This window comes from Globicephala melas, unplaced genomic scaffold (genome assembly GCF_963455315.2).
Source record: "Globicephala melas unplaced genomic scaffold, mGloMel1.2 SCAFFOLD_441, whole genome shotgun sequence".
Lineage (NCBI taxonomy): Eukaryota > Metazoa > Chordata > Mammalia > Artiodactyla > Delphinidae > Globicephala > Globicephala melas.
The window spans coordinates 65,323-136,260 of NW_027207609.1; the positions used below are offsets into that span (position 1 = coordinate 65,323).

Consider the following 70,938-nt stretch of genomic DNA (forward strand, 5'->3'; position numbering starts at 1 on the left):
TGGGTTGATTTGTAGGTGTGGAACCATCCTTGCATCCCTGGGATAAATTCCACTTGATCATGGTGTATGATCCTTTTAATATATATTTTGGATTCAGTTTGCTATTATTTTGTTGAGGACTTTTCATCTATGTGCATCAGTGGTACTGACCTGTAATTTTATTTTTCTGTGATATCTCTGTCTGGTTTTTGTATCAGGGTGATGCTGGCCCTGTAGAATGAGTTCAGAGCATTCCTTCCTTTGCAATTTTTAGGAAAGTTGGAGAAGGAAAGGCATTAGTTCACCAGGTGAAGCCATCTGGTCCTGGACTTTTGTTTGTTGGGAGTTATTTAGTTATTTTTTTAGATTGAGTTTCATTACTGGTAATTGGTTTCTTCATATTTTCTACTTTCTGGTTCGCTCTTGGGAGATTGTACTTTCCTAGAAATTTGTCCGTTTCTTCTAGGTTGTGTTTCTGTGGTATCAGTTATAACTGTTTTCATTTCTGGTTTTATTGATTTGGGGCCCTCTTTTTTTCTTGACGCGCCTGGCTAAAGATTTATCGATTTTGTTTAGCTTTTCAAAGAATCGGCTTTTAGTTTTATTGATCTTTGTTAATGGCTTTTTAGTCTGTATTTCATTTATTTCTGCCCCAATCTTCATGATTTCTTTTCTTCTGCTGACTTTGGGCTTTGTTTGTTCTTTTTCTAGTTCCTGTAGGTATAAGGTTAGGTTGTTCGAGCTGTTTGTTTGTTTCCTGAGGTAAGCTTGTGTTGCTCTAAACGTCCCTCTTAGGACTGCTTTTGCTGTGTCCCATAGATTTTGGCTTGTTGTGTTTTAAACAGCATCTTTCTTGACCTGAGAATGATGTTCTTTTTCTGATGAGAAAAGGCCATGGACACACCGTTACTCTACATTTTTTCACTGAGCAGGCAGGTGTATAATGCCTGAAAACAAAAAATAAAACACCAAGAGAAACGACAGGCAAGTGTGCTTCCTCATTTATGTTGTCCAGCTGATAAATCAGGAGCCTGGAGGCTTCGCTTTCTGGCTGAATCCCTTTGGGCCAGCCGAGTGGGATGGCTGTCCGCGTCCCCCACGTGTCCACAGCCACCATGTTACTTATTGCTGGGCAGGTGTTTTGGCCAAAGCTCCCCCAGGAAATTCTGTTAAACACCAGCACTCTCTCCCCAAACCCCAGGTTGCTGTGTGGAGGTACAGGGGAGACCAGGGGGCTTCACAGCCCGTGTGCCAGGCCTGGTGGTTTCTTGGTAACTGTGAGACAGAGGATGTTAGAATGGTGAGCTGGTGGAAGAGGGGAGGCGCTGCTCAACCTGGCTTCTCTGAAGCCCACATTTTGGGGTCAGAAGGGCTAATGCAAGGCACACATGGGAGAGCACCATGGGTGTGTTGGCTTGGAGACGTTCCTCCTGGCCACGTGGAGCGTCCAGTCACCTGAGGCTAGCGGCCAGTGTCTTCACTGGTCTGTTAGAAGGATGATGGTAACAGCAGTAGTGTGGCTGTGGGGTATGTACACCAGTGCACGTGTGAGTGTGTGTGTGTACCTCTGTGTGTGTATGTGTCTGGGTATGTGTGTGTATCTGCGTGTGTGCATATTTGTGGTATGCATGACTGTGTGTGTCTGTATGTGTGTGTGTGTGTGGAGCTAACATAACTATTTCAAAATGAGTTTTCGGCTGTTAGTAAATACTGGTCTGCTGCGAAGGAAATAGGTCTTAAATACAGTATTACCTATTTCAAGCCATAAGAGATTATAGTAGTTGGAGTCCCGGGTGTTTTTGAAAAACCAAATTCTCCTCCGTGTGGTAAAACTTAAGTAAAAAGCGGGCCTTATATTTCATTAAGCCCGTTTGGTGGTTTCTTGATTAAAGAAACGTATACGCCCTGTGGAAGAAGTGCTTAGCTTTGTTTATATTTGCTTGGACTTAGAATCTCCTGGAAAAATTCCCTCAGGAATACTGGTGGGAGGATGGAGAAGAACATGCTCCGTTTCTGCGAAGGGTACCTGGTCTGTCCTCTGCAGACATGGCGTGGAACGGTCATTGCCTCCCTCGTATGACTTAATGAAAGCACTTAACACGCCTGGAGAAATAGTTTCATTATTGAGAGCTTTAAGTGTGCAGTAGTAGCACTATGTCTAAAAAACAAGTACATACGTTAGTCTTAAAATACTTTATTGCTAAAAAATGCTAATCATCATCGGAGCTTTCATTAAATCACAGGCACACGTCATTTCAAAAGGAGGTAGGCCTGTGATTTTAATATCTGGGCTTGGAAAAGTCATGTTATCTCTGAACTTGCCTTTTTAAGTTGAAGATCGTTCTCTTTTGATGGCTTTCTTTGCGTTAGCAGTCTGTAGTATGAATCATTTCCTGCACTCAACCAGGGGTCCACAGACTCGTCTCGCAGGGGGCCAGACAGGATTGACACCTCAGGTTGGTGGGCCAGTGTCCGCGGCAGCTGCGCAGCTCTGCCGTTGGGAGCAAAGCACACAGCCATGACCGAGTTCCCGTCAAACTCGAGTTATGAGCACTGAAATCGGAATTTCCTATCATTTTCACGCATCAGGAGGTAGTCTTTTGATTCCGTGCCCTGCCCCGCCCCGCCCCCATTAAAAAACTCTAAAAGCCGTCCTTAGCTCACGGGCTGCGGTTTGCTATCTGCGACACTTAACCGGTGATTGAGGATGAAGGTGTTCACAGGGGCATTGCCTGCTGCTGCCTGCTCTGGACCTGGTCCAGCCTGTGGGTGTCGAGCTGAGAGATGTACCGCGGCGTGGAAGGTTTTCTGTTTGGGGACAGGCGTCGTGTGGGTAGGACTCGGTCCTTTCAGCCTGCCCTTGGAAAGCTGCTCTTTGAAATGGGAAAACTTAGACGCGCCGCACCCAGGGGTCTCGCTCCTTCTGCCCAGGGCCAGCCGCTCCTACGTGCATTGTCTCATCTTGCCCTTTGTTGCAACATGACTCTAAAGCACGCTGTTGCCTGTGGTTCTTGTTTCCTAGCTCTTCGTCCCAGGACCTGTCGAGCGGCCTGTGGGAGCAGACGCATCTGCAGCGCGCCTCTGACCACTTCAGCTCCCTGGGGAGCGTGGACAGCCTGGACCAGCCTGCCCAGTCCTACCCGTCCGGGCGCCTCTCGGCTGCCAAGTCCAACAGCAGCATCGACCACCTGGGCGGCCCGAGCAAGCGGGACTCCGCTTACGGCTCCTTTTCCACCAGCTCCAGCACGCCTGACCACACCCTGCCCAAGGCGGATGCCTCCTCTGCTGAGAACATCCTCTACAAAGTAGGCCTGTGGGAGGCCTCCACCGGAGGCAGCGACCGGCAGGGCCTGGCTGCCGGCGACCCTCAGTGTGTGGACGAGAGGCTCGGGTGCTTCCCCCCCAGGGTCCCCTGTGACAGCAGCAGGAGCCCCAGGCCCGAGGACGGCCCTGAGCCCAAGCTAGCTGCTTCCGGGAGGTCCAGTTTTGGGCCAGTCTGGTATGTTCCCGATAAGAAGAAGGCCTCTTCGTCCCCTCCTCCGCCCCCTCCCCCTCTCCGCAGTGACAGCTTTGCGGCCACCAAGAGCCACGAGAAGACCCAGGGCCCTCCATTCTCAGAGGCGGCCACCACGCAGCACCCTCCGGGCCTGACCCGCGCTCAGTCCCACAGCGACTGGCGACCGGAAGCGGCCGATCAGCCGCAGAGACCAGCGCGCCTGGGCGACGGGAGGAGAGCCGGAAGCTCGGGCTGCGCGCCGGGTGTCCCCCTGGACTGCGGGTGGCCGCCGTGCGACAGCGGGGCCAGGGCCCTCCCGGGGCCCCCCAGCCGGCTCCAGGCCTCCCTGTCCAGCACGGACGTGCGCTGCCCGCCACCTTCGCCCGCGTGCCAGCACCCGCGCCACTCCAGCGACGAGAGCCCCTTCTTTCACGAGGGGCCCGGTGCCGCCACGTGGCTCAGGGAGCAGCCGCCTGCCGAGCGCTTCCCGGATGACAGCCCCGCTCCGGTGGGGCGGCCCAGCGCTGGCGACCAGAAGGGGGACGGTGGCGCGCAGAGCCGCTACTACTGCGTGACCTCCACACGCGGCCCGCAGGGCGGCGCCCAGGCCGCACAGCCCCGCTGCTACCCGCCCCGGCTCGAGGGGCCCCCGGGCGCCCGGCAAAGGGGGAGGGTGGCGCCGGCGGACAGGGAGGCCGGGGGCCACTGCGAGGGAGCCGAGGAACCGCCCGCGGCCGGCCTCGTGGAAACGGCGAGTGTGAAGAGGGTCGCAGGCGGCTTCGCGTGGGGCCACGCGGGCGGCGAGATCTGCCCCCTGCAGACGCCCATGCTGCACTCGCTGAGCCAGGAAGGGGCGCGCCGGACCGAGGCCGGCTACGAGGGCGCCCCGGAGAGGCCCCCGCCCGAGGCCCCGGCGGGCAAACCCATGCGGAGGAGCGACCGTTTCGCCACCACCCTGAGGAACGAGATCCAGCTGCGGCGAGCCAGGCTGCAGAAGAGCCGGAGCACGGCAACCCTGGCCGGCGCCGCGGAGGGGGACGAGACCACCGCCGAGGCAGAGGCGCGCGACTGGGGGGTGCAGCCGGCAGGGGGCGCCCCGGAAGCCGCCTTCTCCAGTACATATAAGGACCACCTGAAGGAGGCGCAGGCCCGCGTCCTGAGGGCCACGTCGTTTAGGCGCCGCGACCTGGAGCCCAGCCCGTCGGACCCCGACACCCTCCCTCGCGTCTGGGAGGCAGCCCCGGCCAGGCTGCCCTCGAGCGCCGGCGGCGCGCTGCATGCTCCGCGCATCGCAGGCCGGAGGCGCTTCACGGCCGAGCAGAAACTGAAGTCCTACTCCGAGCCCGAGAAGATGAACGAGGTGGGGCTCGCGGGGGATGAGCGCCCGCGCCAGCGCCCCGCACCTCCTGACGAGACCGTGCGCACCTTTGCCGACAGGTGGAAGTTTTTTGAGGAAACCAGCAAGCCTGTAGGCCAGCGGTCGGGGCTGAGGCCGGCACCCTGTGGGTTCCCCAAGGAGAAGCCAGAGAGGCCTTGGACAGCGGGCCCCGGAAAGGAGGGAAAGGTGGGGAGATCAGACCCACCTCAGAGGCTGGGAACCTTTGCAGAGTATCAAGCCTCGTGGAGGGAACAGAGGAAAGCCCCGGAAGCCAGGAGTTCTGGGAGGTACCACTCGGCAGACAACATCCTGGACGTGGGTCTGGACCAACACGAGAGGCCACAGTACATCCACGGAAGGTCCCGGTCGTCGCCCTCGACCGACCTCTACAAGCAGGTAAGCGTCCTGCAGGGAGCCGGGACAGAGCCACCGCAGTCCCATCTTAAGGTGCGTACAGGACAGCCCCAGGACATCATGGCCCATTGCCGTTGTGACTTGTGTCCAGCTGTCTGAGCGTTTACGTGCACCAGCTTTTCTAGTATCAGCACCTGGAGACAGAGGCGATACGCTCATGACAATTGCGAGTGCCCTGTTTTCACCCACGTCTCGAGTTCCCAGCCTCATTGTCAGCTCTCGCTGAAGCGGTCTTTCCCTTTGATTAGCTTGCCCTTAACATACAAAGGGAAGAAATTGGGGGAGATGATAGAAAATGGCAAGCACTCCTCTGAAATTACAAGGGGCGCGTTATAGCACGGCTTAAGGCAACCTTGATGTCACTTGTGCTGTTAGTTTTCTTCTTAGTCCCTTTTTGTGGTGAAATATTTTTAAAGGTTGTTCTGGGGCAAATGTAATTGGAAATGCAGTGTGTTAAACTATTTCACTTTTTTTAAAGTAGGAGTTTTGATGGTGAAAGTTGATGGGGAGCTTTCTGAAAAGCTGCACATTTGTATCCATACCTCAAAGTCCATAGTCAGTCTCCCTCTCCCACTCTCTCTGCTTTTTCTCCCCCTTCCATCTGCATTTGTACATTTCAAAGAAAAGATTTCCTGCAGCATCAGATGGAGGTTCTTTTAAGAAAAACCAGCCATCGGTTTGTTACACAATAATGAACGTCCGCATGTGAAGACAGGTGCAGGTTTCTGTGTGGCCCCCTGGTGCAGAAAGGCCTGCAAACACCGCGACCGTGTGCCCATGCCCCGTGCAGTGTGACCGCTGAGAATTCCATGCTTGATCGGTCAAGAAACAAGGCTCCCAGACTCCAGGTCCCGGGGCTTGAGGTTTCGCTGCAGGGAGCCGTGACCAGCTGGGTTTGATTTGATGAGGGTTTGGGGGCCAGTGTGTCAACACAGGTTTATGACCCTCACGTAGGAGTTCTGCTTCCTGCCCAGAGCCGAAGGGGACGCACGGTCTTGTTGAGTCTTTTTGGTGAGACGCTTTGGAGAGCCGGGCTCGCGGGTCCCGTGGCCGGCTGACGGCAGGCGGCGTCACTGCCTTCGTGGTGCGGGCTCACAGGGCGAACCCACAATGAAGGGTTCGTGATCACAGAGGTCTCGGAGGCGGTGGCTTGATGACCGGGTGTCTCATTGTGCCACCCTTGGCAGGAAGCTTCTGTGGAAGTGCGACGGCAAACGGAGGACCCCGGTGCGCGCAGAGAGCTTTCTTCCTCAGTCCAGGCCGAGGAGGGACGCCCCACCCCAAGGTAGGAGACTCTTGGACTCGGGGTTACTGAGAAGGCATCTTGGGGTGGGCTGCGTTATGGTGGGTGAGTGCTTGGGCGTCCGGTTTCCGCCAGACCCGAAGTGGCCACGAACCAGGTTCAGCTTCCAGCGTCCCCAGGACCAAGCCCTCAGCCCTACAGCACTGCCGGCGGGAGAAGCATCCCCAGGGCGGGGACGCTCTGAATGCCATCGTGGCAGTTTTGGTTCTTAAAACAGCTGCTGTGTTTTCCGTACAGTGGAGTTCTTTATGTTCACAGAACGAGAAACCCAGTGTAGTGGCTTGAATGACGTGCTTTATCCAGAGCGGCCATCTGACGGGATGCCTTAACGTCGAGGGCACGGCTGGGTTGCTGGGTCTGGAAATCCACATTGTCTGGAAGGATTGTTGGTCAAAGGACGAGGGCAAGCCTTTCTCAATTGGCCTTATGTACTGACTTAATTTTGAGCTTTAAAATAGAAATCGAGTCGGTTGGCTCCCCAGGAGGGGATGAGAGCATCTGAAAGAACGGAATGGCAGCAGTGTTACACTGTCACGTGCCCTGATTCTCCAGTGTGTCCAGTGTAGCTGTGTCACTGTAGTGAGGGTGGAATTTAGGTGAAATACATACTGTCGTCTGGACCCTTATCCACAAGGAGGGCGGGGGAGGGAAGTGTAGGTCACTGCAGGAACTGGGGTACGACCTTATTTTAAAAGGGCTGATGGAAGAATGGAAGCAAATTTGTACACAGTAGGGTCGCTGAGTGCATATCTTTCTGTTCCTTGAGCATCTCTGGGAGTTGGCGTGCCGCTCAAATTAAACACCAACCTCAAAATTGAAGATTCTGTCCCAGAGATGACCAGTTTAAATGCTTGCTTTTGAGAGCCTTACGTAACGGGGTTTTATTTCATTTGGCTGTCAGCTGAGCGCTGCTGGCCTTGAACAGGAGTGCCGGTGGCTCTGAGGGAGCAGGCATGGTGGTCTGTGTGTGCATGTGTAGGATATGGTCGCAGTTACTTACCAGTCTGCACGGCCAAGACCAGAGACCCCGGGTGAGAGAGGAAGGTCCGTGAATAACACGTACAGAGCTGAGCTGTGTCTGAGCGGCACAGTCAGAGCTCCATGGCTCTGGATTGCGAGCAGCTCACGTGCCAAGTGCCGGCTGTCCTCTTTATCAAAAGCCACTTCCGGGCCCTGCTGCCGTCGTGGGAGTGCGAGCAGTGCTGTAGTGCGGTGCGGTGCAGTGCGGCGGGGACGTTCCCCGCACACTCGGGCGCGGGCTTCGCTGCTGCACGGAGGCCTCGGGCGTTTATCCTGCAGAGAGACACGCATGTGCTGCTTGGAGTTCAGCTCTCCTGCTGTGAAGAGTCCTAACACATGGCTTCTAATGTACATACCGTGTGTGTGTGTGCGTGTGTGCGGTAACGGCACTGTCGGCAGCGAAGGGGTCAACGGGAACGGGGGAGGGACCCCACGCTGCCTGTCTCACAGCTGTGTCCTCTGGCAGGCTGCGTAACCACTCTGACAGAACGAGTTCCAGAAACTTTCTGCTTTTGAGCTGCAAACCCAGCAATTTTCAGAATCATTGTGTGTGCTTTTAAAGAGTGGTGAGACTCAGTGAAATCCTAGATTAGGGATGTCAAAGAGGCTTTTTTTTTTTTTTGAGAAAATGTTTATCTTCTGAAGGAGCAGCGAGGAAGAGTGCCCTTGAAACATTAAATGGGAGAAAAAAGAAATGAAAATGTAGGCAGGGACTGTCCTTTGCTCACCAAAACCCAATCTATAATGCAAAGATTTAAAGATGCCCAGTGTTTTGCATACATTGATGTAACATATCTGTGTAAAGAAATCGAATCGCTGATCTGTTAACGGGAGCACGATGATGAAGACTGGCTTCTGTTGTGATGCCAGAAGAGCGTCGAGAGAACATTTATGCAGCAAATCGAATTGAGAACATTTTTGTGAGGTTCAGGATTCTGTGTTCCAGATAAAGTAGGACAGAGGTTCTGCCCCAGGGGACCTCCCAGCGTAGGGGGGACGGAGAGACACCAGCACTCAGCACTGAAGCGATGATGCGTAATTGTCATCTTTGTGAAAAGTCACGGGATGGTTCAGAATCTTGGAGGGACGAGGGTGAGGCAACTTCTGCCTGGGGGTTGTGGACACGACGGTGGTGTTTGAGCAGGACCCAGGCCCTCGGGAGAAGATCTGACAGCGTTTGCTTGCCTCCAGCTGTGTTCGCGTGGGAGTGGCCTCCTCAACCATCATGTTTCCAGAGCCAGCGTCCACTGTTTTTGGAGGTTTTGCGCCAGATCTCCAAGCTCAGGTGTCCTGCCTAACGGCAGTCTGCTCCCTGCCCCAGTGTCACGGGGACCTTGAGAGCTCGGTGCAGCAGTTTACGTGGCTGCCGTGACAGACTGCTGGGGTCTGGGCGGCATCAGCAACAGACAGGCATTTATTTATTTATTTATTTTTGCCGTACGCGGGCCTCTCACTGCTGTGGCTTCTCCCGTCGCGGAGCACAGGCTCCAGACGCGCAGGCTCAGCAGCCATGGCTCACGGGCCCAGCCGTTCTGCGGCATGTGGGATCCTCCCGGACCGGGGCACGAACCCGTGTCCCCTGCATCGGCAGGCGGACTCTCAACCACTGCGCCACCAGGGAAGCCCCAGACGGTTATTTTCTCACAGCTCTGGAGGCCTGGGTCTAAGCTCCAGGTGCTGGCAGGGTGGGTGTCTCCCAGGGCCTCTCTCGGGGTCTTGCAGGCGGCTGCCTTCTCCCTGTGTCCTCACCTGGTCTTCCCTCTGTGTGTGTCTCTGTCCTGATCTCTTCTTAGAAGGACACCAGCCAGATTGGATTAGGGTCCCCCCCATGCCCTCATTTTGCCTTAATCACCTCTTGAAAGAGCTTCATTCCATCACCTTCTGAAGTCCTGGGGGGTTAGGACTTCAAGGTATGAAGGGGGGAGCAGAGTTAGCTCATAACACTAGGAGGAGTATCTCTGCTTCTCTCTAACGCCTTTAACCGGTTCTGTCTGCTGTGTCCACTCTCTCAGGAAGTGTCCTTTCATTGTCCAGACAAGGTCACGCCTGATGTCCTAGCGTTTAAAATAAAGGAGCTGCCATCCTAGCGAGCAGCTGGTGAAGAGGGGAGAACAGTGAAGCCCCTTTGGAGGGCTGTTGCCGGCGTGGAGTTGCACACACCCTCGGGTGGGTGATTCCCTTTCTAAGGGTGACCTTCTGAGCAGACGCCCATCGCCCTGTAAACAGTGTATGGGGACCAGGGCCTTCTGGTGCCGCCTCTGCCGCTTCTCATGGAGCTGCCCCCTCGTCGGCTGCTCTCTCCCTGCCTGGATGGCTGGTAGCGCCCCTGGCAGACCCTGGGCAGAGTGGGGGTGGGGCTCTGTGCTCCTTCTGGATCGTGGGGAATAGTGCTTCCATGTTGGCATGACCTCCTTGCTGGAATTGTATTGACGATTTTAGTATACATGACAGTACAGTGCATGAAGCGGGCTTTCCGTGCCCGTTAGAGGGGAGTCATCAGCACCTCAAATTTGGTACGCGGACTTGTTGGCCAGTGTCGTGTTTTAAGCCTTGTAAGAAAGCTAAGTTTTATCACATGGGGTTCGTGCCCCTCACACGTGACGGTCTTCTAGAGGACTGCGTCTGGGGGGTTCTGCAGACAGGTCTTGTAGGGGAAGAGCCCCGGAGGCTGTGGCCACTGGCAGGCTCTCACTCCCCGGCCTTCTCCCGGCCATTTCTGCCCCCGTAGGAGCTGCCGCCAGCAGGCTGGCTCTGATCTGCAGGCTTGTATTTTGTTGCGACAGATGGGAGGGGAGGGGCGGGGGGAGAATAAGAATAAATCCTAAATCCCGCTAACAGCCAGAAGGTGGAGTCTGTATGAAATCAAGCTCTTTCATTTCACGTGAAATTCATCAACAAGCTAAGTCCACCTGAGGGTCACCTTCCTGTACTTTTGCCCTGAGAGGTGATTTGCGGTACAGAGCTCGATGCCAAGACTGATTTCCATTTACTCCACAGGCTGCTTGCAAGTAGGTTTCAGAGTGAGAGCGTTGCCATCCGACCTGCATTTGTTGCTTTGGGGGAGACGTTTACTTCTCCTGGCCTTCAGTTAGCTAAGGGGCGGTTGAAGCTTTCCGTTCTGAACTGCTGTGCTGGGTAATTAGGAAGCCCACGCTGGCGTGATCACAAGGGGAACCTCAAGCTTGGAAGTTTTCTGGGGTGGAGCCCGGCATCGGCACAGCTCCCTCTCGGGCAGTGCACTGTCTCCCGTGCCCAGAGCCCTTGCTGAGACACAGACCTCCGTCCTCCCAGAGGTGAAAAGCAGCGGCTGTCGGAAGACCCTGGGCCCGGGGCTCCGGTGGTGTTTTTACGTCTTGCTCTGTGACGCCACTTTCCCCTCGTGTTTATAGCCGCGTGGCTTCAGGAAGAGCAGAGTCAGGACGAGGCACAGCAGGTTGTTGACCTGCCGGCTTGGTCTCGTGACTGCACGCTATTCTGAAGGACGCATTGTCAGGCGGTGGTTTGGGGGTTCCAGGGCTTGGGGCCCTGGAGCAGAAAGTGAGGCCAGGGAGCCAGGTCCACGGAGCAATGAGATGTGGGCAGAGACCGTGCCGAAATGTTAACCACTGCGGCGCCGAGGGACAGCAATGGAGACTGGGCCCGGGCACCCTAGTTCCGGACGCGGCGGGGAAGCGGTCCTCCGCAGACCCCACTTGTGAAGGCAGCCTCTGCCCTCTGAGAGGGTTCTGACACACGTCGGCTGATTGCCCCGGTGGCTGCATGCGAGTCCTTTGTTGGGGGCGGGGGTGGGGGAGGGAAAAGCCAAGAGTCCACGGCCCCTCTTCTTGGATGGAGAGACTTCCACAGCTGTTTGACAGGATCCTCTGCTCTTTTATCCTCTGGTCTCCTTTCTTCTCAGTTGACTCCTGTCTTCAAAGCTCAAACCCTTGGGACTTCCCTCGTGGTGCAGTGGTTAAGAATCCACCTGCCAAGGCAGGGGACACAGGTTTGATCCCTGGTCCGGGAAGATCCCACGTGCCGCGGAGCAGCTGAGCCCGCGAGCCACAACTACTGAGCCTGCGCGCCACAGCTACTGAAGCCCATGCGCCCTAGAGCCCACGCGCCGCAACTACCGAGCCCGTGCTCTAGAGCCCTCGAGTCACAACTGCTGAGCCCGCGTGCTGCAGCTGCTGAAGCCCGCACACCTAGAGTTATGCTCTGCAACAAGAGAAGCCACCACATTGAGAAGCCCGCGCACTGCAAGGAAGGGTAGCCCCCGCTCGCCACAACTAGAGAAAGTCCGTGCGTAGCAACAAAGACCCAATGCAGCCAAAAAAAAAAAAAAAAACTCAAACCCTTGTCAGTTGCCCTTGGTCGAACTTGCACGTACAGGTACTCTTTGCTGTTTTTGCCTTTCTCCAGAAACCCACAAGAACACACCACCACTCATCATCTCCTTTTGATCCTTCCACCCATGCTTCTTTGCTCGATGCCGTGTTTTAAGTCAGCGTACCATGGTTTAGGGCTGGGATGACCTGGAAGGCGGCCATATGGGTTTAAGTACACCTTATGTTAATGCTCTTCACGGTGGCAGGGGTGTCGGCAAAGTCTCCTCTGACTGCTTTTGAGACGATCTTTGCTGCCTTTCAGTTCTTCTAGACCCTTCTGGCTCGTTGTCTCATTAAAGTGCTTTCCTCTTGGCTCAAGAACCGAATTGTCGGGACTTCCCTGGTGGTCCAGTGGTTAAGAATCCGCCTCCCAACGCAGGGGACGCAGGTTTGATCCCTGGTCGGGGACCTAAGATCCCACGTGCCACGGGGCAGCCAAGCCTGAGCAAAAGAACCGAATTGTCAAGGACCGGGTCTCTGATTCCTGTTTCTTCTAATGGGACCGAGTGTGGCGACCTACTTAATCCTAATGTGGTAGACTTTTATACCGTTAATGGGTGAAGTCACGCGTCTTAATCCAGGCTGCGTGGTGAATCCGTGTTGGGAACACGAGCACGTCTCATCCGTGAGCTGTGAACACCGACTTGTGGTTCCTCCCCTGCGGAAGGTACGGCCTGTGAGAGGCGCCGCGGCATCCTTGCAGGGTGGAAACGAGGTCGAGCTTCGTTGCAGAAGTGGACGTGGCAGAGCCACGTTAGGGTGAAAACTTGCTTCCCAGAGACGATCGAGGGCATCCCTGATGACTGGGAGGGTCGTGGTTGAGTCCACGTATCCTTCTCACACCTGCCTCTCCCCAGGCCTTCTTGAGCAATGTTCGGGAACTTTGGAGACCAGGTACCAGACGGAGGCTTTTCTCTCTTGGGCAAGGACGAGGCAGCTTAACTGCAGTAGGTTTCTCCTGTGCTCCTTTCTGTCTGTGTCGGCATTTGATATTAGAACTCTGAAATCATCGTCTGGAGAAGACCAGCGGGCAGTGAGTCTCGGGCCCACTGAGGTCAGGCGCCCTGACGAGATGGCTTCGGGGACCGGACACCTGTCCAGTTTGACCTCCGTCCCTTGGGACTCACAGGCTTTGTAGGTGTCTGTGTGTTGGGTCACGTTGGCTGCTGTCTGTGAGGTTCCTGTAAATGACTTGCTTTAATTTTTAAGTTACGTGAAGTAACTTATGCTGCTGTATTTAAAATGGATAACCAACAAGGGCCTACTGTGTAAAACAGGGAACTCTGCTCACTATTATGTAACAACCTAAATGGGAAAACAATTTGGAAAAGCAGTAGATAAAACTTAATCACTTTGCTCTACATGTGAAACTAATGCAACATTGTTATTCAACTAGACTCCAGCATAAAATAAAAGTTTAAAAACATAAAATAAAAAATAAGTAACTTACGCTTTTTTTGCAATGGGGCTGAAAAGATTTTATTTATTTTAAGATTGTGGTGGGATCCGCGTAATGTGAAGTTAACCATTTGAGTGTATGTGATTCAGTAACACTTAATACATTCACAGCATTAGGCATCCATCACCACCGTCTGGTTCCAGAAGATTTTCATCACCCCAAAAGGAGACCTTGTACCCCTTGAGTGGTCGCTCCTGAAGTGGGTTTATTATTTTTCTCCCCCCTCCCCCCCTTTCCACTTCGCATTTTCCTTTTTTTAAAAATTATTTTTGGCTGCGTGGGTCTTCGTTGCTGCGCGCGGGCTTTCTCTAGTTGCAGAGAGCGGGGGCTACTCTTTGTTGCGGTGCGCGGGCTTCTTATCATGGGAGCTTCTCTTGTTGCGGAGCACGGGCTCTAGGCGCACGGGCTTCAGTAGTTGTGGCACGCAGGCTCAGTAGTTGTGGCTCGCGGGCTCTAGAGCGCAGGCTCCGTAGTTGTGGCGCACGGGCTTAGTTGCTCCGCGGCATGTGGGATCTTCCCGGACCAGGGCTCGAACCCGTGTCCCCTGCATCAAGGGCGGATTCTTAACCACTGTGCCACCAGGGAAGTCCCCGTGAAGTGGGTTTATTTTTAAGGTTCAATTTGAAGTGACGCCCTCTCTAGAGTTAGACCGCATCTTATACATGGCTGCCATCAGTCAGAGGTGAGGTGGACCCTTGGCTGTCAGAGTTGATTTCCTCGTACTCGGTGTGTTAAGTGGTGGTGAGACGCCTGCAGCTAGTCCCAGAAATCAATTTTCTCATAAACTTTCTGAAGGTCCACATGTTGAAAATAAAAAACAATGGTTCTGCGATTTGCCTCTTAAGCAGCGTAAGGTGCATTAAAATATTTCCGAGTGGACGTGAAACATGCATGAAACCGAGGAGTCGGTGGATCCCCTCGGTGCCCCAGGCAGCCACCTGCTCTCCCCTGGCACTGTGGAGGTCGCATCACCTCCACCAGCAGCTGCAGTCAGAGGACAGGAAGGTGAAGGAGGAAGACAGTGGTGCGGGCAGTGGGAGGGCGCTAGCCGGGAAAGTGCATGGACTTGAGGTTTTCTCAGATGCAGCGCTTGGAGCACGTGGGTTCCTGGAAAACGTGCCTGTTCTCTTTCGAGTTGAACCTTTTGTGTCTTTATTTCCATGTGAACTTAACATTCTTACCAGGATATCCTGGATGGTGTGCACGGTCGTGCCTGTGTGTGTGGGGAGCCCCACTGTCAGAGGTAATGAGGTTGCTGTCCCGTGCAGGGAGGAGAGAATGAGTCCAGGCTCACACGTGAACCCAGCTCTCCCGCCGAGGCGAGGGACAAGTCATCAGGGTGCCATGCCAGCAGAGCTCCAGGTCCTGTCTGTCCGGAGACGCGTGATGAGTCCTTTCGTGGCATCTGGGAACCCAGGGTAGCTGAACCCACGAGAAGCGGGGTGTCCGGAGCCACGAGAGGAAGAGTTCATTCCCAGCAAAGCCTTTCAAGTCACGTTGGCTTTATAGTTCTTTTCCCACGTCACTTGCAAATGTGTCGTGTGTTATGTAGTCTATGAGCCATAAAACTAAGGAAAATATATTTAGACACATTTAACAATACAATAAAAGGCCCCACGTTGCGTGATTCTGGTGCGTGTGTGCTGCCCAGAACAGGTCGATCCGTAGAGACAGAAGGGAGATGGGTGGCTGACAGGAGTGAAGGCCCGAGGGAATGGCAGTCACTGCCAGGGGGTGTGGAGTTCTTGGCGGGTGAGGGAAGCGCTTTGGAATTAGATAGTGGTGATGGCTGCACAACTCTGTGAGTTTACTGAAAGCTACTAAATCATACGCTTCCAAAGGCTGAATTTTAGGGTGTGCGAACTTCATCTCAATTTTTAAAATCTGGTCGGTGCTGAGAGTCCCCAAGAAGAAAAGGTTTTAAAATTTAAAACGAGGCCGCGCGTCACCCAGGTCTGAGAGTCGCGGCTCTAGCTCAGACTTGGCCAAGGATCAGATGGTGAGTACTTTGGGCTTTAAGGACCTCAGTGTTCCTGCTTGCGGACATCTCTGCCCTTGTAGCCCGGGAGCAGCCGTGGACAGTCCATGAAGAGGTGGGTGTGGCTGTGCTCCCATAAAACTGGACAGAGAAGGTTTGCCAGCCCTGGGATTTGACCAAGGGCCGTAAGAGATTGGCCTTCAGCGAGTGTGCTTCCCGGACGGGGAGGTGAGGCCTGCATGGCCGACTGTCTGGATGTTTGCAGAGAGGCTTCTCACGTGCTTCTCTGCAGCATGACGTCCGTTCCTCTTGCCATTTTCATTTTACTGGTCTCTCCGGCTTGGTTGACTTAACTGTGGCCCGTTCGCGGCATGAGCGTGTGGGAGAGCGAAGGATGCTGTTAAGCACGGGCTCCTTGGTGATGCTCTGACTTGGAGCGCTGGCATCCTTGGACTGTAAGAGCTCAGTTCAGGCGAAGTGACTTGGGGAAGGGTTGAGGCTTTGCCAGGCTTGGCCCAGCGGCTACGAGGAGTTCTTGCGGCATTTCAGCGTGCCGGGGTGCTTATCGTGTTCCGTTCCCTTCTTATCTGTGGACTTCCTCGAGGACGTGAATGTACTGTATCAAGTAAAGGCGCATTTGTATTCAACTTGTTACAAGTATTTACGATGCACAGCCTTAACGACATGAACACAGCGTAGGCTTTGAGCACCTTGTACACCCTGATAATTACGCCTTGTTCTAGGAAACACGGATATATGAAAACCCAACGATAAAACTTAATATTATAAAAGTGCTCCCCCTTTACAAATTGTTCATAGAGGGTGTCCTTTAAAAATGGATTCCTAGAGCAAAAGCAGCACCCAGATCCTGGTTTCTAATACGCTTCTCCATGAGGAGGACGCAGGGATCCTTGGAGGAACGGCTGACGCTAGGGCTGGGGCGGAGGGTGTGTGCGGAACGAGTATGGAGTGTCTTGCGCCATAAAAGTAAGGAAGTGTTCAAACAAACACAAAACCCTGTAACAGTGAGGCTATGCCAGAGGGACCACAGGGGTCCACTTAGAGGTAGGTATGACCAAAGCTGCAATGAAATAAAGTCGTGCAGGATTATAACCCAGCGTATAAAGTATCCCTGAGTCCACACTGATAGACGTAAATGATTGGGTATATTAATAAGTGGGGGAGAAGAGACAAATCTGTGCCGAAAAATTCCAGATCTCTGTAGATCCTCTGCCCTCAAGGGGGTGGGGCAGAGCCCTTCATTCCTGTAATATGGGCTCCATATGGTAACGTCGTTCCGCAGAGGGCAGGGTGAACAGGTGGGGTGAAAGTCACGTGACCGAGGAGAAGCGGATGCATGCCGTACCTGACCCTGCCAGCCGATGAGCAGACTGCTGTGTTGACGGCGTGATCCTTGGTATCGTATGGTAAGCAGGGCATTCACCTCTTGTGGCCTGCCCTCCACGTCCATAACTCCAGGGTAATCACGACAAAAACATCAGACGCATCCCAGTTGAGAGGCATTCTGCAAAATGCCGGCACGGTACTCCTCCAAACCGTGGAGGGCGTGGAAAACAAGGGCAGTCTGAGCTGTCGCTTAGGTGGGAGGAGCTGAAGCAGATGTGACAACTAAATGCAATGTGGTGTCCTGGCTGGGATCCTGGGACAGAAGGAGGCTATTAGGTGAGAGTGAAGGAAGTCTGAATAAAGTGTAGACTCCAGTTAATAAGAATGTACCAAGATTGGGGTCACTAGTTATGGCGAAGGTACTCATGTCATGTGTAGACAGTAGGGGAAACTGGGGTGTAGGGTACATGGGAACATCCTCCTCTCGTTGCAATTTTTCTGTCAGTCTAAAACCATGTTAAAATAGAGTGTTGAGATGTTCGAGTTACTCAGTTTGTAAACATCAGGAACGTACCTTTTGAGCAGTAAGTGGGTGAAATCACTGGCCAGCCGCCAGGCTCTTGCTGGATGCCTGTTACGTGGACGGCCTCACATTGTGCTCTGAGGCATAGACAGGTGTGGAGCTGGCCTGGGGTGGATGGTTGCCCTCTCTTAGTGATGGGATCCTGTACTTGGTAGAATAACACGTGGAGATGAAAACGAGTGCAAAGAATGTGGGACGTGGGGGGGGGCAGACACAGGTTCAGATTCTTACTCTCGTTCTCCGTGTGCTTGCATCAGGCCACCTAAGCCTGCTAATAACTTCCCTTCCCTGGATGATGGGATAGCCACACCAACCTTCCTTGCAGACTCACTTAAATGCCAAATGGGTGTCACACGAACGCAGCAGCGTAGTGCTTAAAATCAAGCAGGTGTGAAAAAATGGAGAAAGTCACTCTTGGTGAAATAGTGGTAACGTGGGAGATACTGCAAAGTAGCACGTGTTACTTGTTTAAATGAGGAAGAGTCGGAAGTAACCGCAGTGAATTTTGAAGACGTTGACTGAAGCAGGTGGTGAAAAGAGACAGTCCGTCCTGGAGGGTAAGTGCAGGACGGGGAGGGTCGGCGCTGTCCGTGTGGCTGTTAGAGACCCTGGTGGGAGGGGCACTGCCTGCGTCAGGGGGCGGGAGCTGCCTGAGGAGGGGAGGTGGGGCGCGGGGACTTTCAATGCAGTTCATTGTGAAGTGTCAGGGTCAGCCTGTGACCCCTTTGTGGTCTGCAGCGAATGCCTTGTGCGCAGTGAAACCTCCGGAAACACTTTGTTAGTTGTTTGGGTTACGTTCCTCCTGAGTGTGTAATAAACCCCCAGATACGAAGGACGTAAAATAGGCTGTTGTTTGTTTTTGTTTTGTTTTGTTTTGTCTTAAACGTCATTGTTTCATCTGACTTAACGGCTGTGGGATTGAACCTTGGATTGCACACGTTATACGATGGTCTAGCACAGTTAAACAGGCAAAGCTGCGTAAAATTCGTGCAGAAGGCTTTTCTGCGGTTCCTTCTTTTAAATTACAAAGAGGAAGACACCCGTGCCTTTAGGGGTTTAAAAGGGCAAGGCTTTGGGGGTTTAGGCAGAGAAGCCTTGGGAACATTTCCCCCTGAGGTCAGGAGTCGTCAGGGAGGTCACAAGGGAGCCTTGAGTCCCGGGGTTGGGGGGGGCGGGGCTGCGTGAACTTGACCGTCACGAGGCAGCGGGCACAGACAGGCAGGCAGACGCCGGGGCTGCCGCAGAGCGGGTCCGTGGGGCGCTGTGCTCACGGCGGGCGGAGAGCCGGTAAGAGAGCCTGGGTCCCCTCTCGGAGCATCTCCTGCAGGACAGGGATGCTTTCCTGCCGCCGTGGCTGTGTGCCAGGCTTTGCAGCGACTCGTGCCCCTTTTGTTGTGCTGTTTTGAAGAGCAGGTGGTCAGCTCACAGGGCGGTGTGAGGCCAGCGGGAGAGGTCTGCAGACACGCTCCTCACGTGTTGTTCTGCCTGAAAGTGAACGATAATGCAGATCGGCGTGCAGAGTCCACCTGAGCTCTGCCCGTGCGCACGTGTGTGTGTGGGCACGCAAGCCCGTGCTGTGTGTGTCTGTGTGTGCTTGTACACACGTGCGGTTTTGGTCGCCTGGGTTTCTGCCGTTCGCTGAAAGCGCGCTGGAGCTAGAAGGCAGTGCCCCTCTGGACTTGCTCTGGGCGGTGAGCTGGTGTGACTGGGAGCCCTTGGTATGTGGGGCGCGCTCCACGTGAGGTCTGCAGACCTGCCTTCCCTGCCGAAGGGTCCCCGAGGAGACCGGCGGGATGGCGCTAGCGTTTCACGAAGACCCTTCCTTGCTTTGCCTTTTCTTTTTCCGTAGCAGTGAGACATGAGCGTTCTCACAACGGAGGCTTTGACTGTGGATGTAGAAAGGAAATGGTGAGTCAGCCACATCAGAATGAAAAAGGCAGGGAAATCAGGTGTGCGTGTTGAGTCCTGAAAACGATGCTTGGTGGGTAAATTCACTCATCGCCTGCTGATGGCAATGAAAAAATGCAAATGGAGAAAATGGCACGGGGTGGTTCTGAGCATTTTGCAGCTTTTGCTCTGCAGTCGTGACAATTTAAAGGCAGCATTTCTTACGGGGTTTACTGTACATGTGCTGTGGGGTTTGGGGGTTTTTTTTTTGCCTTTTATATTGTGATAAATAAAACAAGTTATTAATTTTGGCCATATTTCTAAACGACTGAAATTGTTTGGCTTCACTAAAGCAGGCTTCTGTGTGTGTGGCGGGAGTGTGCCATTTCCACAGGGAAACGGCTGCATGTGTGTGGTACACAGACGCTCACGCACAGTTCGGGTCTGCACTGACTGACTCACGTGGGTAGGAATCAATCTTGAAATGACTTAGTGGTCGTGCTTAGGTGGAATGTAAAGAGGCAGAGGGGTTTGAAGAAAGGTTTTCAGAAATCTACCTGACAGCATTTATAATGAAAGAACCTGCTGTCGTATACATTGTCTGAAGACTTACACAATGGAGGCATGGAAAATGATATTTTAACACGTCATAAGATAACTGAAGATTAGGGACAGGCTTGATGAATGGTTGACATATTTCTTTTCCTTGCAGAGCAGAATCTTTGAGGGCGTATATTATAAATATTTTTTATGATTATGTTGCAGAAAAGTATTTGATGGCTGGTAGGAAACTGGACATCTCTGTGCAGCTTTTTGTCAAGCAGAATGGAAAAAACATTTCACACTTTCTCTCTCTGTCTCTCTCACACACATGCCCACAAACATATACCCCTTAGGGAAAAATATTTGCAGGGCTATTTTCATCCATGAATGCATGAACGAACAAAACACAGAAAAGCCATTAATAAAAGGAGTATTAGAAATCACCATGCGTATTGGTGTTGACCATGCAGGGCAGGTAAGGCTTCTCCTGCCCAGCTGGGGTGACAGACAGCCCTAAATGTATGCTGATGGCTGCGTGTTTGGCGTGAACCGGCAGCTCCCCCAGCCACCTTTGGGTTTTGGAGGTTGCGGAAGCTGATACTTCATGTGGCCTGTAGAATGCATTTGCTTTACTCTCACTGCCTTGAATTCTTTGCCTCTTGTGTGCATTAAAATTTAGGAAGGTCTAGGTGGGGAAGCAGTAGAAACAAGAGGTGGTGTTTTGTGTCCACCGGATCGGCCCATCTCTCCCCGGTCAGCAGACACTCGTGTGTTCTGGCGGGCTTTCCCTCCAGCAGGTTAGATAAGTCATTTCTGTGAGGCTTGTAGACATCCCTGGATGTCTGAAGAGATCCTAAAGTTACTTAGTTTTTCACCTTTGAAAAAAGACTTGCAGAATCCTTTGTATTCATTACTTAAGGTTCAGAAGGGCTTCTCGCCTGTATACCTTGGACCTCACAACATGGGTACCATGTTCATTTGACGATAAGCAAACTGGGGCTTCAGTAGCTGGATTCACACAGCTTCTGGGGCTTCAGTAACTGGACTCACACAGCTTCCTAATGGAGAGCCCTGCATGCAGTACGGCTGCTCTTTAATCTGGTGGGTTCCTGCTAAGTCCTGCCACCTCGGATGTTGGAAGGTTCTCCAGATGCGCACAGCCTGCATATAGACCTGTATAAGATGCCACACCTCTTCTGTTATTAGCTGTCACGTCCCAGGGCCAGTGCACCAACAGTGCAGTGAGAAGGGGTTCCAGTGTGGGTTTCCGGGGCAGTGGTGTAATACAAAGACTTCTTAACCAGGCTGAGAAACTGCGGACTCAGGTCCCAAGCCTGCGTGGACGTGACCTTCTGTTTCTTCATCCACGAAATAGGAAGTTTGGATGAAATGATTTCTGAGGACCCTTTCAGCTATCATCATTTTTGATTCTCGGGGAGAGAAGCCAGGGACTCAGATTCCCCTTAAATGACACATCCAGGCCAGTGGGTTGTATTGTTGTATTCATTTGCTACCAACATTCATGTGAGTGAAGACATATATGAGATACACACGTGTGTAGCATCTTTGAGATCCGTCTGTCAATAAATGAGCTCTGCAGCAGACTTGATTTTTCTGCCTGCAGGGGTTTCTTTTTTTTTTTTTTTTCTGCAGGGGTTTCTTGATGCCATGGCAGTGTCACTGACAGCACACCCACTTAGGTGTTCTGTGGTGAAGTCAGCTGCTACCAGACGAAGTTCTCCCAGGTACAGCTTACATACCACGTGTTATTTATTGACTTTGTTAAAAAGTCCAGCCAGTGGGCGCTTACACATATTTGGAGGCCATTAAAAATAGAATAACTAGGGGCTTCCCTGGTGGGGCAGTGGTTGAGAGTCCGCCTGCCGATGCAGGGGACACGGGTTCGTGCCCCGACCCGGGAAGATCCCACATGCCGCGGAGCGGCTGGGCCCGTGAGCCATGGCCGCTGAGCCTGCGCGTCCGGAGCCTGTGCTCCGCAACGGGAGAGGCCAAAACAGTGAGGGGCCCGCGTACGGCAAAAAAAAAAACACAACAGGATAACTAGAAATTCTAGGAAGGTATTAAACATTTATACAGACACACACACCTGCAGATATATGTGTATACACCTGCATGTATATGTATAGACATGAGCATGCAAGTATGTGTATATATACACATGCGCACATAAATATGTATTATAGACATTTTATATAGGAATAAAGTAAATTTTCATGTACAGTATATATCTGAAGCCTATTGAGTAATCATTTCTAAATATGGTTCAGCTGAGTAACAATCATGCAATATTCTGAGATGGTATTTTCAAAATTTTGGGTCACGTGCATTGTGCTAAAAGGGCACGCTTAAAGCAGATGGTTTTCTCTTAATTTACGGAGATCCTATGCTATTCTAAGTATGTTTTAATCTCTTTTACCACAGAGTTTCCCAGAATTAAAAAATGGCTCCTTATTTCATAAGCTTGTTGTATGTTTTTGAGAGCTAGGATTTATGCTTATCTGTGGTTACAGCCTTCTAGGGTGTGTGGTATATAGTCTGTAATAACATTTCCTTCTTTAAATTCCGGAAAGCAGAATGAAGACATTAAAAATTGCCCTCAGCCTCACCGTCCAGAGAGACCGCTGTACCCACTTCGTGTCCTTTTTCAGCACAAATATTCATTGATACACATGGGATCACACCATACGTACTGTATATGAACAGCTTTTTCTCCCCTTGTACGTATGTGCTGCCTGGCATTCTAAGATGCGGTGGCCCAGTAGGAACACCATGGGCTTGTAGGGATGTTCCCAGTCTTTCACAGTGGGAAGTGATACCACAGCGGACATATGTGGTGAAATACTTGTGCTCTTACACGGTCATTTCCTTAGGAGAACATTCTAGACATGGAATTGCCAGGCAGTCTTTTGGAAAATACCCCCAAGTTGCCCTCCATAAGGTGGGTCCCTTTCATAGCCCACCACCAACAGCCTAGGCCCGTCCTGCTTCTCCCGAAACCTTGTCCATGTTAGACATTTTTAAAATTCTGTGACCTGGTAGGCAAAACTATTTCATTTTTAACCAGCATTTCCTTGGTGACTAGTAAAGTTGAACTTCTTTGTGTGTTCATCGAGCCATTTGTGTTTTTTCTTGTGTGCATTACTGTTCACATTTTCTGTGTCTTCCTGCTGACAGTGGGGCCTTCCTTGATCACTGTTCTTTACTTTGCAAATAGATGCCCGAGGTGTGTTGTGTGCTTTTCAAACACTAATGGTTGGTTAGGGTTAGATTTTTTTTTTTTTTTTATTGAAGTATAGTTGATTTACAGTGTTTTAGGTGTACAGCAAAGTGATTCAGTTATACGTGTATATGTATTCTTTTTCAGATTCTTTTCCATTATAGGTTATTACAAGATATTGAATATAGTTCCCTGTGCTGTACAGTAGGTCCTTGTTGTTTGTCTGTTTTATTTATAGCAGTGTGTATATGTTAATCCCAAACTCCTAATTTATTCCTCCCCTCCCTTTCCCCTTTGGTAACCATAAGTGTTTTTTCTATGTCTGTGAGTCCGCTTCTGTTTTGTAAGTAAGTTCATTTGTATCATTTTTTAGATTGCACATGTTAAGAGATGTCACATGGTATTTGTCTTTCTCTGTCTGACTTACTTAGTATGATAATCTCTAGGTCCATCCATGTTGCTGCAAATGGCAATATTTCATTCTTATTTATGGCTGAATAATATTCCAGTGAATATGTATACCCCACATCTTCTTTATCCATTCGTCTGTCGATGGGCATTTAGGTTGCTTCCATGCCTTGGCTGTTGTAAATAATGCTGCTGTGAACGCTGGGGTGCATGTGTCTTTTCGAATTAGAGTTTTCCTCTTTTCTGGACATATGCCCAGGAGTGGGATTGCTGAATCATATGGTAGCTCTTTCTTTCTTTCTTTCTTTTTTTTTTTTTTTCCGGCCACGCTGCATGGCTTGCAGGATCTTAGTTCCCTGACCAGGGATTGAACCTGGGCCGCCTGCAGTGGAAGCGCAGAGTCCAAACCACTGGACCGCCAGGGAATTCCCAGCAGCTGTATTTTTAATTTTTTAAGGAACCTCCACACTGTTCTCTGTAGTGGCTGCACCAACTTACATTCCCACCAACAGTGCAGGAGGGCTCCCTTTTCTCCACACCCTCTCCAGCATTTATTTTTGGAGACTTTTTGATGGTGGCCATGCTGACTGGTGTGGTTAGTTTTTTTTTTTTTTTTCCAAACTGTACAAGTGTTTGGGGTTTTTTTTCCCCCTTAATTGGGGTATAGTTGCTTTACAATGTTGTGTTAGTTTCTGCTGTACAGCAAAGTAAATCAGCTATATGTGTACATATATCCCCTCTGTTTTGGATTTCCTTCCCATTTAGGTCACCACAGAGCATTGAGTTTCCTGTGCTATACAGCAGGTTCTCATTAATTATCTATTTCATACATAGTACTGTATATATGTCAATCCCAATCTCCCAATTCATCCCACCTCCCTTTCCCCCGCTTGGTGTCCGTACATTTGTTCTCTACTTCTGTGTCCCTGTTTCTGCTTTGCAAATAGGTTCATCTGTACCATTTTTATAGATTCCACATATATGCGTTAATATACGATATTTGTCTTTCTCTTTCTGACTTACTTCACTCTGTATGACAGTCTCTAGGTCCATCCACGTCTCTACAAATGACCCAATTTCATTCCTTTTTATGGCTAATATTCCATCGTATATATGTACCACATCTTCTTTATCCATTCATCTGTCAGTGGGCATTTAGGTTGCTTCCATGACCTGGCTATTGTAAAGAGTGCTTCAGTGAACATTGGGGTGCCGTGTATCTTTTCGAATTACGGTTTTCTCTAGATATACGCCCAGGAGTGGGATTGCTGGATCGTACAGTAGCTCTATTTTTAGTTTTTTAAGGAAACTCCATACTGTTCTCCATAGTGGCTGTATCAATTTGCATTCCCACCAACAGTGCAAGAGGGTTCCCTTTTCTCCACACCCTGTCCAGCATTTGTTATTTGTAGATATTTTGATGATGGCCATTCTGACCGGTGTGAGGTGATACCTCATTGTAGTTTTTATTTGCATTTCTCTAATAATTAGTGATGTTGCGCATCTTTTCATGTGCCTTTTGACCATCTGTATGTCTTCTTTGGAGAAATGTCTACTTAGGTCTTCCGCCTACTTTTTGATTGGGTTGTTCGTTTTTTTGATATTAAACTGCATGAGCTGTTTGTATATTTTGGAGATTAATCCCTTGTCGGTCACTTCGTTTGCAAAGATTTTATGTGGGTTGCAGATATTTTCTGTGGGTTGTTGGTCACTTTGTTTGCAAACCCATTCCGTGGGTTGTCTTTTCGTTTTGTTTCTGGTTTCCTTTGCTGTGCAAAAGCTTTCAAGTTTCATTAGCTCTCATTTGTTTACTTTTTTTATTTTCATTACTCTAGGAGATGGGTCAAAAAAGATCTTGCTGTGATTTCTGTCAAAGAGTATTCTTCCTGTGTTTTCCTCTAAGAGTTTCATGGTGTCTGGCCTTACATTTAGGTCTTTAATCCATTTTGAGTTTATTTTTGTGTATGGTGTCAGGGAGTGTTCTAATTTCATTCTTTTACATGTAGCTGTCCAGTTTTCCCAGCACCACTTATTGAAGAGGCTGTCTTTTCTCCATTGTGTATCCTTGCCTCCTTTGTCATAGATTAGGTGACCATAGGTGCGTGTGTTTATCTCTGGGCTTTCTATCCTGTTCCATTGACCTATATTTCTGTTTTTGTGCCAGTACCATACTGTCTTGATTACTGTAGGTTTGTAGTATAGGCTGAAGTCAGAGAGCCGTGATGGCCATTCTGACTGGTGTGGTTAGATTTTCTTTTAAACCATACGAGTGTTTTTAACTGTCACATCATCACCCTTGCCAGGTGGCTTTGTGCAGTCTGTTTGTATTCTGGTGGCTGCTGGCTCCTGGTGGCTGTGCACTCGGCTCAGTGTTTGCAGAAAGGGTGTCCACCCGGGGGTCTATGGGCTGAATCCCTTGTGAGGTGTAGACTGCCATCTGAAATACTTTGCAGTGCTTTGCAGAGAAGATAAAACTGCTTGGGAGAAGAACCCGCGGGTTTGATGAACGTCTAATGTGGTGATGCCGTGTGGAAGCAGGAGTCAAAAGATGGGCGCTGCAATCCTCGCTCAGGGGGTCGGGCGGGTCACTTAGGCTCGTGACATCAGTGAGGCGGGCATGCTGTGCTTTCTCGGGTGTGTGGAGCTCTGTAGGTGGAGGTTGGTACTAGATTTGTCTCCCCGAGAATAGAGACGTGCCCTCTTTCCCAATAACCCCCACTCACCGTCCTCCCTTTTTGCTCTGGGTGGCAGGAACCTCAGGGTCACATTTGAGGCACATATACCCTAATGACATTGGAGGCACATATACCCTAATGACATTGGAGGCACATATACCCTAATGACACTGGAGGCACATATAACCTAATGACATTGGAGGCACATATACCCTAATGACAAGCCTCTTTGTGATGCTTTCCCACCCTTATGCCTTTTCACTTTTTAAAAAGATATTATCTCTTGTTGGGATGTTTCTATGTTCATTTTAATGCTCCTGCTGTGTTTTCGTCTGATAAGTCACCTCAAAACATTTGCTCATTGAGGGTGTAAGTATGTTGAAATAAGGTAAATAGGTGTCGTAGAACTATAAACTAAACAGATTCAAAAGAACCAAGGGCTTCTCAATAATCAGTTAATATTTTTGTGATGGTCATTGTTTTATGGAAAGATCAAGTTAGTTCGAATTGCCCTTAATGACCAAGTCACCCTAATGGAATCTGCCCGTTGGACTCGTGTCTGTAGCAGTCGGGGCAGCGTGGTGGTCATAAGCGGAGATGGAGCCGGGGCTGCCCACCTCTCAGGTAAGGTGAGGGGGCAACGTGAGTCCTCTCCCAGGCCCATCAGCTCCGACACGCTGGACTCCTGAGGGTGTGGGTTGGTTTCCAGATCAGAAGAAGAAGTGCATTCTCAATGGACAGGTCTTTGGGTGACATCGTACAATATCTTACAGGTTACCGATTGTGTTCGTGTGGTTAGGTGCCCTGGAGCCTGCAAAGTCGTATCAGGTAGACAGAGCACCTCCCTTGAAGGCGCTTACCCTCTGCTGTAATGGAGAATAATACATAACAGATTACCACAGACCAGGTGACTTCAGCAATGGTCATTTATCTCTCACAGTCCAAGATCAAGGTGCTGGCCAGTTCGGTTCCTGGTGAGACCCCTTTCCTGGTGGGCAGACAGCCATCGTCCTGCTGTGTCCTCACATGGTGGAGAGCAGGGGCGTGGTGGGAAGCAAGCTCTCTTGTGTGTCTTCTTATACGGGCACTAATGCCCCTCATGAGGGCTCCACCCTTACAACCTAATCATTTCCCAGCCATGTGATACCATCATGTTGGGGGTTAAGATTGAACATGAATTTTCAGGGGACACAAACATTCAGTCCATAACATAAGTGTAAATGGCTGTGATGTAGGGTAGTCAGAAGGCCCAAGAGAATCAGTCTGCCTGCTTTGACTTCCAGTCCTGTACCTTCCCTCCCTCCTCCTCCCCCTCCCCCCTCCCTCCCTCCCTCCCCCTTCTCCCCCCTCTCCCCCCCACCTTCCTTCCTGTTACCTCACTGGGCCGTTGCTGAAACCTGCTTTGTGCCAGGCACTGTTAGGACCCGGGACACACAGGGTAGACAAGACAGAAGTGGGTGCTGTCAGTCTAGCCAAGAGGAGTGATATTAAATTAAAATAATACAGATGCGTCAAGTACAGTTTAGGGACAAACCCGTAGAGATTAAATCCTTATGGGGGTTCACGAGCAGAAAGGCTTATCTTTGGCAATAGGCCGGGGAAGCGCTTGATCGCAAAAAAGTTTCCCTTCATTTGGATCTTAAAGAATAGTAACGGTGTCCACGCGGCAGAGAAGGGAGCCCCAACCGTGTGGGGCGGGGAAGGGCCTTTGTCCGAAGTGTATGTGCAGGAACGGGGGTGACTGGCGAGTGGCAGGTGGTTTGGGGCGGACGTGAGGGAACCTGGCAGATCAAAGCGGGCAGGCTGGCCTTGAGTTGGGAGGGAGGGCGGGAAATTTTAGGGGGAGAGAATTAAGCATATCTGCCTTCCATGCTAACTGTAATTAAGATGTGTGCGTGTCTGTAAAATTGAAGAAGTAGAGGAGACAGGAGGATTGGACATGCCCGTCACCGGTCATCTATCACACAGGACGCTTGAACATTCCGGAAAAGTCACCGCGCGATGGCTTTGCTTTCAGAAAATGTAACTTGTGAATGTTGTAAATGGATTCACGCTCTAATGTGTTGAAATGGGGTGTTTCCCCCTTATAACTGCAATATGGTTTGACTTGTAGTTTGAATCCTTCACATCTGCTGCAGACAGTCGGCCATCTTTGCAGACAAGAGTGCTGAGTAACTTACAAGGATTTCAGGCAATGACCGCCGTAGAGCGAAAGGAAACTTTCTTAGGCAGTGGAATTGTACTTAGGCTTGGTTGTGGTGGTGAACGCACAGCCCTGCACATTTACCCAAACTCGTCCACCGGGTACACCTCGAATCAGTGAATTTTATGGTATGTAATTGATACCTTGATAAAAGTGGGATGGGCTGTGGAGAAAAATGCAAGTGGAAATGTTATGGAATGTGAAAACCTCCTACATCCATAGCTACCTGTCTAGGAAATCAAACGTGCCTTTTTAAAACAGCGAAGTGGCTCAGAAGAGCGTGTACCTGTAAGGGACAAGAATTAAGGTGAACCCAAATTCATACGTTGCTTGTTACCTAGGCCCTAACATTTTTAGCTTTTTCGTTTTCATCAACCGTAGATCACACTTAATAAAAAATGACACAGGCTAAATAAAAATGACACAACTTAGATGTTCCTAAAACTGTTACTAAGGTAAATGTCTGCCGTAATAAAATAGTATCTATCACGGCGACTGTCCAGACCTGATTTTTCTTCTAACTCTTATGACTTTGTTTTTGTCATTTTTGGTTATTATTGTGGTTTTTTTTTGGCTGCTCTGTACAGCTTGCAGGATCTTAGTTCCCCAACTAGGGATTGAACCTGGAGCCGTGGCAGTGAAAATGCAGAGTCCTAACCCCTGGGCCACCGCAGAATTCCCCCCCACCACCCTTTTTTGTGGACCGTCACGACTTTGAATGACAGTTTGTGGAGGTGCCCTTGGTTCACAGGTGGACGGTCACGAGGGACCATTGCTCCTACTAGCAGCTCAAAAGGAGGGGGGCACAGAAAAGTAATTCAAATCGTTGTTTTAAAAAAAACTCCCCAGATGCTCCCCCATGTAAATGAAATCCCTTCCCTAGCATTCTTGTCATAGCCTGCAGAGTGCGTATCAAAGTGAGCACTGACATATGTTTGCATTTTGCAAAAATTACTGTCTTCCTTGATTTCTAGACCAGGGCTCAGCAAACTACAGCCCAAGCGCCCAATCCCCTGGGCCAGGGTTCGGGAAGCCTGTCCTGGTGCACGACTGTGGGTTGGTCCCTGCAGGCTTGGTACCAAGGGGTATCTCATCGTTTTGTTTTGGTTTTTTTCAGATGATGATGATCTAGTTGGGGAGAGACATGCCACGCCAAGGATGAAAACTTCAGGAGTAGCTTTTAATACCCAAAGTGGATAGAAAAGTGAGAGAGAAGGAAGTTGGGAAGGGAGGTCCCATAAAGCACAGCTTCCTAACACTGGCGTGACATCCAGATTGCCTGGGAGGTGTTCTGTCAGACACAGATTTGCAGGCAAGCATTTCCTCCCCGGTCCCTACCTCCATCTGCCCAGGCCTGGCTTTCTGATGGAGTAAGTCTGAGGAGAGCTTAGATTCGTGTGTCTAAAATCATCATCTGCATTCTTCAGAATAGTCTCGACAAGAATTGGAGGCGGGGTTGGTTTGAAGAAATAAGGTTGGCTGTGAATACAAGATGATTGTCGGATAATGGGGATTGCCTGTATATCCTCTCTCACATACTCAGTGGATATTTTCTTACCTAAAAAACTTTAGGACTTCCCTCGTGGCACAGTGGTTTCAGAATCCACCTGCCGGGCAGGGGACATGGGTTTGATCCCTGGTCCGGGAAGATCCCACATGCCGCGGAGACACTAAGCCCGTGCGCCACAACTACTGAGCCTGCGCTCTAGAGCCCGAGAGCCACAACTGTTGAGTCCGCGTGCCACAACTACTGAAGCCCGTGTGCCTAGACCCCATGCTCCGCAACAAGAGAAGCCACCGCGGTGAGAAGCCCGCGCACCGCAACAAAGAGTAGCCGCCGCCTACCGCAACTCAAGAAAGCCCGCATGCAGCAATGAAGACCCAGTGCAGCCATGCGTAGACAGACGGATAGATAGATAGCTTGCTTTAAAACCAAAAAATAAAACTAAAAATGTTGCCCGGCTCTCCGCAGTAAGGGCAGGGGTGGTTCTGGGTGGGAGGGAAGGGCAAGGGGTTGTGTATCTGCAGCATTCTAGTTTTTCTTTTTGGAAACTTTGGAAACGAGTACGGAAAGGGTAACTTTATTCCTGGGAGGGTAGTAAAGCCTCTGATGTTTGTTACAGTTTGCTCTGTTCTTTTCTGTGGGTTTGGGATACTTTGTTTTTGCGGTACGCGGGCCTCTCACTGCTGTGGCCTCTCCCGCTGCGGAGCACAGGCTCCGGACGCGCAGGCTCAGTGGCCATGGCTCACGGGCCCAGCCGCTCCGCGGCATGTGGGATCTTCCTGGACCAGGGCACGAACCCGTGTCCCCTGCATCGGCAGGCGGACTCTCAACCACTGCGCCACCAGGGAAGCCCTGGGATACTTTCTAATGTATCCACTTAGCTCTCTAGACAGCCTGGTCTACTGTCAAACAGGATACAGTGGTCTCCTATGGGCGTAGCAGGGGCTGTAGGGTCAAAGGCAGGTGGAGCTGCTTTTGAGTGCCTCCCCTGCCTGTGGCTTGCGTTTTGTTCCGCGCTTCAGGTGTCTTCTGGTCAGCTGTTGGTTGACCGGGGCTGAGCGTGTGGGACCGGCTTGGCTGCCTTTGTGTGCAGCTGAGCTGAGGGGTCTGAGTGCCCATCTGAAGAGGTAGCAGCTCCGCACTGGGACTGGGAGGTCACTATGGATCCCTGAGGACCCTCTTCTGTCCTCCAGCTTCACAAGACAGATCGTGTCCCGCCTGATTGCCGAGTCAGCTTACGGCACACACTCACATTGTCACCTATGACAGGTGGCCCAGCGTTGCTGATGGCCAGCCCCGCCTCTCCAGACATCTTAATCCAATCAGTTTGGCCAGTTGTAAGAAAATTTCAGATCGGTGTCAGGCTTGCCCAAAAGACTGTGTGTAATGTATGTTTTTAGCAAAGCAAGTAAGAGAAAGGCAGAAGAAAACTTGGCTTAAAAAATCACATGAAAATAGCATTTTTATTCCGTTAGTCTATGGTGATATGATTCTCTTCTTCTGAAAAATAATTTTGCAACAGAAACCGGTCTGGAGCTTTGATTGGCAGAGGGGATTTGCCTGATTTCTGTCAAAGCAAAAACAAAACCTCCAAGGATCACATCTTGGGACGAAGAATGAAGGTCTCTAGCGACAGAAGTAAGAAAGGCCTGGAATGGATTCTCGAAGCAAACGTAGCGCTGGATACTTGAGGGGCTGTCCCAGGTGATCATCTCTGGACCCAGGTGTTCTCTGTTACTGGAAACCAGCCCCTCAAGAAATCAGTGCCTTTACACATTTGGTTTTGGATCATCTGTGAGTGGCATCTTTTCATCTGTTCTTCCCACTTAACCACAAATGACATCAGTCTCTCTAATTCGAGTTCTTTCCTCTTACCATCCAAGTTCCTGCAAGCAAAAATAAAACCCAAAGGAAGCAGCAGACCTTTTTATCCATCTGTTAAGACACGGAAGGAGTAACATTTCATTTGGTTTTGTAAAGTAAGTGCTTTCCCCACATGGCATTAGAATCGCGGAAGGGAGAGCCTGCTTGGGGGCTGGTGCAGAGGAAGCTTCCCTGGAGAGGTTGCAGGGAAGAAATGACCGGGGACTTCCCCGGTGGTCCAGTGGTTAGGACTCTGCGCTCTCACTGCCGAGGGCCGGCGTTCAGTCCCTGGTCGGGGAACTAAGGTCCTACAAGCTGCGCCGTGCAGCCAAAAAAGAAAAGAAAAATGAGTAAGTGAAGCATGATTCAGGCTACCGTCTTCCCTGAAGGTGGTCCTCCAGGATACACACTGGGAGCTGAACTTGTGGACACGGCCCTCCTGCATGCCCTCCAGTGAGGGCATATCTGTGCATTCATCTGGTCAGTGTTGGTTTTGTGCCTGGAAACAGAGAGAAGGACAGTCGGACAGCCTGTGCCCTTGGGGGGCTCCCCATGTGGGAAATGCCAGGGAAAACTGGTGTCTCCTGGGAGAAGAGTGGTAACGCCGTCATTCCAGGGCATCCGTGCTGTTTGAATGGACTCTCATGTGTTTCTGTCCATTGGTGAATGGATTGGTTGGTCAGCTGGTTGACGGCCTCTCTTGGGTTCCCACGTCTTGCCCCCCATCTCATTGGGCTTGTATGGGGTGCCGTGTAGACAGACGAGCCTGCAGTTCCCCAAGGCGATGGGTGGCTGCTGGGGATTCCTTGGGGGACAGGAAGATCCCTGGCGACACCAGCGGCTCCTTCAGGAGACCTGCACATGGAACGGTGTGGGTGTCCCGTGTGCCCCCAGCCCCCTGGCCCTGTGCTAAGGCCTGGTGGTCCTCCGGCTTCAGACAACCTGAGTGGCGATGCCCGATACATCCCAACACGCCAGTGTCCCTGATCGTTAACAGACAGTTTGACACTTCACAAAATCACCGTGGTTCACACCCGCAGCCAACAGACGTGCGGTTTCTAGGAACCTCGGACTGTGACTCAGGTCCTTGGTGGAAGCATGTCTCTGTTGGAAGGCAGCCCCTCGGGTCTCACCAGCTGTCAGGCAATTTCACTCTGCAGACAGCGCAGGCCCCGGACCCTGGGTCTGCAGCACGTTCTCAAGCACACTTCTCGGAGCACCCAGCCGCCCGGTCCATGGCTGACCTTGGCGGTGTGCTGGCCATGTGTACAGTCTAAGTGGTGGTATCCGCTGGAAGTTCTCTCTGTCTCCCCCTCTCTGTTGTTGCAACGAGGCAGTTCCACTGCACGGAGTTCCGGTGGTGCCCTTCGTACCCACAGATGCCCCGGGGTGGGTGGGGGGCTGCCGCTGGGATGCCCTTCCCCGCTCGGGGGCCTGTGCTGTGCCGTGATGTGGGGAGAAGGTACACAGGGTGTCGGTATCGCGGGGACCTGCTCTGGGGTCTGCTCGGCCGCACGCCGGCCCCTTCCTGGTGGGTGCCAGGTGTAGCATCCGGCTGGTAGGAAGCCCCACTCCGGTCCTTCCACACCAGGGGCTTTGTCTGCCTCTGCCCCCGCCCGCAGCGACCCCATGTGGCCTGTGGTTCACCCGGGGAGGTTAGGGAATGAACCTCCGTGGGGGCACAGTCACTTGCCCGACGGCACATAGCTAGTAAGTGCTTCTGCGCCTGCAAGTGGGTGCCCGAGGGAGCCCCAGTCGGGCGTGGCCTAGTTCTCTCTAGCCGCCTCAGGCCCCAGAGCACGTTAGGAGGAACAGCCTCCAGCCGTAGCTGTGGGCACAAGTCACACTTGGCCGTGCGTCCTCTTCTGATCATTGATTCCAGAAGTACTTAGGAAGGGAGGGAAGGAGCCTGTGTGAGTTAAGTTGTCCAAAGAGTTGGAATTTTTCTCTCTTCTTTGGTGAGGATAATTGCTCACCCTGTTTACAGAGGTGTGCTAACTTAGTGATCCCAGGGAGATCCAGAAACACTTGCTTATGTTGGGAATGTTCACATGCAAGCTCATGTGAACCCTGCTGCCTGCATCTCCGAAAAAATGCGTCTTCCCTCCTTACCTTTCTGCCCGGGGACCGAAAGCCATGAATGCATTTGTGCATGTAACAGACGTCCAGGCCGTGGTGTGACCCAGTGCACGTAGCTAACGATGGCCCGCGAGGCCCTGGAGAAGAAAACCTGGCTCCCTGTCTCCGTCGAGGTGCTCACAGCCCCAGGGTGAGAGTGGAGACCAATGAACAGTACAGTCATCAGAGAGAGTGACCAGCCCTGTGCTAGGGGCTACCCAGAGGCCGGGAGACCGCAGGGCTTGCGGAGCCGTGGGCCTGTGTGAGGGCAGGGCAGCTGTGCAGAAGATGGGGCGGCAGGGAGCAGAACACTGGCACCCGAGGACACAAGGAGCCCAGTGACGTCACGGGCTCGTCAGGAACAGATGGCATCTGGAAATAGAGCCGCTGCCTCTCAGGGATGCAGCCTGTGCTTAGACACAGGGCTGGCTGTCTCCACACCATGATCAGAAGTGGAGACTTGAGGGCTTCCCTGGTGGCGCAGTGGTTGAGAGTCCGCCTGCCGATGCAGGGGACACGGGTTCGTGCCCCGATCCAGGAGGATCCCACATGCCGCGGAGCGGCTGGGCCCGTGAGCCATGGCCGCTGAGCCTGCGCGTCCGGAGCCTGTGCTCCGCAACGGGAGAGGCCACAACAGTGAGAGACCCACGTACCAAAAAAAAAAAAAAAAAAAAGTGGAGATTTGAATCAGAGCAGTGTTGACGGGATTTCAAGAGCATTTGATACATAACTTATAATTGTTTTTTTTTTATTACATTTTTTGGGGCTGTTAACAGTGGTTTGTGTCCTCTCGCAGGGTGTTTGCACTACTGGGCAGTGTTGAAGGTGGCCTTTCCTGCGCTCTTCCCCCTTCAGATTAGCTGTGTTTCCCTCTGCAGTCCTGTCGCGGACCTTTCTCCTCCCCGTGTCCTTCACAGCGTCCAGTCGGCCTGCTGGGCTCCAGCCCCCAGAGGGGGCTGCGGGTCTGTGGAATCCTCAGCCGCTGAGAACCTGCCGGCCTGTCCTCCCTGCCCTGGGAGCTGCTGTCTCCTTGGTAACAGGTCCTGAGTGTGTTCCACAGGGGAATGAGCACCCGAAGCCGTATATCGCGGCTGCCTTTGCAGTTCTCCTTTGCGCTGCTGACTCCCCGCTCCTGGGTCCACCCTGGAGTGCGTGCAGGGAGATACTCAGTTGCTTACTCGCCCGTGCAGAGTCCTTAACTCATTGTATATTCTTGGTCTTTACGTCTGGATCTTGCTATCACCATTGACTGTGAAGATACAATAGAAGGGGATATACGTGCATATACACGGATACCACACAGACACGTGCGACACATGTGATATGTAAGCACACACACATTATCCATGTTATGTACAAACTAGTCACTTGGAACCTATTAGAAACACAGGTTGGAATATGACCCCAGTAGAACCCCAAATTCCCGCCTTTAGTCCTTTTTTCCTTTGTGAGCTGGATTTCCTGAATTCTTACCAGCTGGGACAGTAAGAACCAATTCATGCTTTTATGGCTTTCACTTTGCAAGTTCGGGAGGAAGCCAAGAAAAAATCAGGGGTGGAGGACAAACTTGGCCCAGAAATTGCCACGTGAAGTTAGATGTGGGGTGGGCCACAGGGGACTAACTGTGCTCCTCCAATGAGAAGTGGCCAGGCAGCCCTCACTTAGAGAGTGCCCTCAGGTCCTGCGAAGGCTGCGGCGCTAGTAAGGCAGGAAGGAGCCCGGGGCACCTGCTGACGACAGAAGGTCTTTTGCTCTGAGTCACTGTCCCACTCTCAGTGGGGCTTTGCTCCTACAGGTGTGACCTCTACCTTCTCTGGGTAGATCTTAGCGTGTCCTGTCTAAGGCACTTTGCAAATAGAGCTCCTTTTATTTTTATTTTTTAAATTTACTTTTGGCTGCATCGTGTCTTCGTTGCTGTGCGCGGCCTGTCTCTAGTTGTGGCGAGGCGGCGGGGGGGGGCCTACTCTTGGTTGCAGTGTGCGGGCTTCTCATTGCCGTGGCTTCTCTTGTTGTGGAGCACGGGCTCTAGGCATGCGGACTTCAGTAGTTGTGGCACAGGGGCTTAGCTGCTCCGCGGCATATGGGATCTAACCGGACCAGGGCTTGAGCCCGTGTCCCCTGCATTGGCAGCCGGATTCTTAACCACTGCGCCACCAGGGAAGTCCCTAGAGTTCCTTTTAAATTAACATATTAAATATGAACCCAGATGGCCCAAGACGCTTAGATTTTAGCAGTAAATTGTAGCTGATCTAATTCTCCGTTTTAATGAGGTGGTGGCTATTCATTTAATAGGTACCAGGTGCTTTCGTGTGGGTCTGTGGATGCTAGAGTTCAAGAGTTTTATAATAAGCAAAAAAGTTCAAGTGTTCCTCAACTCTTTGAAGTGAAAGATTGGGGAGGCGTTCATGAATTGTCATAAATTAGGTTTTACTGTCTTAAGAGGCACTATGGTTTCAATGGAAGGGAGGCACGAGGTTTGCTTTTCCGCGGCAGGCCAGATGAAGTAGTGTGTGACAGGGCATCTGAGCTGTGAGTCACACTTCTCCCACTGTTGTCCATTTGATGACGTCTTTACTTGTGGTCAGTGCGCCCTTTTCTTTAATAATTAATGCAGATGTACAGTGTATGTTTGCTAGGCCACAAACAGGCTGTTTAAGTTAGCATAAAATTCAAGTTAACTTATGTGTAAGCCGGAATGACTTTCCCAGACCTCAGTAAGTTAGCATTTCTTTCATCAATGTGTGCCCAGTACAGATTAAAAAAATAAAAATAAACAACACCTAACTTCCCCGAGCTGGGTTAATATTGTCTTAATTTGGAAGCAGAGAACAAACCTCTGCCCCTTTTAGGGTCCCAGCAGGTCTGGCTCTCTTCTGTCCTCCTGCAGATGCTGAGCCCTTGCAGCTGCTGTCTCTGGGCTGGAGGTAGTGCCAGTGGGGAGTGTGGCCCCAGCTGGCTGATGGGGGAAGGGAGGGGAGTTGGGGGTGGTCCATGGTCTACTCTCGACCAGCCATTGAACCTGGAAGGGACCTTTCTCCTGAGGACATAGCAAGACAGACATGCAACGAGCAGTTGACTCTGAGTACAGCTGCCTGGATGGGGTTGGGACATCTGTAATGCCCAGGCCTGGTATCGTGTCCTGGGAGGAGGACACACGTCCAGGGCCCCAAGGGGTTGCCAGGGTGTGTGGGGAGGAGGTCTTCTATCCCACTTGTTTCGCAGTAGGTTACATCTCTTACTGGCACTTGTGCTCTACCTACTGGGTCTCTGATTGCTGCCCTTTTTAGGGTCTCCTTTAACAGCTCTGAGGGTGTCTTAACGGAGAACAGCTCTTCCTGTGAACGGAAAAGTCAGTCAGAGGCTCATTTTATCATTCAGTCAGGTCGGAAGAAAGTGTGTCAGCGAAAGCAGCAAAGGCGTGGCCGGCTGACTTGTTGCGAGTTTGACGGTTATTATAACGCCCACGAGCTGTAGCTTCGGCACAGCTATACGTGCATGTGGAGCATGCCTGCATGTGTTTTGCAGGTGTGTGTGTGTGTGTGTGCGCGCGCATGTAAGTACGTTTCAGGGAAAGAGAGAAGTGGATACGGATGTGGAAATGGATGAGTATGGAAAGATCAGTGTCGCACTGCAGCTTCCAAAACGAAGCCTCTGTTTTTCTTCTGTTTAACGACAGGCTACTGATTTTGAAGTTTATCAGTTTACTTGCTGTCCGTCTTAGAAAGTTCCGTCCCTTTGTATATGGCGATTTCCCGAAATAAACCACGTGAAAATATTGTTGCAACATGAAGTAAACATTTCTGAATATCACAGTTTGAGGATTTCTACACACATTGTTTTTTTAAATGTTTGTGTGAATTATATTTTGCCCCCAAATTGCAGTCTGTGTGTACACGTGTGTGTGTCTGTAACGTGCGTACCTCCTGTCCTGTGGTATGACACGCCAGCGTACTGGCGAATGTCCAGTGTGGGTTTGGCGTTGATGCCTTGTGTTAGGAATCGCAGCGGGGACAGGCGCAGGCAAACGTATGTGGATTGAATTTCTTAACATGACTGAAGGAGGTTATGGAGACGTGGGTGTAGTCCTGTTTGGGGAGAAGATGTTAACTGGAACCGTTGGCTCATTTTTCTTCCCTTCTCCCCTAGACAAGCAGATGCCCCGTGTGCAGAAGACAGTCGAGGAGCGCAGCGGGACCCCCAGCAGCCGTCCCAGGTCTCTGAACCAGCTGGCTCCCGGGAAGCTCCCGAGGTGCCCCCGGAGGGCCGTGGCCGGGCGGGGACCCTTCCTTGCGATTACAGATACCCGGAGGAACGCGCGCCCGCGGACCGGCCTGCCGCCCCGCACGCCCGGGGGCAGGACCCCCGGCCCCTGAGCGCCGCCCCGCTCTCCCGGAGGCCCGCCCCACAGAGGCCGCCGCCGCCCAGGCGTGAGCCCAGGCCCTTGGCGGGCGCACCTGCGCCCGCTCACCTGGGCGCGCCCGGCAGGCCCCGCCCCCTGGCCCCGGAGGTGTGCTCGTGCTCGGACCGCCCGGCCCTCGCCCGCTGCAGCCCCGGCGCCTCGGCGGAGAAACCGAGTGCCGCCCGGCCCGCGGCAGATGGCCCGCGGGCTGCGGGGGAGCCGGCCGGGCAGCATGTAGACGAGCGCGCAGGCTGGCCCCGGCGGGAGGCGCCGCTCCTTTCCAAGTTCCGGCCCTTGCAGACCTCCGCCATGGAGACCTCGCGCTCCCCGTCGCCTCAGTTCGCGCCGCAGAAGCTGACGGACAAACCCCCGCTGCTCGTCCAGGATGATAATTCCACCAGGTACTGTCTCTGGACGGCGGCCTGAGGCCTTCTTCCCCTCTGCCGGCCCCCTTCCACCGTGGGAGGCTTTCAGCGCTCCTTTCCTGGGTGGTGAACCACTGCCGCCTTGCTCCCGGCTCCCCGTCCTGGAGTTTAAGTGGGTCCTGGGGGCTGACATGGGGGAGAACCCACCACTCGAGTGGTCAGCTGGATTGTTAACTTGCTGGGGGCTTTCCTGCCCCACAGGGGGTGAGGGAGGTAAAGGAGGGAGTAGACTGTCCCCTGGTCCTGTTCCCAAGCCCGACAGGTTGGTAGCTGCGTTACCTACAGGCTTCTGCACAGCGGGGCTGGTTTTCCCAGCTGAGTTCTGTTTGTAATCAAGTTTAACCTAAGCATGAGACTTTCAAGCAAAATCGGTGTTTTTCGTGATGTCCAGTATTTCCACATGCCTTTTTTTCTAGTTCTTTTTATATGAAAAGGCTGAGGTGGTGTCTACCTTTTATTAAAGCAGAGGAAAACTCGATCCCGTCCCATGGTGCTGTTCTCAGGGTCACCGGCATGGGATTGTCGGTTGTGCCCACTGAGCCACTGGTGAATGCTGTCAGGCAGGGACCAGTCAAGAAATGAGAAATAGAAGGGGGGGAATTTTCTTCTCATTCTCTAGAGCACTGGTTCTCAGCCGGGGGGATGGCATTGCGGCCCCCAGGAGGACACTGGGCCGTGTCTGCAGACGTTTTGGGCGTCACAGCTGTTGGGCGTGGGGCTTGTTCCTCGGCTCCTGGCATCTGTTGGGCGGAGGCCAGGGGTGCCGCTTAGTATCCTACAGTGCCCAGGACGGCCCCCCAGCAAAGAATTCGCTGGCCCTGCATGTCAGTACCGTCTGATATAGTAGCTACCAGTCGCACGTGGCCATAGCGATATAAGTTAATGAGAATGAAATGAAACCCGTTGCTCAGTTGCGCCCTCTGGGGCTAGTGGCTACCACCCTGGACAGCCCAGATGATGGCTGACTTCATCATCATGGAAAGTTCTGCTAGATCTCCCCGCTGTAGAGTCTTGAACTTTGTTTTTTTTTTTTAACCCTTAAGATAACTTGACAGAGAGGAAACAGTACTGATAGCGTCCTGGGTCTCCGTGCGTGGCATGGCCAACTGCGGCTGCACCTGCGGGCCGGCACTGTTCTGCATCGTTCAGAATGCAGGTGTCACTTAGAGATCCTTTCTGTTGGCAATGTTGTTCAGCCCTGAAAGGGAGGAGAAGCGATGAAGTAGTTTGTGTGGTTGGTGGAGTGTGTTGGTACCGCTGTAGGGAAGGTGACCGGGCCCCTCGGGTCTCGGGAGCTGGTTTGGGCACAGCGGGCTCCACGGCTTTGCGGAGAAACAGGGCCACGTGTTTGCTCAGTGCTCACCACGTCTGTAGACTTCAGGAGGTGGGAAGTGGCTCATACTGTACTGAGTTCGGTGTCCCCGTCCCCAGAGCGGGTGTTACCGGTTAGCGTGGGCCTGAGAGAGTGGCATGCCCTTGGCATACACTGCGAACCTGGGGCCGGCGCTCCACACGAGCGCTGGCCGGCTCCATACCCACCATCAGCCACCAACGGGCAGCGAGCGCAACACAGTGGCCGGGGCCTCGCAAGCTGCCTGGTGTTTGGGCACAGCTCAGAGACTCTCTTCTTGTCTGCACGTGTGCTGACTGATTTCTTGAGCACTACCCGCCCCCCTCATCTCCCTCCGCGTTCATCTGTCCCTCCCTCCAGTTACCTCTGCTGGGGAACCAGCCAGGGTGCAGAGCAGCTCCTGTGTCCCTGAGACACGCCTTCCCGAATTCAGCAGGCAGGTCCAGAGCCCTCCCTCGTGCCAGGCCACGGAAGGGATGCCGCGAGGCAGAAAGGGCAGCCTTCCCACCCTGTGGGGAATTTCAGAGTCATTCACTCCGAATAAAAATGCCTCAACTCCTGTTGCAAAGCCAGGAAGCTTACTATGAAAAAACTTCTAAAATTTTGAGGGTTTTGCTGGTTTACAACAACATGGAGACAATGCCCAGCAGCACGGGCGAGTGAAAATGAGAGATTTCATTGCGCCCAGCAGTGTTCCCAGGAGATTTCCTGGGGCCGGTTTCTGGGTTTGGGAGCGTGTGTGAGCATGGAGCTGGGGGGCTGCTTCGGGGTCGTTCGGACAGTCTTGCGGTCACCTCGGGCATCTTGTGGTTGGAGAATCTCCTTGTGGGGGTTGTGGTTTATCAGACCCAGGGTGGCATGTGGGCTGAGGGCTCCCTCGGGACTGGGTGTGTGAGCACAGCGGGTTGGACTGCTTGCTGTGGGGGGCTGGGCCCCTGTGGGCGGCCGGCGGCTCACCTGGACGGAGCCCGCGCTCTGGGAGGAGCCGCTGCACGGAGAGGGGGCCAGGCCCGGCACAGCCCGCATCCTCCATCCCTCCTGGTCCGGCTTACCATGAGGAACGGGTGCGGTCTGGCTGCGGTAAGGTCTTGTCCACTGTGTTTTGTCTTCACTTTGAGGTAGAAGTTCATCAGACTTCTTAAATGTGAAAGTCTGCCTAGGTTTCAAGAGGAGAGATCATTTGTGCTTAGAAATGACCAGGAAGAGATGCTTTGTTGGAAAGTATAGGACAACCTGCGGAGGATTTGTTTTTGTTTTTACCTCGTGTCTTCCTTCGCTGGAAATTAAGTTTCCCCACGAATCGGGCCGGGGGAGATGCAAATACAGGCTGACTTTGAAGTCCCTAACAGGAGTTGAGGGTCTCTACGCATGGAATGCAAGGAATGGAATGAAGAGGGGTTCTTGTTTGTGTGTCCTTGCTTTGATAAGATGCCAGAATTTTCCTTCGGAAGTTCAGCATGTCTCAGCAGTATTATGCACGGAGTGACAGCCTTTTGAAATTTATTCACTAAGAAGGCACGACAGGGACTATATATGACCACCTAGATTAATAAACAAACACCTCTGCTCTCAGTGGTTTCTGCTGGAGGAGAGAAGAAAATAAAGTTATTTCATTGTAGCCTGCGTGCCCCACCCTTAGGAACAAGGAAAGAACCGTAATGTGTTGTGTTATGCCCCTTGTGCACCATAAGATTACGTCCATTCGGATCATAGAAATGGTTTTACGCTGAGTTAGGAACAAGTCGGGGTGTTGGTTGTATGATTTTGGCCTGTCTTTTGCCTTCCCTCCTGGCTACCAGCAGATGGCTCTCTTTCTCCAATTTGTCCTTCAAGGGTATTTGAAATGGATTTGTGTCCCAGCGGCCCTGGTCCGGGGGATCCCCCGGCACCAGCCGGCTTTCGGGTGGCCCCTGACGCAGCCCCATTGCCTCGACCAGGCCGTTCCTTTCCGTTTTCTCTTCCATGTGGCTGCTCGAGGTGCCTCCCCCGCTTTCACCGACAAACTTTTTTTATTTTATTTTATTTTTTTTTAAAAGGACGCCTGCATGAGTCATTTCCAAGATAGCGCAGGAGCAGCGTGTCCCATGTTCGCTGCTGGATTCTTATCTGTCTGGTATGAAATGCCGTGTGGAGGGCAGCTCGAAGTGTGGGGCAGTGGCAGGCAGGTGGGGTGAGACCCGGGGCGCACGAGGGTCCAAGGACGCTTCCAACCGGGACCAGGACCGGGCGGCGCTCAGCGTCTGCTCAGAACACGGCTGCTTGTTCTAAAGGAGTCCTCCGGCCACCGCGAGGACCACGCAGGCACCCAGCTGTGAGAGACGCTGGCTGACGCACCGGCGCTAATTCTGTGAAACACGCCTGTCTGTTGCAGGGCTCCCTTGCAAAAGAAAATTTCACTGAGCAGGCTTCTTACCGTTGGCTCTGCCATTGACCTAAAAACAAATGAGCATCACACTGCCCTTCTATCTGTCAGTAAGCCCACGGATGTGCCTTCAGGCGTGCAGGTGACCGTTGGAAAACGGAAAGACACCTACACGCCCAGGAGGCTTAGGAGATCAAGGTAGGGTGGCAGGCACTCCTCAACCTGGTCTCCCCATCCTGGGACGTGTGACCATGAAGGCTTCTCCCCTGGGGCCGCTGCAGGCCTTTGAGTCAGGCTTCCCAGGCTGTAAGGGGATGCGGAAACCAGCCGATTTCTCATCCAATTTCTAATTCTGGTCTGTGCCTGGGCGTACAGCGTGTCTTTAACAGACGGCCCTTCTCTTTGCAGAATCGAGCGGGTGATGGACAACAACACCACGGTGAAGATGGTGCCCATCAAGATCGTGCACTCGGAAAGCCAGCCCGAGAAGGAGAGCCGCCAGGGCCTGGCCCGCGTCCCGGAGCCACCCGTGCTGCCCAGCGGGCTCGAGCGGGACCAGATCAAGACACTTAGCACGTCCGAGCAGTCCTACTCCCGCTTCTGCCTGTACAGCCGCCAGGGCGCCGAGCCCCAGCCCCCTGGCACCCCGGTGCCCACGGCCAAGGACAGCCGGGCCTCCACGCCCACACTCAGCTACGTGAAGGCCAAAGAGAGGACTGCCGAAGACCTCAAGTCGGAGGAGCTGGCCCGCGAGATCGCGGGCAAGGATAAGTCCCTGGCGGATATCCTGGACCCCAGCGTGAAGATCAAAACCACCATGGACCTTATGGAGGGCATCTTCCCCAAAGACGAGCACCTCTTGGAGGAAGCTCAGCAGCGGAGGAAGCTGCTCCCCAAAATCCCCTCTCCCAGAACCACAGAGGAGAAGTGAGTAGACGCCGCCCTGGTTCTGCCCCCTGGCTGGTTGTGGTTTTGCCCGGTGCCTCTTAGGCTTACAAGGGCGAGGGAGTGTATCTCTTTGTCTGTTTTCGTGACTGCTCTTTGGGGACAGATTTCCATAAGTGCTTATGAGCACTCTGGGGCTCTTCTGTCACCCTCCCGAAATTAAAAGCCCATTCTGGGGATGATGACGTCAGGTCCTGGCAAAGATGTGAAAATATACGTTTCCGGAGATGCCCACGGGGCTTCTTCTCATGAGGCGGTGGTTCTCAGCCGGAGGCTGTTGTCTCCCGCCACGGGACAGTTGGCAATGTCGCGATACACTTTCGGTTGCCACCACTGGGAGAGGTGCCCTGGCATCTAGTGGGTGGAGACCAGGGATGCTGCTTGCGGCTCTGCGCTGCACGGGACGGCCCCCCCCCCATCAAAGAATGGTCCGGCCCCAAGTGTCACTAGTACGGAAGTTGAGAAACTTGTCACAAGAGGGGTGAAAGTTGAGACTGCTTCTTAGTACCTGTGTTTATGAAAGAGGCTTTCTGTTGTTGCTCATTTAACGGAGGGAGCGAACTTGCTGCAACAGGTTTCGTAAAGAGCGCTTTCCAGCCCGTCCTTCAGTCACCTGCCCACAAAGGTGTATCTGCTCACATCTCTCCTGTTTCTGTACATGGTCTCCATACGCATCGTTGACTGACGGTAGGCGGGAGTACCAGGCAGACAGGAAGTCAGGCCGTAGCAAGAGGCAGCAAATGCGGCTGCTGGTAGAAAGGTGCCCGGTGACCTTGGGCGTGCGGCCACGCCTACGGATAGCGGCAGACCTCTCCCCATGGACCTCGGGCTCCCGGCGGATACCATCTGCACTCTCCTCCCTCCGGGGCGAGCCTTCGAGCACCACCTGGCGGGGTGTTTTAGTTCTGACCTCACAACCTACTCCTTCCCCACTCTTGCTGTCTCATCTCTCTAGCTGGTGCCTTTCCGTTAGCACCACCATTTGCCGGTCACAGCCCAGGCTGTGGGACTTGCGGGCACGTCTGTGTGTACGCTCAGAGCTAACGGGTGTTCTGATGTTTCGTTACCCAGGAAGGAGGAGCTGAGTGTGCCGGCAGCCGTGTCCCTGGCCACCAACTCCACCTACTACAGCACATCGGCCCCCAAGGCGGAGCTGCTGATTAAGATGAAAGACCTGCAGGACCAGCAAGAAGCCGAAGAGGATTCAGGGAGTGACGCCGACCACGACCTGTCGGTGAAGAAGGTAGGGGAGCTGCAATTCCAAACGAGAACGCGCCGGCTGGCTGGCAGGCAGGCCGGCCGGGGGCGGCACCCGGCTCCACCCCGACCCTGGGCCCTGCGCCGAGCGCCGTTGGTGTTGGGCTTCTATGTGGGACGCTGACATTTGGGCCTGTGTATTAAGCCCTTTGTGGGTGAGTCTTCTGTTCTAAAATTGGGCCTCTCTGCCAGGGTCTCTTTGCCATCTCTTTGTAATGAGATCCAGTGTCAAATTAGCTAGGTGGCCACCAGTCTCTCTCATTTTAAGGTCAACTGATATGTCTCTTCTACCCCAGTTAAATCCAGAGGGCTTAATTGTATGACCTTCTGCAAGGCACATGTCCTCTTTGACTATCCGTTTCAAATATCTGTGATCATCTGTGATCCGATGATGTTAATTAAATTCAACAGTACATTGTGAAGTGCGTTGTTAACCAAAAAGCATCATCTGTTCAACTCCAAAAACTCACCCAGGCACTTGGGGATACAGCAGTAGACAAAACAGACTGGAGTCAGTCTTTATTTCCCTGAAGGCACTTGAGTGCTCACAGAGGAGATGGATAGCCAACATAAAAACGAATATAAAAAAACAAACAGGGCCCCGTGGGCCCCTGCCCCCCACCTGCTCTTGTAAATACAGTTTTATTGCAACACGGCCACACTCGTTCATTTACATATGGTCTCTGGTAGCTTTCACGCTACACCAGCAGTGTTGAGTAGTTGCAACAGTGGCTGTGTGGTCCCTGAAGTCTAAAATATTTACTGTTTGGCCATTTATAGAAAAAGTTTGCCAACCCTTAATGGAGTAGGTCGGGTGGTCAGAAAACTAAAACAGCGTGAAGGACTAGAGAGAGGTAAAGGAGTATGATTGTAGAGAAGGCTCTGATGAGCGGATGATGAACAGAGACCTGGAGTGATGTGAGCCAATGTCTGGTTGATCTGGGGAGGGTCTGGGGGAGTGGGGTTGGGGCAGCAAGTGCCAAGGCCCTGGGGTGGGAGTTTTGTGACACGTGGGGGAAGCAGCAGTGACCAATAGCTGGAGCTGTGTGGACAAGGAAGGGGGAGGATTAGAGAGGAGGTCAGAGGTGAAATAGCGTGTAACCATGAGGTCACGGTAGGGACAAAATTATTGCTATCAGTGCCGATGTCTTCACTACTGTACGAGCTTCAAATCTTCACGGCATGTCAACGGGCCAGACTTGTGACATCTAGGTGTGATTACCTGGTTTGTTTTTTTAGGAAGGATTTAGCATAAAGGGAGAAAGGAATTGCCCAAGGCAGTCAGTTTCAGAGGATAGCATGTGCTGTTGGTTTAATTCCAGGGGCTTTGAGCATGCGTAGTCAGCACCAGGAGAAAAAGGAGGGAACCAGCATTTGGTGCATTTTTCCGTACACTTAGCATCTTGGAAGGGGCTTTCATAAAAAATACCAATTTGCTTTGACAAGACCCTTGCAAAGGATAATGTTTAATACCTCCTCGTATTGTTAGTTGTTTAAAAAATGCCATTGATTGGTTTCAAATATGATAGACAAACCCATTCCAGAAGAAATACCCTGACCCTTGTGTAAAAGAAAGTGACTTTCAATTTAGGAAGTGATAGCCTTTTTTTAATTCAAAAAGGAAATGAAAACTAAGAGTTTTGGTCCTGGGATTTTAGAGGCCCTGTGTCTGGCACAGGGTACCATTTGCTTTCTTCTGGTTGTGTTTTCCACGTTCTTAAAAATAATGAATTTAAAAAAAGTGGTGTTATTCTCATACACCTAGAAAAAACATCCAGTTTGGACAGTTTTAATTTCGTCCACACCCTAGATGCAAAGAACTATGTTCTTTACACTGTGCCTTTGTTTCTCATGATGTACTGAATTTGGGAAGCAGCAGCCTTGGTACCGCTCCTTTCATCTGTCTGGGGCCTCTCCCGATTTCTTTGGGGACACGAGATGCCGGCTTTGGGATTGACATGAGTCACTGTGAGCTTGCCCCCTGCCCATCACCCCACCAGGATTAACTTCCTAAGCCAGCTGACGCTTTTGGTTCAGTAAGCGTATGTCGGGCACTTTCACCCCAAGCAGGAAATGCTTTAAGCGCTAGGTCAGTGCTGTCGCTGACCCAGTAGTCCTGTTCTCCTGGCTGCGCTGCCTCTGCCGCCTTTCCAGTGCCCTCATATCTACGGTGTCACGCGCTTACGAAGTGTGCACGGGACGAGGAGAAGGGAGGGCTGTGCAGGTGCGCTTGGGAGGACTTGATGGCTCGCTTGATAGGAAAAATGCTGCATGGAGACCCTCTTTGGAAGCATCGTCCTGAGACACAGATCACCCGTATCAGGCATACGAAGTGTAGGGTGCCTCCAGCGCTTCAGCGGGTCTCCCGAGGTGGTTTGATTTTTTTTTTTTTTCCCTCCTGCCCAAATAGTCCCTGGGATGGGGCAGTGTCTACCGGACGGTAGCGGTGAGCTCGGAGCAGCTTCTCATGCACACTTGCAGCCTTGCCGGCAGCGGCTGTGGACAGGCGCCTACTGCATGCCAAGCAGCGGGCTGAGCCTCCGGCGATTTCACCCATCTTTATGTTAACCCTGGAGGTCGCGGCAACTGCTCCCTGCCCTGCCGAGCCCTGCGGACTCCGTCTGGGGCCAGAGTTTGGAAACTGCCCCAGGACGGGGCGGGGGGGGGGCGGTGGACAGCACGGACCATTTTCATGGGTCTGTTGTACATAAAATAGTGTTACTCACTGTGGAGCAACAGACTGAGTTTAAAAATCCTAATCGGACTTAACATTCCAACTAATTGTTTAATCCTCATTTGGGTGCGGGCAGCAGAGCACTGCCTCCGTTTTCATCACCCCAGCCTCGGGCTAGCACAGGGATGCGTTGGCCTCCTAAACCCCACGTAACCTGCTGTGTCCGTCGACACGAGGTTGGTGGACTCGTGCAGGGCGGGTGGCAGCAGGGTTCCGAAAAGGACAACGGGTGACTTTGCTGCTCGCCGTTGGCCCTTCACCGCTCACCGTGTCAGGTCGGGCCGCCGGTTGGCATCCGCCATGCGTGGGTTTAACAGCAGAAGCACGTCCGTAGTCATGGGAACAGGGTTTTTCTGGGGAAGGCTTCCCTGCTGGACCCCTTCTGAGCGGTCCTTGTAATTTTTCTCAAATGTGATGACCCACGAGACAGATAATCTACTTTCTCTGCCCCTCAACTTGGACCACATGGTGCCGCTTCACTTCAGGATGGTGACCGATTAAAAGGTCTTTGTACGTGTCATTTTTGCTCTGTAAAAATTAGTCATTTCGAGAGCTGGCAGGAGGGGGGGAATGGCGAGCTCGTATTGAATGCTCGGAGTTTCCGTTTCGGAGGATGGAGAGGATGTGGAGATGGGTGGCGGTGCTAGCCCACAGCACCGTGCACGCCTCAATGCCACAGAACAGCACACGAGAAAAGAGGCGGGACGGTAAACGTTGCAGCATGTATATTTCATGACGTTTAAAGAAGTCATTTATTTACATTTTGGTCAAATGGAGATCAGTACTTTATTATTGTGAAAGACTTGCCTAAGTTCATTGACATCCTTCATTTGTCTTAATTTTTATTGCTCATTCTACATGGAAGACATGTTTTAATCACGGAGTTCAGTACCAGACGTTCACTACCAGACTCAATAACTTGTGTGCATGTAAGTCTTCCAATTGGGAACTGCCAAAGAAGGAAGCGCAGAGACTTCCCTGGCGGTCCAGGGGTGAGGACTCGGCGCTTTCACTGCTGAGGGCCTGGGTGTGATCCCTGGTCGGGGAACTAAGATCCCACAAGCCGCACAGCACGGCCAGAAAAAAAAGCAAAAAACAAAGAAGGAAGCACAGGGTATCACAGAGGCCCGGAGAATCCTTGCAAAGGTACAGGCTGAAACGAGGTTTACCGTGAGTAGCCCCAGGGGTCCCACTCCTGCATAGTCTGATAGGACAGTCACAGGATGAGAATAGGTTTGTTCTGTTCCGTTTCTAAATCAAACGCCAATGATTGAACAGGAAGGCCTTATCCTTCCCCTAGGCTTAAACATCCCCAGTTAGTTATATTTATTTTTGGCTGCGTTGGGTCTTCGTTGCTGCACGCGGGCTTTCTCTAGTTGCGGCGCGCAGGCTTCTCATTGCGGTGGCTTCTCGTTGTGGAGCACGGGCTCTGGGCGCGCGGGCCTCAGTAGTTGCAGCACTTGGGCTTCAGTAGTTGTGGCTCACGGGCTCTAGAGCGCAGGCTCAGTAGTTGTGGCGCACGGGCTTAGTTGCTCCACGGCATGTGGGATCTTCCCGGACCAGGGCTCGAACCCGTGCCCCCTGCATTGGTAGGCGGATTCCCAACCACTGCGCCCCCGGGGAAGTCCCCCTGTTATTTGCTGATGCCAAACAAGCTGCCGCCCGGCTGAGCTGAGTGGCCCGCAGATCCGGGATGGGTGAGGGGGTGCCGCAAGGCGGCCCTGACCGTGTCCCCTGCCCTGTGCCCACAGCAGGAGCTCATCGAGAGCATCGGTCGCAAGCTGCAGGTGCTGCGGCAGGCGCGGCAGAGCCTGCGGGAGGACATGCAGGCCAACAGCGCGCTGGGCGACGAGGTGGAGGCCCTGGCCAAGGCCGTCTGCAAGCCCAACGAGTTCGACAAGTTCCGCATGTTCATCGGGGACCTGGACAAGGTGGTGAACCTCCTGCTGTCGCTGTCCGGCCGTCTGGCCCGCGTGGAAAATGCCCTCAACAATCTGGACGACGGCACTGCTCCTGGCGATCGGGTAACTATGGCCAGGGCTGACCTGGAAGGCGCGGCGGGGTGTGGCTTTCCTGTGGGGGGTGGAGCAGACCGCCGGGAAGCCTCGTTCAGCCGCCGCGGCCACCTGTCCGCCTCGTAGCGCAAGACGCCGTTGAACGAACGCCCAGGGCTTGCTGGCTCCGTCCTTGTAGCGGGGGCGGGGGGGTGGGGTGGGGGGGAGGCGGCGCGGCGCGCGTCCGGGAGAGTGGACCTCTTCTCGTATAGTCCCACGACCGCTGCTAGTGTCGGTCTCTTCCTAGTAACCTTTCCCCACCGCAGGTAAGTGGGTAAGTGGAGCTCCCCCACTGCCTGACGAGTCCTCGGCCCCCGGTGACAGTGCCGTTTGATGGTGACTTGGTTGCTGGGACTTCACAAGAGGGCCGCAGGGTCTAGAATGAGTCTAAGAGCTGCTCTGCTTTCCTCCTCCCTTCACAGCAGTGCAACTTGGGACATTTCTTAGTGGGTCTGCGTGTCTGCTCTTTGCACGTGCAAGACACCGTCTACCTCACAGGCTTTACTACTTCGTAGGTCAGGTAGCAGGAGCACATCTAGTTTGCTTCTTTCCACATAATAGGCCTTCAAAATGATCATCTTCATCATTAATAAGGCACCTTAACTTCTCTACAAGGGGAGCAGAAAAGGCACCCCTCCCCCTGGACTCCAGGTGAGAATGGTTTCAGGTTACACAGAAAGATCTTACAAAGCGCGTGGCTTTGAGCCCGTGATCTTTTGTGCTTAGCCAAGTCGTTAGTGACTATCAATCACGGAACGTATTGCATAAGGGTCGAAAAAGTAACGGGCTTTGGACCCCGATCCCCTTGGACCCCGATCCCCTTGGGTTACGTTCGCATTCCATTTTGCTGCTCTTGCCGTCTTTGCCCAGTTTATCTGAAAGAACTTAGGGAAATAACATGAATGGGAAAGAGAGACTTACTTGTAATTGAAATAGTAAACTCTCAAGGATCGATTAAATGAAAAATAGTAATATCTTTGCAGCCCAGCTCATCCTTATCTCCCCTTGCTTGGGACTGACCAAGCCTTACTTAGAATTGGAGGAAGTAGAAGCAGTCACACACCGGGGACCGTGGTCCTCCTGGGGACCTGGCTGCATAGCTCCTAACTGCATCCCTAGGGGGGCCGTGGGAGGGAGGAGAAGCAGACAGGCGCTCTCCCCCGTGGCTGTGTGTGGCTGATGCAGCGTCACCTTCGTGGACCCAAAGGAGTGCTCAGTCACCACGTCCAGGGGCAGCGCAGTGGGCTAGCCTCCCGTGTGGCCGGTGCCAGATGAACATCTCCGGGTCCGGCAGCCAGGGCTTGGGAAAGCTGCGGTTTGCAGAGACAGGCACGCTAACGAGTGAAAAGATGTGGCCTCAGGCTGTAGGCGGCTTCCCCTGTCTTCCCAGGTAGAAAATGAGCACGTGGGCAGATGCAGACACGTGAATCCCTCCCTCCCATCAGCAGCTTCTAGTTGCCAGGGAGCCCAGCTGACCTTAGTGGCCCGAACTGCATTTCTCGCATCAGTTGAGGTCTGTTTCCCTTTTGGTTGGCATGAATTGGCCTTATACCTTGCCTCTTGCCGTGAAAATACATTGTCTTTGTTTCACAAGCACCTGAAGCTCAAGGTGTCCCCCGGAACAGGTGACCCCGAAAGGTTGTGCAGTCAGGGGCACTTCCCGGAAGCCTCACCCCAGGAGCAGCTTCTGCTGTCAGCCTCCGTTTCATAGCAGCTCACCTTTTCTGAGCTCTTTCTGTGGATCGGCGCTCTGCAGAGCACTCGCGCACCCGGGATGCTCATGCGTGGCCGTGGGTAGAATGTCCAAGCTGCAAGGTGGCCCTGCTGGTGTCAGAAACTCGCACCGAGGACAGGGCGTCCGTGGCTTCTGCCAGCCGGCACTTGCAGACATCTACCGCGTTCACCTCTCCCCCCGCTCAGTTTTCATTAAAGTTAGAGAGGGCAGGGGAAGTAGGGGCGCGCCCTGTGGGCAGACAGCGAGTGCTGCGTTCTGGAAACGGGGGCGTCTGTGTGACCCAGGGCGGGACCCTCGGAAGGAGAGAGGGCACCTCCCCGACAGGCGCGGTCTCGCCCCCCGCCCCGCCGCCCCCTCTCACGGCCTCGGCTACAGCTTTGCTCCCGGGCTGCAGCTCCGTCTGCCGGCAGGGTCTAGCAGTCCTGCCCTGGAGTCTCTTTAGAACCTGCGCCTTGTGTCCGTTTGGCCACGGTATCGGCAGGGAAAGGCCTTGGACGCACACCAGCTGCCTCAGCCCTTTGCTTTCTGAGCATCTCCCGGTCCTGGAGCATTTCGTGCCTGGATGGCTCCCGTGTTCCTCACGGCCTTTCACGGAGACAGGAGCAAGTGGAGGTGGCAGCGGCCCAAGAGCGCCAACGGGGGAGCTGGCGCTGGGGCCTCTGCTCCGCGAGGTGCCTCCTGCCCACGCCCCAGGTGCTTCTGCGCGGGTCCCTAACTCGGGTGGCATCAGGGTCTCCACTGGACCAGCCCCCAAAAGAGCTGCCGGACACCGTTCCCCCCCCCCGGCCCCCCCCACCACCGCCACTGCCTGGTCCCCAGCAGGCTCGTCTCTCTCTGTCTCTCCAGCAATCCCTGCTCGAGAAGCAACGGGTCCTGATCCAGCAGCACGAGGACGCCAAGGAGTTGAAGGAGAACCTGGACCGCCGGGAGGGCATCGTGTCCGACATCCTGGCCAGCTACCTCAGCCAGGACAGCCTGGCCGACTACGCGCACTTCGTGAGGATGAAGTCGGCCCTCCTCATCGAGCAGCGCGAGCTGGAGGACAAGATCCACCTGGGCGAAGAGCAGCTCAAGTGCCTGCTGGACAGCCTTCCGCCCGACAGAGGCAAATGAGGGGCCTGCGGCCCGACGCCTCCCCAGCGGGGCACGCAACAGGAGGCAGATGAAAACCCCAGCCTGGACTTAGGTCCTGGAGAGGGAATCCCTCCCAGAACCAAATGGCCGTTAGAAAAGCAATAGTTTCCGTGGGCGCGTTTGGGATGATTGATTGAATGTCTTAGTTCCCCTCCTGAATGCTGAGCAGAGTGGCTCCCCGTCACCCTTGGCCTGGAAGCAACCCCACGTGGCGCCCGGTGAACGGTGAGTTCCCGAGTACGGACTGAGCTCTGGTCCCGAGGTGCACGCACGTGGTCCTTGCCGGCTCGGGTCTGCCCTTCCGTCTTCCCACGCTGCACCCCTTCCTCCTCTCAGGAGGCAATGAGCGCGTGTCGGGCAAAGCCTGGCGCACGACCTCTCCGGTGGGTCACGGGAGGTGGCGGCTGCCGGCTTCTCCTGTTGGCCCAGAAGTGTTGAGCGGTCGTTGTCTGTCCCGTAAGGATGATCTGCGACCCAGCAAAAATCAGGATGATACTTTAGTAACACTCTGCAAAGGTGAATGGTTTTCCATGTGGTTAAAAACCAGCTGTGAAAAGAAGAGCGTACATGTTGGGTTCACTCACTCTAAAATTGCCACTTAAATAGCGTTCGCGCTTTAAAACACACGCAAAGCAGACACGCGGTTTTAGGACTTCTCGGCTGATGTCACGGTTCAAATGGTATTTTCCTGCAAAGAGAAATTACTTGGCTAAAAGCGTGTCCGGTAAATGTGCTTGCTAGGTGTTTTTTTGCTTAAGGCCGACGAGATATTTCTTAACTTACTCTTTCCCCAGAACATTTATTTTGCGTGTGTATGATCCTTAATTACAATTGGCAATTTCTCTCTTTTTGCCTCTATTTGTTACCGTGCCGTAAGGGCCACATACCGTTTGAGAACCGTTGCTCTGGTTTCTCAGAGGTCCCGGTGGACCACAGAACTCCTAGACCCAATCTTTTTCTGCCACACAGTGTACAGCTCCTAGTACCCTTTTTTAGTGGTTGAAATTGTGAGATGGTAAAGAGTCTATTCACTAAAGAAAACTGTCAAGCTGTCATTTTCCACTGGACAGATCACAGGCTAGGAGAAAATAACTTGCAAATCATGTATGTGACAAACCGTTTGTATCCAGAATGTATAAGAACGCTCAAACTTAACAGTAAGAAAACAAACAGCCCGATTAAAAGGTGGGCAAAAGACTGAAATAGACACTTCACCAAAGAGGATATATGCATGGCGAGTAAGCACGTGAATCGCTGTTCTAGCCGCCAGTGGCGTGGTTCTCACGTACTTCTTTTTAATCTGGTCACCGTGGAGTGGTGAGTTTCGTCACAGTGCTCATCTGTTGAAATGTGTGGTTAATGGCGGGAGAAGCCCTAGGATAACTTCACGTCGAGGTCATGTGCAGACTTTGGTTTGACCTGTGAGATCGTTTTACTCCTTATTCCTCTTACTCCTGTAAAATAAGTTTTCCAGCGGCGGGGGGAGATGTCCCTCTGTCAGCAGTGGCTGCTGCCTTACCAAACACAGACGGACGCAAATGTCTTAAAGGACACTAACTAGGCCATACTTCGCCAGCCAGAGGGGAGACTGGACTCCCGGGCTGCCGCAGTGATCTCCGTGCACCCGTAGAGGGGGCCGACCTGGCAGGCGTCCGTGATGCTGGCAAAATAAACACTCCTTTGGCAGCCCACCGACGCCAAAGAGAAATGCCTTTTCAAGTTTTTATGCCTATTCAATTAAGCTATTCCTGACTTGAAAAATCCCTCTTCTGCCAACGAAGTGTCCTTGCCACGTGGTGTGGGTCACTTGCTGTGAAAACTGATCACGTCAGGAAAGGTAAAGCTGGCTGTCCATGGACACCCCCCCCCCACCCCGCACACTGCCCCTGCTTCCTCCTTCGGGGAGACAACCACGGTGATTTCAGTGTTTTTAATTGTCACAAAGCTTTTACCTGTGATTCTTTCCCTTCAGATACAGTATTGTGATCATTTTGATGATATGTCTGTAAAATGTGAAAATAGAATTTGTGTCTGTATCCAGCTTTTTGGTGTCTTTTGAGCCCTTTCTCTTCTACATAGCAATATATAGTGCTCTACTGTCCTTTTAACGAAGCACATAGAATCACAACGTTCCCGTTTGCCTCTTCAATGTCCGGTTAGTGGGGACCCACAGATTGCAGTGAGTCAATGTACATAACTTTGTATATAGTTATGTTATTGCCTATAAAGACAATCTGGTGCTAATGTTTTGCCCTTGGCATTCTTCGGTGGTGGCTGATAGCTCACCCTTGGTCATAGCTCAGCTGTGGAACGCTCTGTATAGTGAGATTCCAGTCAGGGGCGTTGCGCCTTTGGAAGATGCGTACAGATTTCACGCTCAATACTTTCACTTACGTCTCAACAGATCATTCTGCTTGACGTTCACAAAATAAATGGTGTCCTTCCGTGAACCGAGCATGTCTTTGATTTACATCTTTTTTTTTTTAAGAATTGCAATATCCTTACCGTATATTAGATTCTTCAACCATTGATAAATGGTGGAATTAATTCTATGTATGTATGTATGTGACTATTTCTGCCAGTCTAGTAAAGGGCAGTCAATTTGCAGTCAGGAAAATGTCACAGACACAGGTTGTATAAGTCAGTGCCTGCCACAGCAGTGCTGTGTAACAAGCACTGTAAAATCGCATCAGGGTCCAGTGAGACGTATTCCGTTAGCTCATGAAATTGGAGATCAGGCTCTGCTCCACGTGCCTGTCATGTTCCTCCTGGCACCAAGAGTTTGGCCTGGGCAGGTCAGTGGCAGATGCATAAGAGAACAAGCCCAGTCCCAGCGGTGCTTCTCCTGTCTCTGGTTAGAGTGCACCTGCTAACCTTCCATTGCCAAAGCAAGGGCTGCAGCCAAACCCAAAGTCAGAGGGTGCGGCATGTGCTCTACCCCTTTAGTGGAAGGAACCGTAAGTCCCGTGGCAGAGTGTGGCTACAGGGAGCTGTGAGGAGTTGGGGCCGTTGATGGACCACACCTCCCACACCAGGGCCCGATACCGAAGAGCACGAAATCGTCCAGGACCCGAAGCCAAATTCCTGGAGCAAAGCCAGCTCTGTCACTTCGGGCGGATGGCTGTGAGCAAGCGCCAGCCTCTCCAGCCTCAGCTTCCTCCTCTGTAGTTGGAGGAGAGCTGTTGTGAGAGCAACTGAGCTGATGTGTTAATGTGCTCAGGACCAGTGCCTGGATCAGAGGGGTGCCAGTGGAAGCGCCCACACTTCTGCTGCCATCACTGTATTCGGGACCTGGAGGAAGTGCCTTCCCTGCATCCAAACGCATCTGTTGGAACCACCCAGCACACGGCAGTTGCTCCTGGTTGGCTGATTAGAAACGCTTCTGCTGTGCAGCAGGTTGGTGGGACCCGAAGGTTAGCCAATTGAGAGGGAGGGATTCTTTTGTTTTTAACAAATTTATTTATTTTTGGCTGCATTGGGCTTTCTCTAGTTGTGGCGAGCAGGGGCTACTCTTCGTTGTGGTGCGCGGGCTTCTCACTGCACTGGCTACTTTTGTTGCGGGCTCTAGGTGCGTGGGTTTCAGTACTTGCGGCATGCGGGCTCAGTAGGTGTGGCTCGCGGGCTCTACAGTGCAGGCTCAGTAGTTGTGGCACATGGGCTTAGTTGCTCCGCGGCATGTGGGATCTTCCCAGACCACGGCTTGAACGCGTGTCCCCTGCTTTGGCAGGTGGATTCTTTTTTTTTTTTTTAATTCATTCATTCATTTTGGGCTGTGTTGGATCTTCGTTGCTGTGCACGGGCTTTCTCTACTTCTGGCGAGGGGGGCTACTCTTCGTTGTGGTGCACAGGCTTCTCATTGCAGTGGCTTCTCTTATTGTGGAGCACGGGCTCTAGGTGCGCAGGCTTCAGTAGTCGTGGCTCGCAGACTCTAGAGCACAGGGTCAGTATTGTGGCTCACGGGCTTAGTTGCTCCGTGGCATGTGAGATCTTCCCGGACCAGGGATCAACCCGTGAGCCCTACATCGGCAGGCGGATCCTTAACCACTGCACCACCAGGGAAGCCCCAAGAGCGAGGGATTTTTCTTAACAAGCATTACTCAAAATTAGGAGAGTGAATTTGTGTTTAGAACAAGAAAAAAATTGACCCAAATCACAGATTTTTAAAAAGTGCACAAATGCCTCCTACATTTTATGCTTGCCTTCTACCAGGATACTCTGCTTGTCTTATGTGAGTTCTGATATGGTCAAGGAATTCATCACACAGGGGGCAATGGAAACGCACCTTAGGCTGCTGCTGGGATGGTGCTTCTGGGAGCCAGTGACCCTTGTGCCGCACTCCACGACCCATGGAAGGAGATGCTCAACGTTTTGCTTCTTCAGGGCCAGCTGCACTGCACACGCTGAGCCAGTCTCAGGCACAGGGACGCAGGAGACACTGACTCCATCGTTAACCTGTCAGCTGTACTGCCCTGTGGCTGTGCCCTGAAAGCCCAGGCATCCTGAGTGTGTGTTTTCTGCATTTCCCATTAAAACAATAGAACCCCGGAGGTGTGTGTGTGTGTGTGCTGGTATAGGCTGAGCACTGAGTCACAGTGAGCCGTTTGCCTGTGTGTGTGGGCAGACGGGCTAGTATACGCTGTGCATTGAGTCACAGTGAGACGTGTATGTGCATGTCCCTGTGTGTGATGGTACAGGCGGTTCACTGATTCACAGTGAGATGTGTGAGTGCGTGTTTGTGTGTGTGTATGCTGCTACATATTAAGCATAGATTCACAACCGTGTGTGTCTGTGTGTGTGTGTGTGTGTGTGCTGGTACAGGCTGTGCAATGAATCAGAGAGCTGTGTGTGCGTGTGCGTGTGTGTGTGTAGGGGGCTCAGCACTGAGTGAGGTGTGTTGTGTGTGTGTGTGCGTGTCTGCGCACACTGGTATGGACTGTACATTGAGTCACAATGAGCTGTGCGTGTGCGTGTGTGTGTGTGTATTTGGCTTAGTGTCTACGTGAGTCACACTAAGTTGTGTGTTGTGTGCAGGTATACGCTGAGCATTGAGTCACACGTAGGTGTGTATGTGTGTGTGTGTGAGACAGTATAGGCAGCTCATTGACTGACAGTGAGCCATGTGTGAGTGCGTGTTTTTTTGTGTGTGTGCGTGTATAAACTGTGAATTTAGTTACACTGATGTGCCTGTGTGTGTGTCTGTATGTTGGTATGGACGGTGCACTGAGTAACAGTGAGCCGTGCGTGTGTGTGTCTTTGTGTATGTGTGTGCTGGTATAGACTGTGCACTGAGTTACAGCAAGGTGTGTTTGTGTGTGTGTGTGTGTGCTGGTAAAAACTGTACATTGAGTCACAGTGAGCCGTGTGTGTGTGTGTGTGTTGCTACAGGCTAGGCATTGAGTCACAGTGAGCCGTGTTTTTGTCCTGGTGCAGGCTGTACAATGAATCACAGCCGTGTGTGTGTGTGTGTGTGTGTGTGTGTGTGTGGGTATAGGCTGAGCATTTAGTCACAGTTAGCTGCGTGGATGTGTTTTTGTGTGTTGGTATAGGTTTTACGAGTCACTGGGGTGTGTGTGTGTGTGTGTGTGTGCTGGTATATTCTGAGCATTGAGTCACAATGAGGTGTGTGTGTGTGTGTGTGTATGTAGTGGTGTGGGTGTGCACTGAATCACAGTAGGGTGTGTGTGTCTGTGTGCTGGTATAACCTGAGCATCGAGTCACAGTGAGCTGTGTGGTGTGTGTGTGTGCTGGTACAGGCTGTGCACTGTGTCAGAGTGAGCCGTGCATGTGTATCTGCTGGTATAGGCTAAGCATTGAATCACAGTGAGCTGTGTGTTATTTGTGTGTGTGTAGTGTAGGCTGTGCATTGAGTCACAGTGAGCCGTGTGTCTGCCTGTGTGTGTCTGCCTGTGTGTGTCTGCCTGTGTGTGTCTGGGAGTGTGGGCTGGTATAGGCTGGGCATTGAGTCACAGTGAGCCGTGTGTATTTCTCTGTGTGTGTGTGTGTTTGTGTGTGTGTGGCCTGGCATATGCTGTGCACTGAGTCACAGTCAGCCGTGCGTGTGTGTGTTTGTGTGTGTGTATTTGGAGGTGTAGGGTCTGCATGAGTCACAATGTGTGTGTGTTTGTGTGTGCTTGTATAGGCTGAGCATTGAGTCACATTTACATTTACATGTGTGTATGTGTGTGCTGGTATGGGCTTTGCATTGAGTCAATGGTGTGTGTGTGTGTGCTTGTGTGTGTGCTGGGATTGGCTGAGCATTGAGTCAGACTGCGCGGTGTGTATGCGTGTGGGGGGGGCGCTGATATCGTCTGAGCATTGAGTTACGGTGAGGTATGGTGTGTGTGTGTGTGTGCTGGTATGGACTCTACATTGAGTCACAATGAGCTGTGTGTGTGTTTGTGTGTGTATTTGGCTTAGTGTCTACGTGAGTCACACTAAGTTGTGTGTGTTTGTGTGTGCGGTATACGCTGAGCATTGAGTCACACGTAGGGGTGTGTGTGTGTGTGTGTGTGTGACGGTATGGGCAGTTCATTGACTGACAGTGAGCCATGTCTGTGTGTTGTTTCCAGTGTAGGCTGGGCATTGAGTCACACTGCGCCGTGTGTCCGCCTGTGTGTGTTTGGGTGTGTAGGCTGGCATAGGCTGGGCATTGAGTCACAGTGAGCCATGTATGTTAGTGTGTGTGTGTGTGTGTGGCCTGGCATATGCTGTGCACTGAGTCACAGTCAGCCGTGTGTGTGTGTGTGTGTGTGTGTGTGTGTGTGTGTGTGTGCTGGTAAGGGCTTTGCACTGAGTAACTGAGGTCTGTGTGTGTGGTGCTACACACTGTGCACTGACTCACAGTGAGCCTTGTGTGTGTGTCTTTGTGTGTCTGTGTCTGCTGATATAGGCTGTACATTCAGTCACACTGAGCCGTGCATGTGAGTCTTTGTGTGTGTGTGCTGGTATATGCTGTACATTGAGTCACAGGGAGCCGTGCGTGTGTGTGTGTTTCTGTGTGTGTATTTTGTGGTATAGGGTCTGCATGAGTCACAATGTGTGTGTGTGTGCTTGTACAGGCTGAGCATGGAGTCACATTTAGATGTGTCTGTGTGCGTGTCTGTGCTGGTATGGGATTTGCATTGAGTCACTGGTGTGTGCGTGTGTGTTTGTGTGTGTGTTGGTATAGACTGAGCATTGAGTCAGACTATGCTGTATGTTCTGGGGGCTGATACAGTCTGAGCATTGAGTTACAGTGAGGTGTGCTGTGTGTGTGTGTGTGTGCTGGTATGGACTGTACATTGAGTCACAATGAGCTGTGCGTGTGTGTATATTTGCTTCAATGTCTGCATGAGTCACAGTATTGTCTGTGTGTTTGTGTGTGCCGGTATACGCTGAGCATTGAGTCACACTTAGGGGTGTGTGTGTGTGTGTGTGTGTGATGGTATAGGCGGTTCACTGATTCACAGTGAGCCATGTGTGAGTGCATGTTTGTGGGGTCTGTGCTGGTACACACGGTGAATTTAGTTACACTGAGGTGCCTGTGTGTGAGTGGATGTGTTGGTATGGACGGTACACACCGATAGTCTATTAATTTTTGACGAAAAAGGCAAGAATATACCATGGGAAAAAGTCTCTTCGGCAAGTGGTGCTGGGAAAGTTGGACAGCTGCATGTAAATCAATAAATTTAAAACACACCCTCTCACCGTACACAAAAATAAACTCAAAATGGCTTAAAGACTTAAACGTAAGACATGACACCATAAAACTCCTAGAAAGGAACACAGGCAAAACATTCTCTGACATAAGTTGCACCAATGTTTTCTTAGGTCAGTCTCCCAAGGCAATAGGAATAAAAGCAAAAATAAACAAATGGGACCTAATCAAACATACAAGCTTTTGCGCAGCAAAGGAAACCATTAACAAAAGGAAAAGATGACCTATAAAACGGGAGAAAATATTTGCAAACAATGCAACTGAGAAGGGCTTAATTTCCAAAATATATAAACAGCTCATACACCTCAACAACAAAAAAATAAATGAACCAATCAAAACAGGGGCAGAAGATCTAAAACGACATTTCTTCAAAGAAGAAACACAAATAGCTAATAGGCACATGAAAAGATGCTCAAAATCACTAATTATCAGAGAAATGAACATCAAAACTACAATAAGGTACCATCTCACACTGGTCAGAATGGCCATCATGAAAAACTCTACAAATAACAAATGCTGGAGAGGGTGTGGAGAAAAGGGAACCCTCTTACACTGTTGGTGGGAATGTAAATTGGTACAGCCAATTTGGAGAACAGATGCGGAGGTTCCTTAAAAAACTAAAAATTGAATTACCATATATGATCCAGCAATCCCACTCCTGGGCATACACCCAGACAAAACTCTAATCCAAAGAGATACATGCACCCCTATGTTCACAGCAGCACTATTCACAATAGCCAAGACATGGACACAACCTACGTGTCCACTGACAGATGAATGCATAAAGAAGATGTGGTACATGTATACAATGGACTAGTACCCAGCCATAAAAAAGAACAAAATAATGCCATTTGCAGCAACATGGATGCAACTAGAGATTACCATACTAAGTGAAATAAGTCAGAAAGAGAAAGACAAATACCATACGATATCACTTATATGTGGAATCTAAACTATGACACAAATGAACATATCTATGAAACAGCAACAGACTCACGGACATAAAGAACAGACTTGTGGTTGCCAAGGGGGAGGAGGTTGGGGGAGGGATGGAATGGGAGGTTGGGGTTAACAGATGTAAACTATTATACATGGACTAAACAAGGCCCTACCGTGTAGCACAGGGAAGTATATTCAGTATCCTATGATAAACCATAAGGGAAAAGAATATTCAAAAAGAATGTATATATATGTATAACTGAATCACTTTGCTGTACAGCAGAAATTAACACAACGTTGTAAATCAACTACACTTCAATAAAAAAGAAAAGAAAATGACCGAGAGAAGAAACAATGATGGGTGTATTTTACTCTGTGTAAAGTTTACGTTCAAAGAAAAGCACTGTAAACAAATACGGCTCACTAGTTAATGCCACACTTGCTGAGATACTTAAGGAGACATGTACTCACGTCTGCAGTTTACCACAAAATGCATCAAGGGATAAGGTGGATCTGGGCTTTCCTGGCGGCACAGTCGTTAAGAATCCACCTGCCAATGCAGAGGACACGGGTTCGAGCCCTGGTCTGGGAAGATCCCACATGCCGCGGAGCAACTAAGGCCGTGCAGCACAACTACTGAGCCAGCGCACCACAACTACTGAAGCCCGCACGCCTATAGCCCGTGCTCCGCAACAAGAGAAGCCACGGCAATGAGAAGCCTGCACACCTCAACGAAGAGTAGCCCCCCACCCCCGCTCGCCGCAACTAGAGAAAGCCCGCGCGCAGCAACGAAGACCCAACACGGCCACATAAACAAATAAATAAATTAATTTTTAAAAAAAGGGTCTAGGTTAGCACTCCAATAGCAGAAAAGTTGACTTTATACTGAACGAACTACTACACCCTCATCTTGTTTATCTCCCCTGCCCAGGAACTCAGAATCCTGAGCTAATAATAAAGGGAGATTATGGGTGAGGTTTTCCTTTCTTTGTATTTCTCCGGGTACTATAAGTTTTTTACATTGCACATGTATTAATTTTTAATAAAGTTATATAGCATCTTTATCAACATGTGAAGAACACATCTGCATTTTATAAACTGCTCTGCGTTCATAAGCATTCTTCTATTTCTCCACCGGAGGGCAGCATAAGCACAGTAAATAGCAAAAGTAATTTCAAGGCGTTTGGTCTGAAATTGAACGCTGCTCGCTCTTCAGCTGTTTATTTCGACAGGCTGCTGCTACAAATTAATCATTAGGTTGTTTATTTTTCTGATAACTGACTATACATTCACTGTAAAAACTGACATATTGGAGAAAAGACAACTCACCTATAATCAGGGACCATGTGGCATTACGAAAAGAGGAAGGTACATCTTTTTTTAAAAGTCTGCTGACAAAAAGTCCCCCATACAACAATTTTCTAATCTACGCTTCACATCAAATGTCTCTTAAGCATTTCCCTGCTTCCCTAAGTTCTCTGACATGGTGGTTTCTAAAGGCCGCCTGGTGTTCCGGTCTGTGGACTCGTTGGACCTTGCTTCCCTGATTTAAATTGGTCATTTAGGTGTTTTAACCGTCTTTAAAGTATTAAAGATTTCCCATGTATAAAATATACAGAGAAAACTATACCACCCAATTAATCACTACTCGAATTCGATAGATGTTAATTGTTGCCACTTTTACTTCAGATATTTTGAAGAAAGAAAAAGTTTACAGGTAGGGTTGGAGGTCCCCATGTCCAACTAACTTCTCTCCTTCCATCCCCAGAGTCACCTCTGATCTGAAGCTGCTGCTTATTTTTCCTATCCTTGATCTCAGGCTTTCATTACAAAACTATGTTCTGTAAACAATATAGTATTATCCTGAGCTTTTAAATTCTACGCGTAAATGTAATCACCACGGCATGTCCCATATTTGCTTAACGTTATGATTTACCCCCTGTTGATTTAGACCTAGTTAACTTTAACTGCTTTAAGGTATTATACTTTATAAATAGAATTTATTAACACATTCCCTATCGATGAGCATTTAGGCGGTTTCTAATCATTGAGTATCACTGCTCCTTTGACGGGGCAGGTGTGCACAGCTTCTCTAGCTGTGATCCCTAGAGAAGAATTAAGTTTGGGACTCCAGCAGAGGAATGGCGGATTCGAAAGGGTCATCCCCTTCAGCTCTACTGGCTACTGCTGAATCACACTCCTGAATTACCAATTTTCAATTCAGCGGGTCGTGAATTAGTCCCGTTTCCTCACTTCCCCTTTGCGGTAGGAGGCATGGCTTTAAGCATCTCGGACGTTAAGCACCTCTTCACGGCCACTGGCAACAAGGTTTTGTCTTTTGTGAATCCATTGCCTTTGCTTATTACCTGCTTGGGTTCTTTACCTTTTTCTTATCGATTTGTACAAATTGTGTATCTATGTCTGATTGAGTCACAGTGAGCCGTTTGTGTGTGTGTGTCGGTGTGTCTGTGTGCTGGTATAGGTTGAGCATTGAGTCATACTTAGATGTGTGTATGTGTGTGTGTGTGCTGGTATGGGCTTTGCATGGAGTCACTGAGGGGTGTGTGTGTGTGTGTGTGTGTGTGTGTGTATGCTGGTATAAGCTGTGCATTCAGTCTACACTGAGCCGTGCCTATGTGCGTGTGTGTGTGTGCTGGCATAGGCAGTGCATTGAGTCACAGTGAGCCAGGTGTGAGTGCGTGTTTGTGTGGTCTGTGCTGGTACACACGGTGAATTTAGTTACACTGAGGTGCCTGTGTGTGAGTGTATGTGTTGGTATGGACGGTACACACCGATAGTCTATTAATTTTTGACGAAAAAGGCAAGAATATACCATGGGAAAAAGTCTCTTCGGCAAGTGGTGCTGGGAAAGTTGGACAGCTGCATGTAAATCAATAAATTTAAAACACACCCTCTCACCGTACACAAAAATAAACTCAAAATGGCTTAAAGACTTAAACGTAAGACATGACACCATAAAACTCCTAGAAAGGAACACAGGCAAAACATTCTCTGACATAAGTTGCACCAATGTTTTCTTAGGTCAGTCTCCCAAGGCAATAGGAATAAAAGCAAAAATAAACAAATGGGACCTAATCAAACATACAAGCTTTTGCGCAGCAAAGGAAACCATTAACAAAAGGAAAAGATGACCTCCAAAACGGGAGAAAATATTTGCAAACAATGCAACTGAGAAGGGCTTAATTTCCAAAATATATAAACAGCTCATACACCTCAACAACAAAAAAATAAATGAACCAATCAAAACAGGGGCAGAAGATCTAAAACGACATTTCTTCAAAGAAGAAACACAAATAGCTAATAGGCACATGAAAAGATGCTCAAAATCACTAATTATCAGAGAAATGAACATCAAAACTACAATAAGGTACCATCTCACACTGGTCAGAATGGCCATCATGAAAAACTCTACAAATAACAAATGCTGGAGAGGGTGTGGAGAAAAGGGAACCCTCTTACACTGTTGGTGGGAATGTAAATTGGTACAGCCAATTTGGAGAACAGATGCGGAGGTTCCTTAAAAAACTAAAAATTGAATTACCATATATGATCCAGCAATCCCACTCCTGGGCATACACCCAGACAAAACTCTAATCCAAAGAGATACATGCACCCCTATGTTCACAGCAGCACTATTCACAATAGCCAAGACATGGACACAACCTACGTGTCCACTGACAGATGAATGCATAAAGAAGATGTGGTACATGTATACAATGGACTAGTACCCAGCCATAAAAAAGAACAAAATAATGCCATTTGCAGCAACATGGATGCAACTAGAGATTACCATACTAAGTGAAATAAGTCAGAAAGAGAAAGACAAATACCATACGATATCACTTATATGTGGAATCTAAACTATGACACAAATGAACATATCTATGAAACAGCAACAGACTCACGGACATAAAGAACAGACTTGTGGTTGCCAAGGGGGAGGAGGTTGGGGGAGGGATGGAATGGGAGGTTGGGGTTAACAGATGTAAACTATTATACATGGACTAAACAAGGCCCTACCGTGTAGCACAGGGAAGTATATTCAGTATCCTATGATAAACCATAAGGGAAAAGAATATTCAAAAAGAATGTATATATATGTATAACTGAATCACTTTGCTGTACAGCAGAAATTAACACAACGTTGTAAATCAACTACACTTCAATAAAAAAGAAAAGAAAATGACCGAGAGAAGAAACAATGATGGGTGTATTTTACTCTGTGTAAAGTTTACGTTCAAAGAAAAGCACTGTAAACAAATATGGCTCACTAGTTAATGCCACACTTGCTGAGATACTTAAGGAGACATGTACTCACGTCTGCAGTTTACCACAAAATGCATCAAGGGATAAGGTGGATCGGGGCTTTCCTGGCGGCACAGTCGTTAAGAATCCACCTGCCAATGCAGAGGACACGGGTTCGAGCCCTGGTCTGGGAAGATCCCACATGCCGCGGAGCAACTAAGGCCGTGCAGCACAACTACTGAGCCAGCGCACCACAACTACTGAAGCCCGCACGCCTATAGCCCGTGCTCCGCAACAAGAGAAGCCACGGCAATGAGAAGCCTGCACACCTCAACGAAGAGTAGCCCCCCACCCCCGCTCGCCGCAACTAGAGAAAGCCCGCGCGCAGCAACGAAGACCCAACACGGCCACATAAACAAATAAATAAATTAATTTTTAAAAAAAGGGTCTAGGTTAGCACTCCAATAGCAGAAAAGTTGACTTTATACTGAACGAACTACTACACCCTCATCTTGTTTATCTCCCCTGCCCAGGAACTCAGAATCCTGAGCTAATAATAAAGGGAGATTATGGGTGAGGTTTTCCTTTCTTTGTATTTCTCCGGGTACTATAAGTTTTTTACATTGCACATGTATTAATTTTTAATAAAGTTATATAGCATCTTTATCAACATGTGAAGAACACATCTGCATTTTATAAACTGCTCTGCGTTCATAAGCATTCTTCTATTTCTCCACCGGAGGGCAGCATAAGCACAGTAAATAGCAAAAGTAATTTCAAGGCGTTTGGTCTGAAATTGAACGCTGCTCGCTCTTCAGCTGTTTATTTCGACAGGCTGCTGCTACAAATTAATCATTAGGTTGTTTATTTTTCTGATAACTGACTATACATTCACTGTAAAAACTGACATATTGGAGAAAAGACAACTCACCTATAATCAGGGACCATGTGGCATTACGAAAAGAGGAAGGTACATCTTTTTTTAAAAGTCTGCTGACAAAAAGTCCCCCATACAACAATTTTCTAATCTACGCTTCACATCAAATGTCTCTTAAGCATTTCCCTGCTTCCCTAAGTTCTCTGACATGGTGGTTTCTAAAGGCCGCCTGGTGTTCCGGTCTGTGGACTCGTTGGACCTTGCTTCCCTGATTTAAATTGGTCATTTAGGTGTTTTAACCGTCTTTAAAGTATTAAAGATTTCCCATGTATAAAATATACAGAGAAAACTATACCACCCAATTAATCACTACTCGAATTCGATAGATGTTAATTGTTGCCACTTTTACTTCAGATATTTTGAAGAAAGAAAAAGTTTACAGGTAGGGTTGGAGGTCCCCATGTCCAACTAACTTCTCTCCTTCCATCCCCAGAGTCACCTCTGATCTGAAGCTGCTGCTTATTTTTCCTATCCTTGATCTCAGGCTTTCATTACAAAACTATGTTCTGTAAACAATATAGTATTATCCTGAGCTTTTAAATTCTACGCGTAAATGTAATCACCACGGCATGTCCCATATTTGCTTAACGTTATGATTTACCCCCTGTTGATTTAGACCTAGTTAACTTTAACTGCTTTAAGGTATTATACTTTATAAATAGAATTTATTAACACATTCCCTATCGATGAGCATTTAGGCGGTTTCTAATCATTGAGTATCACTGCTCCTTTGACGGGGCAGGTGTGCACAGCTTCTCTAGCTGTGATCCCTAGAGAAGAATTAAGTTTGGGACTCCAGCAGAGGAATGGCGGATTCGAAAGGGTCATCCCCTTCAGCTCTACTGGCTACTGCTGAATCACACTCCTGAATTACCAATTTTCAATTCAGCGGGTCGTGAATTAGTCCCGTTTCCTCACTTCCCCTTTGCGGTAGGAGGCATGGCTTTAAGCATCTCGGACGTTAAGCACCTCTTCACGGCCACTGGCAACAAGGTTTTGTCTTTTGTGAATCCATTGCCTTTGCTTATTACCTGCTTGGGTTCTTTACCTTTTTCTTATCGATTTGTACAAATTGTGTATCTATGTCTGATTGAGTCACAGTGAGCCGTTTGTGTGTGTGTGTCGGTGTGTCTGTGTGCTGGTATAGGTTGAGCATTGAGTCATACTTAGATGTGTGTATGTGTGTGTGTGTGCTGGTATGGGCTTTGCATGGAGTCACTGAGGGGTGTGTGTGTGTGTGTGTGTGTGTGTGTGTATGCTGGTATAAGCTGTGCATTCAGTCTACACTGAGCCGTGCCTATGTGCGTGTGTGTGTGTGCTGGCATAGGCAGTGCATTGAGTCACAGTGAGCCAGGTGTGAGTGCGTGTTTGTGTGGTCTGTGCTGGTACACACGGTGAATTTAGTTACACTGAGGTGCCTGTGTGTGAGTGTATGTGTTGGTATGGACGGTACACACCGATAGTCTATTAATTTTTGACGAAAAAGGCAAGAATATACCATGGGAAAAAGTCTCTTCGGCAAGTGGTGCTGGGAAAGTTGGACAGCTGCATGTAAATCAATAAATTTAAAACACACCCTCTCACCGTACACAAAAATAAACTCAAAATGGCTTAAAGACTTAAACGTAAGACATGACACCATAAAACTCCTAGAAAGGAACACAGGCAAAACATTCTCTGACATAAGTTGCACCAATGTTTTCTTAGGTCAGTCTCCCAAGGCAATAGGAATAAAAGCAAAAATAAACAAATGGGACCTAATCAAACATACAAGCTTTTGCGCAGCAAAGGAAACCATTAACAAAAGGAAAAGATGACCTCCAAAACGGGAGAAAATATTTGCAAACAATGCAACTGAGAAGGGCTTAATTTCCAAAATATATAAACAGCTCATACACCTCAACAACAAAAAAATAAATGAACCAATCAAAACAGGGGCAGAAGATCTAAAACGACATTTCTTCAAAGAAGAAACACAAATAGCTAATAGGCACATGAAAAGATGCTCAAAATCACTAATTATCAGAGAAATGAACATCAAAACTACACTAAGGTACCATCTCACACTGGTCAGAATGGCCATCATGAAAAACTCTACAAATAACAAATGCTGGAGAGGGTGTGGAGAAAAGGGAACCCTCTTACACTGTTGGTGGGAATGTAAATTGGTACAGCCAATTTGGAGAACAGATGTGGAGGTTCCTTAAAAAACTAAAAATTGAATTACCATATATGATCCAGCAATCCCACTCCTGGGCATACACCCAGACAAAACTCTAATCCAAAGAGATACATGCACCCCTATGTTCACAGCAGCACTATTCACAATAGCCAAGACATGGACACAACCTACGTGTCCACTGACAGATGAATGCATAAAGAAGATGTGGTACATGTATACAATGGACTAGTACCCAGCCATAAAAAAGAACAAAATAATGCCATTTGCAGCAACATGGATGCAACTAGAGATTACCATACTAAGTGAAATAAGTCAGAAAGAGAAAGACAAATACCATACGATATCACTTATATGTGGAATCTAAACTATGACACAAATGAACATATCTATGAAACAGCAACAGACTCACGGACATAAAGAACAGACTTGTGGTTGCCAAGGGGGAGGAGGTTGGGGGAGGGATGGAATGGGAGGTTGGGGTTAACAGATGTAAACTATTATACATGGACTAAACAAGGCCCTACCGTGTAGCACAGGGAAGTATATTCAGTATCCTATGATAAACCATAAGGGAAAAGAATATTCAAAAAGAATGTATATATATGTATAACTGAATCACTTTGCTGTACAGCAGAAATTAACACAACGTTGTAAATCAACTACACTTCAATAAAAAAGAAAAGAAAATGACCGAGAGAAGAAACAATGATGGGTGTATTTTACTCTGTGTAAAGTTTACGTTCAAAGAAAAGCACTGTAAACAAATACGGCTCACTAGTTAATGCCACACTTGCTGAGATACTTAAGGAGACATGTACTCACGTCTGCAGTTTACCACAAAATGCATCAAGGGATAAGGTGGATCGGGGCTTTCCTGGCGGCACAGTCGTTAAGAATCCACCTGCCAATGCAGAGGACACGGGTTCGAGCCCTGGTCTGGGAAGATCCCACATGCCGCGGAGCAACTAAGGCCGTGCAGCACAACTACTGAGCCAGCGCACCACAACTACTGAAGCCCGCACGCCTATAGCCCGTGCTCCGCAACAAGAGAAGCCACGGCAATGAGAAGCCTGCACACCTCAACGAAGAGTAGCCCCCCACCCCCGCTCGCCGCAACTAGAGAAAGCCCGCGCGCAGCAACGAAGACCCAACACGGCCACAGAAACAAATAAATAAATTAATTTTTAAAAAAAAGGTCTAGGTTAGCACTCCAATAGCAGAAAAGTTGACTTTATACTGAACGAACTACTACACCCTCATCTTGTTTATCTCCCCTGCCCAGGAACTCAGAATCCTGAGCTAATAATAAAGGGAGATTATGGGTGAGGTTTTCCTTTCTTTGTATTTCTCCGGGTACTATAAGTTTTTTACATTGCACATGTATTAATTTTTAATAAAGTTATATAGCATCTTTATCAACATGTGAAGAACACATCTGCATTTTATAAACTGCTCTGCGTTCATAAGCATTCTTCTATTTCTCCACCGGAGGGCAGCATAAGCACAGTAAATAGCAAAAGTAATTTCAAGGCGTTTGGTCTGAAATTGAACGCTGCTCGCTCTTCAGCTGTTTATTTCGACAGGCTGCTGCTACAAATTAATCATTAGGTTGTTTATTTTTCTGATAACTGACTATACATTCACTGTAAAAACTGACATATTGGAGAAAAGACAACTCACCTATAATCAGGGACCATGTGGCATTACGAAAAGAGGAAGGTACATCTTTTTTTAAAAGTCTGCTGACAAAAAGTCCCCCATACAACAATTTTCTAATCTACGCTTCACATCAAATGTCTCTTAAGCATTTCCCTGCTTCCCTAAGTTCTCTGACATGGTGGTTTCTAAAGGCCGCCTGGTGTTCCGGTCTGTGGACTCGTTGGACCTTGCTTCCCTGATTTAAATTGGTCATTTAGGTGTTTTAACCGTCTTTAAAGTATTAAAGATTTCCCATGTATAAAATATACAGAGAAAACTATACCACCCAATTAATCACTACTCGAATTCGATAGATGTTAATTGTTGCCACTTTTACTTCAGATATTTTGAAGAAAGAAAAAGTTTACAGGTAGGGTTGGAGGTCCCCATGTCCAACTAACTTCTCTCCTTCCATCCCCAGAGTCACCTCTGATCTGAAGCTGCTGCTTATTTTTCCTATCCTTGATCTCAGGCTTTCATTACAAAACTATGTTCTGTAAACAATATAGTATTATCCTGAGCTTTTAAATTCTACGCGTAAATGTAATCACCACGGCATGTCCCATATTTGCTTAACGTTATGATTTACCCCCTGTTGATTTAGACCTAGTTAACTTTAACTGCTTTAAGGTATTATACTTTATAAACAGAATTTATTAACACATTCCCTATCGATGAGCATTTAGGCGGTTTCTAATCATTGAGTATCACTGCTCCTTTGACGGGGCAGGTGTGCACAGCTTCTCTAGCTGTTATACCTAGAGAAGAATTAAGTTTGGGACTCCAGCAGAGGAATGGCGGATTCGAAAGGGTCATCCCCTTCAGCTCTACTGGCTACTGCTGAATCACACTCCTGAATTACCAATTTTCAATTCAGCGGGTCGTGAATTAGTCCCGTTTCCTCACTTCCCATTTGCGGTAGGAGGCATGGCTTTAAGCATCTCGGACGTTAAGCACCTCTTCACGGCCACTGGCAACAAGGTTTTGTCTTTTGTGAATCCATTGCCTTTGCTTATTACCTGCTTGGGTTCTTTACCTTCTTCTTATCGATTTGTACAAAT

At 50.4% G+C, this 70,938-nt stretch overlaps 1 protein-coding gene across 1 annotated transcript; it reads left to right on the plus strand.

Moving 5' to 3' along the window:
* The first annotated feature begins 18,546 nt into the window (after positions 1-18,546).
* On the plus strand, positions 18,547-54,613 carry LOC132593310 (protein Shroom2-like). The gene is made up of 6 exons (XM_070044816.1): positions 18,547-18,611; positions 37,910-38,563; positions 42,709-43,227; positions 44,317-44,488; positions 48,988-49,260; positions 51,872-54,613. Exons 2-6 carry the CDS (start codon positions 38,472-38,474, stop codon positions 52,136-52,138), a joined length of 1,323 nt encoding a protein of 440 aa, XP_069900917.1. The 5' UTR covers positions 18,547-18,611; positions 37,910-38,471; the 3' UTR covers positions 52,139-54,613.
* The last annotated feature ends 16,325 nt before the right edge of the window (positions 54,614-70,938 follow it).

Coding starts and splice junctions, on each gene's coding strand:
- LOC132593310 (XM_070044816.1), top strand. CDS start 38,472: ATGGAGACCTCGCGCTCCCCGTCGCCTCAGTTCGCGCCGCAGAAGCTG. Junction 38,564..42,708: donor CAGGATGATAATTCCACCAG/GTACTGTCTCTG, acceptor TTCTCTTTGCAG/AATCGAGCGGGTGATGGACA. Junction 43,228..44,316: donor CCCAGAACCACAGAGGAGAA/GTGAGTAGACGC, acceptor TTCGTTACCCAG/GAAGGAGGAGCTGAGTGTGC.